The sequence below is a fragment of the Perca fluviatilis genome, chromosome 20 (assembly GCF_010015445.1).
Source record: "Perca fluviatilis chromosome 20, GENO_Pfluv_1.0, whole genome shotgun sequence".
NCBI lineage: Eukaryota > Metazoa > Chordata > Actinopteri > Perciformes > Percidae > Perca > Perca fluviatilis.
In genome coordinates, this window is record NC_053131.1 from 30569842 (window position 1) to 30641930 (window position 72089).

The following is a 72089-nucleotide window of genomic DNA, read 5'->3' on the forward strand; positions in this document are numbered from 1 at the left end:
TATGTCACGCGATGTGAGGGTGCGCTAGCCTAGAAATGTAGACGCACCCTAGCGGCAGCAAAATTATTTTGCAGCCAGGAGGTTCTAGGCACTCTCCGTTGACTTGCGAGCTGGAAAAACCAAACTCTGGTCAGGCCAATCACATCGTGTATAGAGTCTGTGGGCGGGCTTATGGCTGCTGCTGCTGGGAACAGCGGTCTTCTGGAAGACTTGGAGTTAAGATTTTCTTTGAGAAAAGAACGGCACAGAAATCATTCCTAAAAAAGGAAGATGTGTTCAGAGTTTTCCCGACCGGATACGACAAAAGTTGAATCTATCAACAAGCTTCGCTACCTTCTTCGTTGCTCTGGTTGGTTGTAGCGCTATCCTATTGCGTGCAGAGGGAATTTGAAAGACAACCGTTTATCCCGCCCCTCGGATTGAGCCCTGTCAATGGTGAGTTCCCAGACCCAACATCTTGATGTGGGTCTGGCTTGTCAGGCTAAGGGTGTTCTGATTCAGTTCAAGATTATGCATCGCTTCTATTGGACGCCCTCCAGATTGTTTAGACTTGGTTTGAAAGATACACCAAATTGTTGGAAAAGTAAGACAGAGGACGGACAACTACTTCATGTGGACAACTACTTCATGTCCTATGTTCCTGCGATAAGGTCTAGGAATTTTGGAGCGGGATAGATGATAACCTATGTCGGATAGCAGGGACCCAGGTTCCATTCAGCCCAAGATTATTTGTTCTAGGAGTTGGGTCAATCCTAAACGGGATATAAATTGGGCCCAAACTAGTTTAATTAAACCTTGACAGATTCTTCTAAGAGGATGGAGGAATAAAGGGGTGCCTTCAATCCAAGAGTGGGCTTGTGCGATGGCTAGAGTGGCAGTGTTTGAAAAGATGTCATAGAAATGGTTTTCCAGATTGGATGCTTACACTAGAAAATGGGTAAACACAGGACATCACACAGGCTGACACAGACATGACAGAGTCCAGAGAGACTACCTACAGCAAACCAAACCTTGGCATTTATTTTATGTTCTGTTTTTTAATCATAATTTAAATTTAGGTGACTGTGGTGGTTGGTTTAACCCTTGTGTTGTCTTCCTGTTAACCATGCAACTTGTTGTACTCCCAGGTAAAAAATGAAAATTAACCCTTCTTAGACGCTTTTTTACAAAGGTTTCTGGCGATTTTTTTTCTCAAAGATTCCCCTTTTTTGTGGTGTAATCAACTTATTACCGCTAGTTTTACACTTTTGTTGGAATTCATAATCAATAAACCTCATTTATATGAAATTATACCTCAGTTTTGAGTTAAAAAAATATGAAATTATGAACCATTTTCACGAATAGTTACAATTTAGTGGATAATCACAGACTGTCACAGTTTAGTCAGGATAGTGTTTAGAAAGTGAGAGATTTCATAGTTTTTTTCAAATGCTATAAAAATTGAATAAAACACCCAAAATGCAATCAAAGTAGTGAACTGATCCTAAATTTGACATGCGATGAGCGGTGTATGTAACCATCCGTGTTATTTTTGGGGCAATTTGGTTGAAAGAGACCCAAATTTCTGATGCGGAAACTTTGAAAATGGATCAAATTTGACCCGAGGACAACAGGAGGGTTAAGGTTGTACACACTCACCCACATCATTGTGTTTTTATCCTTTTGAACACCTCCTGTTGATTGCTGTTCAATAAAGTTTTCAATTCAATTCAATGTTCAGTTATTTGAAGTTGCAGTCACATAATAGTACATAAGACATGAGTTTGTTTGGTTTAGATTTACCTTATTAGCATTTAGACAATACAGGGTTTCTAGCACACAGTTCACATTGTTTGTCACGTTGCTATTTAGTTCAATTTTATATCAATTCATTTCTCTTTGTCTTAGAGTTACCTGGCTGCTGACTTCTCTTCCTGATGGAACAAAAGATGGGGCAAAGGGTGGAGCCTGATTTTATGCATAGACCCCAACCTTGGACCATACCAAAACATCTGACAGCAGGGGTGGTGGGATAAGGATTTCTCTCTGCCAGTTTTAGTGATTGTCCATGTTGTCCTCCCCTGTGTGTGTTTATTGGTTTGGCCAGCTTGTATGTACTTTAAGTGTCCCTCACGTCTCATTCGAGAGGTCCCTTAATTGAGTTAACATTTCGGTTTTGCTAGCTTTATTTTCACTAGAGTTATGTTTTGTTGACCATTTTTAAAGGGCCCTATAACTTTTTGCCTTTATTTGCTTTGTTGAATCTTTATTTTGGGGAAATATAAACACAACTTTTTTTTTAACTTTTCCTTGACTGCTTGGTCCACAACAGTCACACCATAACTAGTGATGGCGAGATGACGCCTCATGAAGCATTGAAGCTTTCCAGAAAATTGGTTTGCGAAAGGGGCTTGATGGTGTCTTAAGCCCCCAACGTCTCCTTCCAGGCAATGCTGTGACCGTTGACTTCAAGGCACCTAACCCTAACCCTAACCCTTACCCTAACCATTGCCTAATCCTAGTGCGTTAGAGGCTTAAAACACCGATAAATGCAAAAGGGTTAATTTCTTGAGGCTTCATTTGCTCACAATACCACCTGTTGGTCAAAGAGTGCAAAACAGGCAGATATATTACATATGATCTAGTCTCGCATTGCCAGACCTTCCTCCACAGCTCTGTGAGGGAGGGTCTGGCTACTCCAAACAGCAATCCAGGATGAGAGAAAAACATGCTCGGGTTTATTGGCATTTCTTTAAACCAATCACAATGGTCTTGGGCGGTGTTAAGCGCCAAGCGGAGACACGGTGCCCCCGCAAAACAGCCTCGGGAAGGAACCTCTTTTGGTGGAACGTGTACGTTCAAAAATAGTTTTAGTCGTGCAACAGAAAACTCCGACTGGACAGATAGTCTAGCTAGCTGTCTGGATTTACCCTGCAGAGATCTGAGGAGCAGTTAACCCTAGTCCTCAGAAATCCACAGGAGTTTAAAATGTTAACACAAAGAAAGTGGAAGATAACGGGACATCGGAAAAGAGTGACATCTGGTGGAATTTTCGGCAGAATAGAGAGCAATCCCGGAAGTGGAACTTAATGGGTGGATATCTAGTTGTCACACACACAGCAGCCAGCCACAGTAGAGACAGTAAATTGAAGGGAACTCCAAATTACACGAGGTAACGACAGCTATGCTCGTTATTTTAAGTATGTGCAATAAAACCTTCAGAAGTAAAAAGCCAGTTCCTAATCAATACACCTGTTCAACAGGCATAGACACGTTAACATGTGCAATATTTGAATCTGCTCTGTCCGCAGTCTCTCATCCTCTCCTAGCACTGTTTAGAACCCAATGCGTCATTTTCTGTTTTCTCTCTTGTCATGTTTTGAGCTGGTAAAAAAGGCGCCTCCAGGAACCCAAATACAACATCAGGGTTCAATTCAGCATATGTTTAATGTTACATGTCATGTTTAGTGCTATACAAAACTGTGCTGCGCTGTAACACCCCACTGTTTAACTGTTGTCTATGCTCCACTGCCATCTAGTTGTATAAAGAGTTCAGCACAGTTTAATCACAGCAAATAGATTTTTGCTATTAAGCAGTTGCTGCACACGTTTTTCATATATTCTCTGTGTATATTGAGTATCTTATTTATCTATATCTCTAGCTATCTGTCATGTTACACTATTCATGTTTATCTGTATAGGGACAATGTACGTAGCATAGACCTATGTCACACACAACAGCATTGATAGCCTAAGCTTATTTGCAATGCACATCCCTAGATGGGCCTTTAAAAGAAAAAGAAAATTACATAAAGGACACTAGAGAACACAAACTCAACAACAAGATGCACAACTCAGAACTCAACAAAACAATACAGACACAACAATACAAGACACAGACTAAAACAATAAATCACCATAAAACAGGAAGCACCAGACCATGACTATGTGGTCTCGCTTTGCCAGACCTTCCTCTACAGCGCCGCAAAGGAGGGTCTGGCTAGTCCACACAGCATTCCGGGATGGGAGAAAAAAGTGCTCTGGTTTATTGGCATGTCTTTAAACCAATCACAATCGTCTTGGGCGGCGCTTAAGTGCCGGACGGAGCCACGGTGGCGCTGCAAAATAGCCTCGGGAAGGAACTTGTTTTGGTGGAGCGTGTGTACGTTCAAATGTTGTTTTAGTCATGTAACAGAAAACTCCGACTGGACAGATAGTCTAGCTAGCTGTCTGGATTTACCCTGCAGAGATCTGAGGAGCAGTTAACCATAGTCCTCAGAAATCCACCGGAGTTTAGAATTACCTCTTCAAAAACAGAGGAAGTTATAACATGATCCCAGTCAGGATCCAGTTTGAGATCTACTATGTACCTGATGATATAAGAGGAAACACTGTGACGATCACTGAGCCTGTACAGTGTGGAAGGTATAAGCCAAAGTGGTGCTTTTGAAACGCCAACCAGTTTACCTGTAGTTAGACATCATCACAGACTGAACAAAGACATACCTTCCATTCATTAGAATATACATATTATAATCTTGACTTATTATGTAGAATACATATTTATGTATGTAAAAAAGTCGAACTTAGTGTTGTGAATAACAACCTGTTCCAACCTCCTGTTGTCTTCCATTGGAGAGCAAGAGACGCATGCACGCACGCACGCACGTACGCACGTACACATGCACACACACACACACACACACACACACAGACACACACACACTTAGCTCAGACCCTTTTGTCGAGACTTGCTTTTTTTCGTTTTCTACTGCCTTATGTTTTTAGCTGCATTTCATATGTTTTGTTCTTTTTTTAAGTTGCTATTTTGTCTTTTGCTGTGAAGCACTTTGTGATGTCTGCTCTTGAAAGGTGCTAAAATATCCCTATTTTTCTTCTTCTTGCTGTTATTAAAACACTTACATGCACCACTTGACCAAACACAATGAAGCAATTCATTTGGAGAATGAAGAGTTTGACAAAGGCTTTGTGCAGAAATCACTTAAAATAGGATATACTGCACGTGAGTAAAGCTTTTTTATCACCACTCCAATGCTTGAGTGTTGCTCTGACATGTTTGACCACAAGATGGTGCCCTTAGTTTGCTTATCTCTCTCCATTCCTCTACAACTCCTCTATTTGTTAAAACAACTGATTATACCTTTTAAAGTTCAAATACATAGGACACATTTAGTAAAACTGGAGTAAGTAGGAACTAATTTGACCAATCTAGGGAAATTATTTGCTAAATTGAAGGGCTGTTCGTAGTCTCGCTTTGCCAGACCTTCCTTCACAGTGCTGTGGAGGAGGGTCTGGCGAGTCCACACCGCATTCCGGGATGGGAGAAAAACGCGCTCTGGTTTATTGGAATTTCTTTAAACCAGTCACAATCGTCTGGGGCGGGGCTAAGCGCTGGACGGAGCCAATGGCGCCTCTGCAAAATAGCCTCGGGAAGGAACTTGTTTTGGTGGAACATGTGTACGTTCAAAAGTTGTTTTAGTCGTGCAGCAGAAAACTCAGATTGGACAGATAGTCTAGCTAGCTGTCTGGATTTACCCTGCAGAGATCTGAGGAGCAGTTAACCATAGAACCATAGAATGCCAACACAAAGAAAGCCCATGGCAACGGATAGCCAGCCTAAATGAGTGAAATCCGGCGGAATTTCTGGCGGCAACGGAGCAATCCCGGAAGTGGAACGTCGAGGATATAGACTAGGCTGTTCCTAATGAGCAGCTGATTACTGCTCTGAATGTGAATAATGAGGAAATAAACATGTCAAAGGCAGGGCAAAGAAGTGACCGTTTCCCTGCATATATTTATATATGTATGACTATTTATGACCACTCTTGCAGGGCATGGGCATCCCGTCATATTATTTATTTATTATCCAACAGGCATAATTATATGCCTGTTGGAGCTTGTATTGCAAGACAAATTGTTGTGCCTACGAACAAAGTGTTATCCAATCTTTTGGTAAATAGGTATGCATTCAGAGCCAAAGTCAGTTCATTTTATCGCAAAAAGAATTAAAGTTGACAGTGGAGGATGAATATTGAAAATTATAATTGGTTTCAACTTAATATTAGTAGCTTGTATGAGTTTGCATTGGTACCATCCCAGCATGCACTGGGACAACAGACTTTATTTTTGTTCCTGCACTGTTACCAGTGTTGGGCAAGTTACCTAAAAAAACATCATTCATTATTTATTAAAAGTAATCAACAGCAACAGCAATTATTTACATTACTCACAAAAAAATGTTGTCACTCAATTTGATACAATTGCCTCACATCTTGCACCGCCTGATATTCCGCCGGATATTCCCTCGCCTTCCGCTCTCTGTGTTGGCGTTCTTAAACTCAGTTCATAAAATTTGGACTGTGCAACAAGGCAGGCCTGCTTGGTTCTTTCGGGGAATGATGGTAAAGATTTACAGGGAATATGTTTATGGAATTTCCTCTCTAACTGGGACATTTTGGGACCGATTTCTGAATGAAGCTTAACCATATATCCAGCTAATTTAAATAGCTCACGTTACTGTGTTGTGTAAACAGTTAATATTTTATTTGGGTGCAAATGTTCCACCAAAACAAGTTCCTTCTATTCTATAGAGACTATTTTGCAGAGCGACTGTCGCCAAAACGATTGTGATTGGTTTAAAGTAATGCAAACAACCCAGAGCCTTTTTTTTTTCTCTCCTATACCAGAATGTATCTCTGGAGGGGCCAGACCTTACTCCACAGCTCTGTGGAGATACGTTACATGTCATTTAGCTGACGCATTTATCCAAAGCGACTTACAATTGTTATATTTGTCAGAGGTTTCACACCTCTGGAGAAACTCTGGCTCAGGGACACATTGGTTGATGTAACACAGTGGGAGTCGAACTCAGGTCTCCCACACCAAAGGCACATGTCACATCCACTGCGCCGCCTCCACCCCACTACAGGTACATCTGGCAATGCGAGACTACTCAGCTCCATCAAGCATACTTTATCTCTGCATTTGTCCATTTTAACATTCTGTAAGATTTCACATTGCTGACATCACTGAGACCATCAAACCATCAGTGTCAAACTGGAAAGCCATACCAAGTATGAGAAATTACAATCACAATGGAGTTATATTAAATTCATTATTCATACCATCGGGTGGCATGGCAACCGAGATATTATTCTAATAAGCCTCTTTATACAAGATTTGATCTCCTCCTCTCCTCTCATTTCAGGAAGACGGCTCTGTTCCTGTGCATTCCAAAAACCTAATAAAATGTTAGTTGTTTTTGTATCATTCCAGTAAAACGTCAAAATGTAAGAAATGGTGTCCCAGGTATAATGTGGTTCATGTGGTAACATCCAATCCTGGAATAAAAATGCCCCAGATAATCCAACCTGGTTAATCCAAATACCATAGTTAACTGATGCATTAAAAAAAAAACTGTCTCATCTCCTGAGCAGGTCTCATTTACCTGTGACCCGTTCTTTCTGTTACACATGCATCACACACTCAGATCTCTCATTAGCATCAGTCAGTGTTTGACAGCTGGAGCTCCATTACACTGGTTAGGTGTCACACGGCCATTAAAAAACCCTTAAGTGCACTTGTTTTACTGGTCCCAAGTGTAGCCATCTGTCAATTGATATACTGTAGACCCAGCAATGAGCTGGAGGCTTGTTCGGGTTCAAAGGTTCAGATAATGAAGGAATATTCTTTTAGACACACCCATGTAGTGAAGACCAGGGCTGCTTGGCTAAGGGGGTTGAGTGGAACATGACCTTTCTAAATATAAGAAGAAGAAATATAGCACAGAAGCTGAATGTTGAGTATGTGCAAACATTTATTGTTCTAGAAGTAGTGATGGCCAAATTATACTTTATTTTCTGAGCCCACTAGACGGCGCTCTCTGTTCAACATGGGTTGAAAGCACACTGAATCGCCATTCCTTGAGCCTTTTAAAAAAAAAAAACCAAGAGCACCATCTAGTGGGCTCAGAAAATTAATAAAATGGTTCATAAAGCTTCATGAGAAGACATTGTTGAGTATGTTTTATCGTGCTTTTATTGACTCCATACTCTCTTTTTCTCTGGTGTCTTGGTACGGGAACTTAACTTTAAAGAGCCGGAACTCTATTAACCAGATTGTGAAATGGTCCAGTAGGTTGATTGGGGAACCACTACTTCGCTGTATACTAGGCAGGTACAGCGTATGGGTATGTCAATCTTGAGTGACCAGCTTCATCCGCTGTATTATGAGTTCCAATCGACGGCTTAGAGTACTGCGGTGTACAACAAAGCAATATAAAAATAGCTTTGTCCCAGTAGTGATTAATTTTATGAATAGCAATAAGATGGGGAAATTGTCTTAGTGTGATTTTAGTGTTTTGTTCTGCGTGTATGGTGTTTGTTGTTTATATGTTTGAGAAATAGCCTGAACTTGCTCTCTGGAACTTAATTTACCTACGGGTACAAATAAATTAACCTGAACCTGAACCTGAACCTGAGGCTTCATGCGGCCATCGCTAGCTAAAAGAGAAATCTGATTGCTAAAACACTAAAGTCTAAACACTAAAGGTCCACTAGCCAAGCTAGTGGCCCTCTATAGAGAAACCTGCCAGCAAAAAATGAGACAACAGCGAAGAAATGGCCAAAACTGCATAGCGTCAATTTAATTAAGCCGTTCAACGCTATGTCTCTAGTGGTTTTTTTTACGTCCTCTGTGAATCTGGTTTCTGTGTTGGCGGTGTGGTCCACAGTTTAGCACAGCTGGGTTAGACACCTTGGCTCGTCACGATCTGATTGTAAGGTATGCATTCTTACCCCGGATTTCCACAGGATGCGTAACGCCTGCGGACCGGCTCCGTGGCGTGTCTGCTGCGTGCCCCGCCGTCCGTCAATACCCACCAGGTCCGGATTTTTTGCGGCACGGTTTCGGCCATGACTGACAGCTGTAGTCGCGAATTCACGTAGAATAGAACCACAAAAACAACAACAGTTAGTTTCCATCCAGAGGAGTAGAGGGGAGCACGTGAGCACGGTGTATTTTATTTTGAAAATTAACCGGATGTTTTATTTTGCTTCTGTACTCGACTTCCTGTCCCGCACTATCTGCCGTGTGCTGAATTGCTGCGGAGCTCTCCGGCGTCCGGCAAAAATAGAAGCTCTGCGTATCAGCTCCGGAGGGCTGCGGACCGCCGGAGCTGTGCCGGAGTCGGAACGCATCCAGTGGAAATCCGGGGTTACAGTTTCCTGTAGGCCTACTGCCCGCTCATATGTGTCACAGGCGTCACATTTGCCTCTGCTCCTTTGCTAGTGATGGCTTCATAAAGCTTCGTGAACCATTTTCTTTATTATCTGAGCCCACTATATGGCGCTCTCTGTTCAACAAAGGGTTGAAAGCACCATGAATTTCCATTCCTTGAGCCTTTTCTTTAAACCAAGCTCAAAAATAAAATAAAATGGTTTACAAAGCTTCACGAGGCTTTCATTTGGCCATCGCTAGCTAAAAGAGAAAGGTGATTGCTAAAACACAAAAGTTTAAAGACTAAAGGTCTACAGCCTAACTCGTGCCCCTATGCACGTAGCAGATCTTTTCTTCTTTCTTACTGCACCGGCACCTTAATTACGCCGTTTTGTTCAGTGCTTTACCTGAGCAGGTGACTGGCGATCTGTTCGTTTCCTACTGTACCTCGTCTGTCAACCTGGTTTCTGTGTTGGCGGCGTGGTCCTCAGTTTTGGCACAGCTGTGTTAGACGCCATGGCTCGTCGTAATCAGTGCTGCCCGCTCATATGTGTCACAGGCATTACATTTTCCTCCGCTCCTTTGCTTTTGCAGCCTGGCTGGCTCATCTCCTGGCTTCGGATGTGGGTAATATGTTCCGCTATGTGTCCTGTGCCCCCAAGCCTTGCTTAACGCAGCTTCGCTTTGGTCGAGGTAGGCCGCCTCGTTTTCTTCTCTGCTAACTTTCGGTTGCTTCTATTCGGCCTCATTCTAAATGTGCAAAGAAACCACACAGCTTCTATTTAAACAAAGGAACAAGACATCTGCACCCACAGAAGAAACAGTGGGGCCAATGAACTTATAGAGAGTGAGTATTTGAAGTAAAATACATATGGCATGGTTTTTTTGTGCAAGAATTCAATACTTTATTTTGCATTGCACTGTAGAAAACTAGTGTGGATCAAATCAAAGAAAGTGAATTTTGTCACCGTTCCATTGTAAACACATAATGTACTTAAAACCTGTTAGAATTTGTATATACAGTTAATAATGTATGTGACTGGGGCCCACCTTCAGTCTATTTTATTCTACTGTAAATCCCCGCTGTGGAGCACTGACAGGAAGGAAGCAGGGAGATGCCTTTACCAAGCTTTCTAGAAACCATGTGTGCGATTCAGGAGATGAAAGCAAATCCCATGACAGGGAAAGAAAATAGAAGTCGTCCCATTCTAAAAGGCGCAGTGTCAAGTGCCAGATACCACACAAGGCAGAGCAATTGTTCATTCATTGAGTCATTAAGGCAGGTTATGAAGTGGAGGAAGTCACATCTGTGAGAAGATGATCATGTAATAGACGGTATCTGAATGACAACAGCAGGCCACTTTCATGCCACGTGCTCTATGCTCACTGTCAGTAATGCTGCGATTTCAAAGAGGAGCTGTCATGACCACCTACCGTAATTTCCCATGAATGGCCTCCCCCAACCACCAAGCGCGCACACGCACACGCACACACACACACACACACACACACACACACACACGTATACACACCATATGTAAACCAGCCAGCTGTGTGTGGCTGTCATCATTCCTTAGTATCACAATCGCTTGTCCACATAAGATACATCCAAAGGTCTGCTGTAAATGTTCCAAGCCATGAATGTCAACAAATGACACATGCATGCAGTGATCATTTGTCAAAATGAAACCGATCTATACTATGTCCTGATATCCACATTTACCCCTATGTTCACATCAGTGAAAGGTACATGCAGTACTTTCTTATATTAATGTTTTGTAAATTCTTTTGAGAATCAAGTCACTTGCAACGTAATTTCGGTTGACAACTTTCCCCCTTTTGACCCTTGTCACCCTCCTGGGGGCTAGGTCAGGGGGTGGGGACCTTGGGCCTACAGTACATATCTAGACCCCTTTCACAGGGCTTTGGAGCTTTGGAGTTGGATCATCATCTGTGTCCTGGACCGGGGGTCTCTTTCCCTTACCCAATGTCTTCCCTAACCCTGTCATGGCCTTTAAACTATGCATTTAAGGACTTGTGATAGATGAGCTAAAATTAGGATTTTATGTGCACAGACACATGCTCATACGTGCATGCTTCTAATGCATGTCAGCCTACCCTCAGCCTGGTCGGTTCACCTTTCAATAAAAGCATGTATGCTTGATCTAATCCTGCCTGCCCGCTCAGTGGAATCATTAATCTCCATGATTTAAACAGTATATGTGTGTTTTTTGTTACTGTTCTTGTACACACTCTCTCCTGAATGTCTTGAATGAAAGAGCAGTGTGCTCGAATCTCCTTTTTACAAGATACTGAGGACTCCAACGCTCCTGCATAAGAAATACTGGACGTTCAAGTCTGGACCTCATTTATGACAGGCCACGATTTTGGAAGTTTAGCAGACTACTTCACCAACACAGTGTAGGACATTTTGAGCTAAGGGTGGAAGGTGAATGTGGATAAGTCGTCACCAGTCTTGTGTCACTAACCCAGTATTCCAGGAGCTTCCTGGGCAAGGCTGATCCAAAAATGGAGCACTCCAGATAGCCTCAGGTGGATTCTTCATACTGGACTAAAGCTGTCACAACTCATCTGGCTTTAATGTTCAGCTGTAAATAGAGCACCATGGCTGGTGTTGGCAGAGCCATTTCTTCCTATAGACGGGCTATGCAGATTCATAGGGCCCCCGCAGCCACTAGGGGGCCGCCAAGCTGCAAGTTCAGCCCATTCAGCCTCAATATATTTTGGGAGAAATAAAAGGACCTGTCTTTATTTGTAGCCACTAGCAAGTAGCTTTCTTTGTTCTAAACATTTTAAAATAAACCCTCTTTGAGGAAAACCCTGCATCTGTTGCATTTATTGACGTAGAGGAGCCTCATTGTTAACTTTTGTATTATCATTTTCTGTAGGTTTAAATTGCTTGGGTCAACTTGAGATGTTTAATTTGAATTTGAGAGTGTTTTTTACGAATCTCCTCCTAAAGTGTATCAGATTGATGCATCTCTATGGATCATCTTAAAGGTTTGAATGCCCCCCCAGTAGTTTGACAAAATAAGGGCCCCCAAACAGCATCTTGCATAGGGCCCGTCAAAAGCTACAAACGGCCCTGGGTGTTGGTGTCATCTATGAAACAGCTATCTAGGAGCTTGGGACAGGTTTTCTAGGATATAGTCTATATCCACGACATTCCACTTCAGCGATTGTTCTTTGTCTGGGAATTTAAACTCCAGTAGATTTGTGAGGACTATGGTTAACTGCTCCTCAGATCTCTGCAGGGTAAATCCAGACAGCTAGCTAGACTATCTGTCCAATCGGAGTTTTCTGTTGCACGACTAAAACAATTTTTTGAACGCACACGTTACCTGATGGGAACAACCCATAAGTTTGCCACTGGGCATCCTAACAGGTTAATTCTGCCAGGCTGCAAATGGAATCTTTGGAAGTGATAATGCATTACAAGTATTAGGTAAGAGTATCTTTGCACATATATAAAAAACAAAAATGTGGAGATGCAATGACTGAATCCTGTTGTTTTCTATATCAACAATGATTATTCATTTTTTAACTGTTTAAAAAAAGAAGAAGACTATTTTAAGTGTCCAGACTTGATTTGTCACATACATGATTCTAGGTGCAAGGTGCTCTGGTTCAAAAGTAAATTTTTCAAGATGGCAGCCGGCGGCCATCTTGGATTTGGCCCTCTCTAATTTTTGGGAGGGACTTGAGGGGCTTTCATTTTTTTTTATAAAAGGTCCAAAGAAGTCAAACCAATCGTCAAAACATCTTAGCCAGAGAATGGTCACGGAATTGAGGTTCTAGTCCCAACTACAAGACTCGTTTACACACACACACACACACACACACACACACACACACACACACACACACACACACACACACACACACACACACACACACACACACACACACACACAAGCATGTGCCCGCTGTGTCTTTTTTAGTGTTCATGCAGGTCACTGTGACTGTGCCTATGACTAAACATTTACACTTGATGCCTGGATCCACTCCATCAGTCATCAGCACCGGCAGGAGAATGCACGTGCAGCCCGAGGTCACATCTGTCAACTCCCCGTTAGTTCTTCTAATCAAAATATGTTCTGTCACGCCTTAAACTGCATGAAGGTTTGTGTGTAAAAAACAAATAAATGCTTACTTAATAACCTTTACCCAGCATGAAGCCGACTGATTTCAGCATATTCTATCCCTCCAGTTGCAGCAGTTTGGTTGGGAGTGAAGCCAATTATCTTAATTTACTGGTTGATCTACAGTATGTTCCAACCCTCATCTTTAGCAAGAAGATTTAGGTAATGACGAATGAGATTGCAGTTACAAGTGAGCTGAATGAGTTTGCTTCGCAATGTAGCTAGGCTCAAACTTAAGGCGGATTTATGGTTGTGCGGAGGCTCCACGCAGAGCTCTCGCCGTAGCCTAAGTAAGTGGGTCTGAAGTTTGTACTTTGTGCATTGGTGTCTGCGTCGATCTCTTTAAGAGAATAGCAGGGCCGGCATGTGTGTGTGCGTGGGGAGCGTGTGGTAGAGCGAGTGAGAGAGTGACAGGGATTATCTTTGGAGCGAGGACTCGCGGTGGGAAATCTGGAGCAGGAGAAGTTAACCCTCTCCTTGATTTCATGTTGTTTATGGAGAAGGAGAATCAGGAAATGGGTCGGGGGAAATGCTACGCTGCCAAGCGACGTGCGTCACCTCGACGTGTAGTTACATTTTTTTAAGGGGAACGTCAGGCTACGGCGTAGGGTCGGTATCTCCTCATCTACATACGCGGATATACCGGGACTATTCTGCATTGTTTTAAACATTCGGTACGATAATATTAGGTGTTAGCTTTGCTGTAAATGAGACATGAAGTATAACCGCGGTCCTTTCTCCGTTCTGCTCTGAAGCAGTGGCACTCGTGCACGTCTGTGTGTGGGTCGGATCCCCGAGGGCAGGGGGAGGGGTTAGACGGAGTCCCGAGGAGATGCTACTTTCAAATCTTGCTAGCTGTAGAGGCTAAGCCCAAGCCTGTTGGTGCTGTTCCACGGGTAGAGTCATTGATGCACTTTTTACCTTTTTGATCAATGAAAGTCCAAGTCCTATTTGCAGTTAAAACCTTTGGTTCCATTTATTTCCATGAGATCTTAGTTGGGTTTCCAGACAAATCACTGCTTGTATGTATGCTTGTGTAGTGTTGTGGTGTTGGTGTGCGTGTGTTCATGTTTGCGTGTGGTCAAAAACTGTATGTGCTCCCGGGTTGCACCCGAGGAACCAAAGATTGGTTCCCATTTATACCAAGGGCACTAATTGGCTCTTACACTAGCTTTTCAACATTACCAACCCTGTCTTCAAATGTCTAATGTCAACCATCTACTGAGCATTAGTGATATTGGACAGTGTTTCCTTTAGGATTTTTTTTAGCAGTGGGGGCAGGTCCGAACCCCCCCCCCCATGAAACGGAACTGACACTTCACCGCAACACAAACTAATATATTTATTCACCTCTATTCACACACACAATGAGGCATATTTTCAGCTGTTGAACTGTATTTTTAGTTACTATATAGGCCAACTTTGATCTTGACATATAGGCTAAGCATTCTGTAGCAAATAACAATAAACCCATTATTAATTACATTATCTTAATGCAGTGTAACTACTTCAGCATGTAAATAATGCACCTAGAATACAAACGTTCTCCGACATGCACTCTAACAATGTAGCCCTATTTCTGATACCGTGGGGGGCAGAAATGTTGCCGTGGGGGGCCGCCACGGTCAAATCAACATAGAGGAAACACTGTTGGAGTCCAAAGGTTAATAAAAGACAAAAGCCACCCAGCCACAGCCTTCACCCTGCTGCCGTCTGGCCTGAGATACATATCATCTGTCGCACCACGAGACTAGAAAAGCTCCGTTCCTCAGGCTGTATGACTTCTCAACCTAACTCCACCATAAAAAGCTGTTTTGTTTTGGTTGTTCTTGTGGACTACAACTTGCATTCCGTTGTGTAACCCTGTGTTAAACGATGTCAATAAATGAACCTTGAACCTTGAACATACAAGGCTGTCCCACTGAATATGCCGGGTTTTTTTTTTTTTAAATATCTGAGCACTTGACCTTTTGCAGGTCCATTGTTTTGATCTGATAGCAGTGTATTTTTCTTTCCTTGGAGCCACCCCCTGACATATGTTAGCATCAGATCTTGGAGCATCTTTAGTGACACCAAAGCCCTGCTGGCAGGGCAGGAGATGGATGCACATCCAAAGGGCTGCATATTTCCCTGTGTGTTTTGGAACAGGTAGTGCCGTTCCTATCTTGTTTGTGAAGGTTGCCGCCGTCACTGACTATTACTTGAGACATTTGCGACCTTTCAGGTCTTGGTGCCTCTACAATTCATCTCCTGCTGTTGTGTGAACCCAAATTGTGTTCACACAATTGTGGAAATAGCAGTTACTCTATATTGCACTTACGAGTGTTGGCTTTTAGCTCTCATGCAAAAAAAAAAAAAAAGTGCTAGTTTTAAAAAAGGGAAACAGAGGACAACCAGGTTCCTCTGAGATAAAAATAATAATAATAATAATAAAATAATAATAATAATAATAATAATTAAGCTAAAAATAAAGCTCTTAAAGGACAAAATGACAAACAAAAAACATAAAGAGACAAACTCCTAACTCTGTCAGTACCACAACACCACATTATGCTATGCTAAAGGCCTAGGAAAAGGAAAAAACTAAACAATTGATATGCTATTGTCTGTGCAACGCATTCTCATAAACAAGTCCGTATGATATCGTACGAAAATGTATGCACACCAAAACGTATGATATACTTACGAAATTAGGAGACTGCCGGCTGGTCACGAGCTCCGTGACGCCGGGCAGCAGTTGCTAGTTGTTTAAAGCCGCTACAGAGCTTCATGACCTGGGCTACAGACCTCCGTTGTATCAGCGGTAGTTGGTGGTTCAGTTACCCGAAAATAGGCGACTTTGAGCCGGGTACAAAGCATCACAACAGCCGGTCATTTCGGCGGACATTACGATTACATTTAGTCCACAAAATATGAGCATTTTGCTGCGACGAAAGTTAAGATTAGGCACCAAAACGAAGTTCGTAACTTTTTGATATTAATGAACGTCCGTTCCATTCAAGCCATTGCCAAATGAGCTGATACAAAGCTAATTAAGACTATCAGCTCCACACAACTCTCTCTGGATTTCTCAGTATGACTATGTTCAGAAGATTGTGTCGTCCGGCGACTTTCCCGTGCAGATGCTCGAGTGAAGATATTGTAATGACCTCTTCTGAAGAGTCCATGTTTTTTTAATCCTCCATGTCCTCCTTGGCTACTAGCAACTGCATAGAGGAGGGGTGGGATCCCGTGAGCGATCACGGGAGGCTTGTATCATGTGGACGCGCCGACAGTGTTGTTGTCATTAGTTAGAATTCCTCATGGGGGCGACAGAAACTACGCGCTATAGCTTTAATATCAGGAAAAAGATCGTGGTTTGGATTAAAACACTCCTAAGGAACACACATTTCCTGGGTGAAAGGCTTCAGTTTAGCCCGGGAAGCGAACTCCGCTCTCTGATTTGAAAGTCCTGTACTGTATGTTAACCCCCACCTATCCAGTGGCTTCAAAATGTGAAACGAACTAATTACACATGTCTGCTATTAAATGGTGTAGCTGTTATCTCTGCAACCCAAACAGAAAATGCACGGTTTACTCTCAAACACAAGGAGTAAAATGTTACAATTGACCCCATTGTCTTTATTTGATGTTGAAAAAGCCCGGTAAAACTGCAAACAACCATTCAATCAAAATAAAACGTTCCTCTTATTTGTGAAATAAGCATGTGACCCGATTCAGCTCCACCCCTCAAATAATCGCAAAGGAGAATCGATAAGAACCCGAATCAAAAGGAAGAATTGGAATTGGAATCAGAATAGTTCAAATCCAAACGATGCCCAACCCTAGCAGCGTCCGTCACTGCCTGTTTGGAGACACTGATACAGATATCCAGATATAGAGAAATATGATTCATAATTATAGCAGTCGGAATGGTGAACAGTGGCAATTATAGTAACAATAAAGATAGTGGAACTGTGACTAGAAATAATAGTTGTAGCCAGGGGCGATTCTAGGATCAGACCTTTAGGGGGGGGGCTCAGCCCCTGATGAGAATGTGACACAGATACAGTGCCTTGCAAAAGTACCCCCGCTAAATCAGTAATTTCATTAGCCGATAATCTCTGAGTTAGCCACTGAACAACAAGTTCTCAAACTGTCATTTGAAGTACCAAAATTTATTTAAAAATATTGTAATATTGTAAGCCCCCCTTAAAAAAAGGGTCTTAAAAATGCCCATGGTTGTAGCAGTTCAGGGATGCGGGCGTAGCTGGGCGTTGCGGGGCATAAAGAAGTCTCAATATATTTACACTTTGACGCAATAAGTTTAAATAGCAACAACAACAACATGAACCAAGTCGAATTTTATTGAAATAACATTATCTAAAAATAGTAACTGCATGTTTCTTTTCATAAATGTTTCTCATTAGTTTTGGCTGTGCGAATTCTGCTTGAGGTCCTCAAAGGACTTGGCAGGATCTGGATTATTATGGTCCCTAAAGTTCAGATTTGGCAATGTTCTTCTCTTTTCATTTAATTAATTAAAGTAGTAACTAGCCTATAACACCCATTGACATCCGTAAATGCGATTTAATGCGCTTTTTTAAATGCAATGTGCACGTTGGTTTCCATCGCACTGATAAATATCTCATTAGCAGGAAATGGAGGCTTTCCGAGCGGCGGAGCCCTGCGCCTCTGTATGTATCCGTCAGTGTGCTGCTGTGCTACAATAGGACGCTGCTCTTTGTACACTTTGCTCTCAGGTCAGTCTGTGGCTGAGCTGTGTGGACCCCCTGTTGGAGGAGCTGACAGAATGGACGGACAGTAAACGCATCTCTCCGGGTTTCTATACGCTCTCTATTTTTTCTGCCGAAGGCTTTTTCATCTCCACTGTGTTTAGTCACTGTTCAGTCTCTCTTGGCAACCCTCGGGGACACCTGTCGCGTGTCAGGTAGGCAGAATCAGTCGATAATGACACTTAATTGGACGCATTTAAAAGAAAAAAAAAAAAAAGCGGTGGAGAAAGCTCATTGTTCAGCCAGTTTTTGGATCGGGAGTTGGGCTTTGCAGATTCTTGGATTGAAACGGAACAGAACCCCAGTTTTAAGTAGACCAAGCCGCTGTAATGTCTGTCTTTATGGAGCCAGATATCGGCGCTGGGTGCGTTTATTTGCAACAGCTGTAAGGCGGTCTGTGCCGTTTTTTACCGTGTAATTACGCGCGTTTCCCGTCTCGTTTGCAGGTTTCAGCAATGAGAGGACGATGGAGCTCACATTCCATCTCTATATTGGTCTCTTTGATCGTACTGTGGCAGACACGGTAAGTTGGATATCCCTGATGTGTTTTTTTTTCTTCTTTTTTTATTATAAATGAACATTAAAAAAAAAACACCGCTCGGACGGCGGACTGACCGCGCGCACAGGCAGCGTAGCCTACACGGCTCTTTGGCTTTCAACCGAAAGGCCATTTAACGGGATATTTAGTAGTCTAACCTAGTAGTCTAACCTTAATGAGCCACGTTTACATCTGGGTGTCCTTTCCACGACGGTTGCTCTGAGCGCAGTTCATCGCCACGTTCGGAGCGCAACACCAAAGCTCGCTGATAAATCTATCTATTAAAGGGTTATTTTCATATTAGGAAAATATCACAAATAGCTCAATGCTTTACGCAGTTCCATAAGAGTTGTTAAGACGTGCAGGTAAGTTCGGCTCCTCGATATTAGACCAAGCATCCATTTATTGAGAGAAATCTCAACTTGTGGTGCACTTCGACGAAAAAGATGGTAGGCAAGTAAAAGGGCAACCCGTTTTCAAAAGTTTAAATCCTAATTCAAAATAACTGAAGCAACACATTGGTACCCCATTAATCTGTATGGTATTACATGGGGTTACAACGCTTATACTAAGAAAAGAACAGCTGCGATAATTAAAACAGGTTATCCCCCATCAAACTGAAAATAGGCCTACTATTCTATGGGAATTAATTTACCAAATTATTTGTTTTCCTTAAAAAATAAGTAAATAAATAACTAAAAAGACAACAAAGGAAATTCATTTTGAGACTTGTGTGTTTAAAGAGTCAACAAATAGAAGATTAGGCATTTTGTCACAATGTTCTGCCTCAGTGCATCACAATCCTTTATTTTTCATATTGGATTAAGGAGCCCTTTACATTACCGTGTTAGATTCTTGTTAACAAGTAAATATTAGTGTTACTTCTTACTTTATGAATGGCTAAAGTAGACTGACTCTGTAACAAGCTGCCCTATCAACACGCTACTCCACTCATGACAATTAAAAACATTGGTAACACTTTAGAATACAGTCGTCAACAAACAGTCAGTGTAAGGTGTTGTATGGAGTACTAACTAGTACAGTAGCCTGTGTACTGATAGTACCTGCAGCTACAAGGCAACAGGATGTGAAGTAAGGGAATACGGGGTAATAATCTGGGAACTTAAGAATTATTCATACTGTAGGCATTTGTTAACTAACGTGTACAAGATCCAATATTACGGATATTGTGATTTATTTCAGAATTACCCTATACCGCTTACCAACACTAGAGGGGTACAGATGATAACAAAATGAGGATAGGCAAACTATATATTTCTTTTAACTACAGGGCAACTTTATGTTTATACCTAATACAAACAGGGGTTGAGGGAACATACTGTAGGTATATGTAGCCTATGAGTAAGTTGTAAAGTAGGCCTACTTTCAGTATTGGGTTCAACATTATACGTACTGACTCAAAGGCTTTGAGTCACCTGTGCCTGCCGAGCCTCCGTCCCTGAAGTCGGACTATAGCCACATGTCATTTTTTTAATGCCACAATATTTAATATGAATGAATCATGAGCTCATACAACCACTGAATCTTGTGCGGCAAACTGCCCCCACACGCACGCACGCCTACTGTACAAACCAGGCAGGGGCAGATCTACTGGGGTGGCATAGGGTGGCAAATGCCACCCTAAAAGAAAGCCTTGCCACCCCTGCTGCCACCCCAGTTTGCAGCAACGAATTAGATGGCCAATTTGACCATTTACGAGCGTGAATCTCGAGTTTTCTTTCCCCTCTCACACATCTGCCACTCCTCACCTGTGTCTTACCTTAATGCCTATCCTGTGATAACGCCCCTTCTATCGTACTTCTATCTCCTATTAAGTGAGGTCACATTGTATGGTCACCTCAAATGCAGGACATTGATTGCATGAGATGAAGTGTGTCTGTATGAGTTTGTAAATGGCAGCCTGTGCCCTTTTGTGCCCCCCCTCTCGCCACCCCATAAATATTTTTCTAGATCCGCCCCTGATACCAGGGGTTGATGCATAGACTGTATAAGTGAAGCCAAAACATCTGGATCGTCCCCTGGTGGCCGGCTGCAGTATAGGTCATAAACCCCGCCCCCTTCATGTTAGCAGACGGGACATGAACCAAACTAAAAAATCAAAATACACGTCAAATACATTTTTCCCCACAGATGGTTTCTGTCATTTTAGGTAGTTCTGATCACGCTGGTGTAATTTAAGTGTTCATATGTCTGACACGTTTAGTTTTTTATTAGTTATTTGATGCTATAGAAACGGGGGGAAATGTCACGATTGACAGCTGTGATTGACTTGCGATTGGTCGGGCGGGTGTATGGGTGTATGTTTTTGATATTGCTGCTCCACCGCCTGATTACTGCGCAGACTCTGGCTCAAAAAATTACAAGATGGCGGTGCTCCTATCCGGGATATTTTGGCTTCACTTCTGTACAGTGGGAGGAAGTGGAAATAGTGCACTATAGCGTGTGTATAGTGTGTTCGCCATTTTGTAGTGGTGTTCAAATGCTCCGCGGTTACATTCATTCACTATATTGTCCACTATAAAATACACACAATGCACTGCTAATATGAGTGTACATACGACGTACCCTACATTTTACTCCCGTATACCACAATGCAACGCGGCCGTGTTTTTCCGGCAGATAAGAAAAAGCACCGGCAAAAACTGTAAAGGAAAAATGGAGCGGGTTTTCGTTTCTAAACCGTGGAAATGTAACATGCAACATATATAATATACAACTTTTACTCTCCTCCTGAGTGCTCGTTTTGTTTCAGGGTCATATTAGAAGTATTTTTCTTTGTGTTTGTTTACATGATGCCGGGCGCGCCCGCCTCCGTCACACACTTAACCGGAGCATCTACTGATGCAACGATATTTTCAGTGAGGGTCCGAAATCTCGTTTGGTCGCTCCCTATATAGTTCACTATTTAATAAACACTACATAGGGAATAGTGAGTGAGTGAACAAGGGAACGGTTTCGAAACACAGCTCATGTTTTACACACACACACACGATGTTGGCAACTTTCTCAGCGGCTGCTCTGGCAGCAGCACAGCCTCTCTTCCTCCCTCTGCTCTCTCGCCGTGCGCACGCAGGCAGGACTCAGTTACTATGGTTACGGGCATCTGTGTCGCCAGGTCATTTTGTCAGGGCTTAACCCTGAATGTTTCGAGTGTAGACCCAAAAAATCATTGTAAATGTAAGCCAGTGTGTGTGAATTTGATGTAGTCTTGCTAACCGGAACAGCCTGTCAAAATGAATGCAAGATTCTACATTTTTTTAACGTAACTATTTATAATTAATCTGGAAAGTACACAACAGTTTTTAAAGTACACATTTACATTTTTCAATGGTTAAGACTTTGCATGTAGATAAGGTGCCACAGTGCATGAAAAAGCATCAAAATAGAGCTTGTTTATCCCAAAATGGAACTCTAGTCATTGCACTATATCTTAATTGAAATATGATTTGATGAGCTATGGGTCTTGTCATAACTTTCAAACTCAGCATGTCTCTGTTAACGATATATTATTCTTTTTTTTTAACCTTTATTTATCCAGGTAAGTCGAACGATGAACTATCACATTCACACAGTTACACATTCATACCTGGAAGCTGCCCGGTACAACCACAGTCTGATCTGCTGGTCACTGAGCAGCTCCACTGGAGCGGTTGAGGTTAAGGGCCTTGCTCAAGGGCACCTCAGTGGTGGTAATGAGGAGGGACAAGCGCTGCTCTTTCACTTTCCCCACTCAGATTTTATCCTGCCGGTCTGGGGATTGAACCGGCGACCTCGCGGTTTGTTTTTTGTTTGTTCATGTTCACATCCATACAGGGATAGTAGTATACGGCTGTTAAAACATAGTAAAATATACGTATTTTCTAACACGCTGGTATCAGATTGGTTCTCGGTATTGGCCAATACGCAAGTTCAGGTATTGGAATCGGTATCGGGAAGGAAAAAATTGTATCGGAACATCTCCACTTCAAATGAGGTTTTATAGGACATTATTTTATTTGTTTTTTTTCTAATGTGTACGTATGTAGCTCTTTTAATATATACGTTTATGTTGAAGCTTCTTCAGTTTGATCCGGACCGAGACCGAGAAATTTTGGCCTTTTGGTCCGACCAGAAGAGGTGGTCTCGGACCGGATCAAACTGAACCATACACCTGTAATTTTGGTTTGGATCAAACTGAAAAGTCCGAAGGTCCGGACCAAACGAGGTAGGTGTGAAAGCCCCCTTAGTCTTTAAATCGTAGAGCTTTTAATTCATTGAAAAAAAGAGTTTGTTGGGATAAAATGGATGCGATATAGCAGGTAGACATTACCAAGATGTCATCACCCACAGTTCTTAGTAGGAAGTATATTTCTTTAGCTGATTTAGAGGTCTCTTTCCATAATCACACGTTTGTCTTTTATGTAGGTCAAAAGCAGATTCCAATTCAACACGTAACGTCAAAGACATCACAACCTTCACCAAGATCCTGGACAGTCTGCTGGATGGATATGACAACAGACTGAGACCTGGCCTGGGAGGTAAGAGGGAAGACCATTCACTTACTTGGTGTGTGCACCAGTAAAGGGCTTCTCCAGTAATTTACTATTGCCCTAATCTCGCTTTGCCAGACCTTCCTCCACAGCGCTGCGGAGGAGGGTCTGGCTAGTCCACACAGCGTTCCGCGATGGGAGAAAAACGTGCTCTGGTTTATCGGCATTTCTTTAAACCAGTCACAATCGTCATGGGCGGAACTAAGCGCCCATGACTCGGGAAGGAACTTATTTTGGTGGAACGTGTGTACGTTCAAAAGTAGTTTTAGTCGTGCAACAGAAAACTCTGACTGGACAGATAGTCTAGCTAGCTGTCTGGATTTACCCTGCAGAGATCTGAGGAGCAGTTAACCATAGTCCATAATCCACCGCAGTTTAGAATTACAACACAAAGAAAGCCGAAGGTAACGGACATCTGGGTGAAAAGAGCGTGATCCAGAGGAATTTCCGGCAGCACCAGAGCAATCACAGAAGTGGAACGTCATCAATATAGACTACTATTGCCCTTTAATAAAGTTGGGACAGATTTCAAAAGGAATGGTCAAAAATCAATGCAGCAGAAAAGGAGATATCCTGACTTTTATTCCCTAGTTTAGGTCAAACTACTTAAACACTGGATCCTACATTCTCCTTAACGCAATTGATTTAAGACTTTCATTAGACTTTTCCTGTCTGGAGCAACGACAGTACATTTCCAGGATAATTGCCTCACATTTCTGATGTGCCTTACCTCCCGCTCTCTGTGTGTTGGAAAGAGCAAATGAGGTTTAACCATGTATCTAGCTAATTCAAATAGCTCACATCACTGTATTGTGTGAACAGTTAAGTTCATTTAATGTTGTTTGTGGCGTTTTCTTTTGCGGGGTGCAAATGTTCCACCAAGACAAGTTCCTTCCCAGCACCATTTAGCAGAACCACCGCCTCTGCGTCCAGAGCTTAGCGCCGCCCAAGACGATTGTGATTGGTTTAAAGAAATGCTAACAACCCAGAGCGTTTTTTTTCTCCTCTCCTGGAATGTAGCGCTACGGAGAAAGGTCTGGCAATGCGAGACTAGACTCTTCCTGTCTGGTGACTACCCAGGTCTTTCAAACTCCAAACCTGCAGTTTGTAAGTCAAGCTTTCTGTTATAAAGTTTACGTCTCCATAACTGAGATGACATAACCCAGGGTTTTTCCAGCAATAGAGGAATTTTTGGCAACCCTCCAAAGAGGTTGAGGCAACAGTTGAAAAGCTGAACATGAAGTTGAAAAGGAGAGCTACTCTCCGTTTTACCGTCCAGAGTCTGGCTGTGTCGGACTCTCTTGGTGATTTAACAGTGGTATTTAAATAATATAAATGTTTTAAGCAGTTTTGTTGATTGGGGTGACATTCACTCAAGCGTAATCAACATTTTTTTAAATCAAATTTTCAGAAATAACAGTACGCAGACCGATCATGCTTCTTGCCGTGCATAGTCACCCCCACAATTCGCATGGCCCATTGAGCCAGGAAAAACCCTGCATAACCCTGATGACATCACTACGACATCATCATGGATAGTTTTCACACACAGAGTAGGACTCAATAGTAAACTGATTATCATGTGTAAAACATACAGAGTTTAAGGCATGAATGTAAAGCATATAAACTCCATGAAAAAGATTTTTCAGTTTTTTTTTTAACCAAAGATTAAAATTATCAATAATGTGCATGCTGTTTGTAGCCAAGTGTAGAGACTTACAATCTTGCTAAACTGTCCAATGCCCTTTCCTCAGGGCAGGGACTTATAGCAGCTATGATTTTCTATAATGAATTTCACTCTTTGTCATCGCAGACCGAGTAACGGAAGTGAAGACTGACATCTATGTGACTAGTTTTGGTCCAGTGTCTGACACAGATATGGTAAGTTCACAGCCTATCTCATAATGCATCTTCTCAGGACCCGAGACAACACACACAAAGTGTAAAATGAAAAAGGCTTCAGCTCTTTGAAAGCCCCGTCTGCACACCCCAAGCCGTCAAAATAAAGGCACAGTTAGAGCTGTAACAATTCCAAATTTTGCTGCACAATTAATTGTCTCAGAAAATAAATGTCATTATAATAATAACAATAATAATAATAAAAACTAATTGTTATTTGTAGAGCACTTTTCATTGAATAAGCAATCCCAAAGTGCTACAGGAGTTTAAGAACAGGGTAAAAACAGAAGGAAACCAAAGAAATAAAGATAGACAAATAAAGAAAAATTAAGGGTTTTGCGAAAGCTTGCTCAAAATGAAAGGTTTTTAGGCCCTTCTTGAAGGAGTCAGTGGTTTGTGGAGCCCTCAGGTGGTCTGGGAGGGAATTCCATAGGCGAGGAGCCGCAGAGCAGAAAGCCCGATCCCCCATGGTGCGGAGCATGATGATTAACAATATAATTGTCGTTTTCAGTCAAATTTAAAAAGATGTCTTTGTTTATTACTTTTTCAAACAAATAAAAGTTTTGAATGAATTCTGAATGAGTCATGTGACCCAGATAAAATATAATAACATAAATACACAGCATATCAAGTAAACCACGCCTCTTTCTTATCATAACTCCTTATCATCACATTTTGTCTAACTGTAGACCCATCCCTTGTCATTTTCGTTGCTATGAATGTGTATAGGGTGTGTATAGGATGCCAACAACTAACAATTGAAATAATAATAAAAATATATAGTCTGACCAATAATCCAGCCCGGTCTCACGCCAGTTCGTGTAAATGTCAACGTTATTCTTAATCTATTGATACGTGTTCACGGAGACGTTTTTGTCGGTTTTTACGTGGTCGACAACACGAAAATGTAAAGTAATGTATTTCAATGGGAAGCATATTTTGTGGCCACAGCCCGAAAATGGTAGGAAGTAATATAAAAAGCCGAAAATCCGCGTAGGGAGGTTGGTCGGGGTGGTGGATGGGTCAAACAACACAGGACTTTCACCCGGGCGAGCGGGGATCGCGTCCCGCGTTTGGCGCTTTGTTTCCCGGGGATGGCGTCCCTGCGTGTGGCGTTTTGTCCCGCGTGTTACTGTGGCGCGTCTCCCGGCGTTTAAGGCGCCCTTTCCCCGTAAGGTTTTTCCTAAACCCAACCTCCGCCATACCGTTATTGTGGCGCGTCGCCAGCAGGCCGCCTGGCAGGCGCCTCCCGGCTTATGGAGCTTCCTTATCGGCCGCCCCTCGGCGTCCTTTTACCGAGAAGATAACGTGATATTTACACGTAAAAAACGAGAAAAACGTCTCTGTGAACACGTATCAATAGATTAAGAATAACGTTGACATTTACACGAACTGCCGTGAGACCGGGTTGAATAATCACTTATATAATTAGAATTTGGCACGTCTAAACTCAATCAACAATTACCATTCCTACGCCTTAAGACCTTAGCTAATGTTAGCAATTGATTGCGGTTGAACAAAGAAACCGCCGACAATTATGTAATAATTGTAACAGGCCTAGGTGCAGTTTCAAACACATATCACTTGGTTTGAAAGTGCTTGTAGGATTCTTGCTCCAGGTGCAAACAAGGAACTTGACAAAATTGCTAAGTGTAATATGTGGAAGGCTCTGAGGCACCGGAAAGACAGTTAAATTGTTACTAATAAGGATGAAATGGGGGGATGTTTCAGTAAGGTTCATAGCAAAAGCAAACAAAAGTCAAATGGACTGCATTTATATAGCGCCTTTTTACCTCATCGGACAAACGCTAAACAATTTGCCTCTCATTCTCACACATTCATACTAAGGGATGGGTACCGAATTCAATACTTTTTAGGCTCCAACCGAATTGCTTCTAAAGTATAGAGTATCGAAAAATGCCTCATCATTCAATACCCAAATTCAATACCTAAGGAGTAGATCTCATCAGAGTCAGTGAGCCAATAAGCACGCAGCGTGATTCTACCAAGATGTAATCACGTTTGATTGGCTGTCTAAAGTTACATGTCGTAGTGACACGCAGGTAAAACTCTACGTTACACAAAGAGACGTGGTAGTGAAGGGGGTTTGGTGGTGCGATACTATGAGAGCACTCAGACTGAACCAACACATCCAGAAAATCTAAACAAAGTCAATGTAGCATTAATTAGCAAAAATAATACAGAGCTAGGGGGGAAGGGGGTAATTGTATGAGATTAAATACGTACATTTACGGGAAAAAAACCTCTGATATTCTCTGAAATTAAACCCAGAACTCCGGATACTGGCGCTGTTTATCTGCATGTACGGCATTACAGCAAATTGGCTGGTTACCAGCTAATGCTAGCTAGCTTTGTTTTATTCAGTTCAATTTGAATTTATAGTGAATGTAGCTTTACAGCTCTGTAGAGCTGAGGGGAACTGCAGCGTTGGTTGTAATTCTCTTTGGCTGCCTCCCACGTTTCTTTCTTTATATCAGAATCAATTAGCACTAAAGGCCATATCAGAGTAATAAAAATGCATGACGTGCCCACATTTCATTAGAAATTAGAACCCTGTGTGAACTTTTTTTTTTACTATTTTAACTGCTCTAAGGAGTGACCGTTAAAACCGGAACCGACTACAAAAAACCATTGCCAAACACAGGGTTTCTGTCCAGGACTCAACCTGAAGAAAACTGCCTTCAAGCCGACATGATCCGTCATAAAATCTCATGGTTGCCTTGCCGGGCCAGTTTAGATGTAATGACCTACATCCAGCAGATAAAATCTTCCAGACAGAGAGCTGTCAGCTCTGCTGTCCTGTTGCTAATGGAAACCCAGCCACTCCAACCAGGACAATGATGACATGGCAAGGGTCAGACTCTCTTATTAAAGATGAGATCTGATCATCCGCTGCCATGCAGCTCTGATACGCAGCAGTGTGGTGTTCTACATATTAATGATCATTATCATATATTGGCTGTCCATCGTAAACCTCATACTGAAATTATTATAATGCGCCATTTTAATAGGATGGCACATCTTGTAGTCCTGCACATTGTATTACGATTGTCATGATGTTCTTTCAAAATCCATTCATATATTACAGCGTAGGCTGTTTTAGTTCTTGTTTCCGCTATACTATCTTACACATAGTGTACTGTAACTTCTGATAGGCTACATCCATACTACTAGGTTTTCGTTTTAAAACTAAAACGATCTCCGTCCTCATGAGCGTTTTGGCACTGTTTCAGAGCTCCATGCTAGCATGTCTGTAAGCTAGCACAGACGGTTTACATAGACTGGGTTTGTGGAGATGTGCATGAGGCTGATAACGTCCCCGGACACGGGAATTATCAGTTGAATAATACATATAAATAGCAACACTAGCATTATGGAATGCATACTTTACTGCAAAACAGCTGCTAGCTAACAAAGAAACAGCTGTAAGTTGTTATCCACGTTGAATTAACCAACTGTAGCCAAGGCTGCTTTTGTCGTTCGTTTTCTTCCGGAAAAGGGTCACATGATAGGGGCATGACGAATCAGGAAACGACACGTCGGGACTGATAAGATCAAATCGGGGAGTGAATCTGGGTGTCATTGTTTACAAAGGTAATGTGGGTTTATGTCAGTCTAGACTAAAACGCAACCCCAGAGTTTTCAAACTAAAACGGTCTGCAGTTACAGCATTGTTTCCAAACGTCACCATCTTAGGGGCTCTGAAACGCCGGAGTACATTTATAATTTATACTTTGTATTCATCCCCAGTGGGGAAAATAAAATGTGTTGTCAGAACACACTACACGCAGGCCTGAAATACACACACATGCTCAGGCCCTATATATGCACAAATGGAGAGATGTCAGAGTGAGGGGGCTGCGACTGTTAGACAGGCGCCCCGAGCAGTTGGGGGGAGGGGGTTCAGTGCCTTGCTCAAGAGCACCTTGGCAGTGTCCAGGAGGTGGACTGGCATCGCTCCAGCTACGAGTCCACACTCCGTACTTCGGTCCGTACATTCCGTACTTGGCTACTAATAGGGAGTTCTTCCTCGCCACTGTCGCACTGCTTGCTCTTGGGGGAATTATTAGAATTGATGGGACTTTGTAAATTATAGTGTGAGTGTGGTCTAGACCTACTCTCGAGATAACTCTTGTTATGATTTGATACTATATAAATAAAATTGAATTGAAATTGAATTGAATTGTACAGGGATTACAACCTGCGACCCCCCGGTTCCCAACCCAACTGAGCTACTGCTACCCCAAAGTAGAGTAGAGTGGATGCAAGGTGTATATGTGGCAAAAGATATCCGTTTTTAAACAAAAATGTATAATTTTGGATGTAGCCACAGAGTATACCACAATACACAGGGTCAACACAGGGGCTCCTGGACCTGGATTTGATTCATCAACATTTAGGGGCCGGCCTTACTTTATAGCTACACTGTAACGCTTAATGTATAAATACAGCTTAAATTAGTCGGCTGAAGCCGCGTATTAGTTTTTTTTCTGTTTTTTTTCTGGGCTATGGATTTTGTCCCCTTTCTTTTACAGCGTAGTTGTGCTATGAATTTTGTGCCCAGTATGGACAGGAGGAATGATTCCAGGGACCAGTAACTGTGCAGGTGGCATATAAATATGGATTAAGATAGGTGGGACTTTTTCATGCCTTTTAATATAGATTTCCAGTGTGTACACACAGGGAGACCCCCAACTGAACTGCTCAAATGCACATACATGGTATATGACACACACACACACACACACACACACACACACACACACACACACACACACACACACACACACACACACACAGCTTCCTGCCTTAAAAGCTTTCCTTCGTTTTTCCATCACAATCCCAGCCATCAACCCTTATCCCACCTGGCTCTTTTTCAAATATTTAAGTGGCACAGAAGCGAGGGATGGAAGTGGTCGTGATCGAGACAGCACCTTCAAAAGGAAGAAAAAAGAGAGATGGTCTCATGTTTAATTCATGCCATGTCTCCATCAAACTTGCAGCAGATCATTTCACCCCACCACTGTGTCTATCTTCCCTCTCCCTTTGATAGCTCGGCTCTGATACACACACACACAAACACACACACATACACACACACACACACACACACACACACACACACACACACACACACACACACACACACACACACACACACACACACACACACACCTCATCCCTTTCCGTGATAGATTGGACCGCCCCCCTGCTGCACCCTCTGCCTCGTTGTTTGTGAAGATTTCTCATTGCTGGATTATATATATCCTGTCTGTCCATCTGACGCAAATACTGTGAAAGCAAAAATACCTGCTTATTTTGTATGTTCGCCATTAAAAGATGAAGACATTCGGGCGCCTGGGTAGCTCACCTGGTAGAGCAGGCCCCCATACATAGAGGTTTATTCCTCGACGCAGCGGCTGCATGTCATTCCCCTTCTCTCTCCCCTTTCATGTCTTCAGCTGTCTTATATAAATAAAGGCCTAAAATGCCCAAAAAATAATCTTCAAAAAAAAGAAAAGAAAAAAAAGATGAAGACATTCTAAAGCCTTCTATTTTGAATGACAGATGTTCAGATCTTTCAACTATTACGTCCAAATGAAATGAAATGGCATTAAATGGCTTGTTACAATTGTCGGTTACAGCACACATATCTGTAAGCGACTTGGTTTTCTTAGAGAAAGAATGTGGGCACAAAAGTGGGAAATGGCGTAAAAATCTGAACTATAAAACTGTAAAAAAAAAAAAAAAAATGGTCCAGATCTGGATCTCAGGTGGAGGCAAAAAAATAGCTCACAATTCTTAAAGGTGGACTGAGCAAGCTTTATGTGTATTATTATTATTATTATTATTATTATTATTATTATTATTATTATCTATTATTTATTATTGTTGTTTTACAACTATTTTAATTTCTGTTGTTCACTAAGATAAAAGATTGCGTATGTTCACTCTTTGCTCATGTACAAAATGTTTGTTTGTGGAGCATTTGGAGAAACCTTCTACAATATAAGCAACGTAGGTGTTCTGATTCGAGTGTTTAGCTTAATGCAGCATGTATAATGGTACCGCTTAGAAAATATATTTAGACACTTACATGTATAGCTATTTTCTTGGTGTCATTGTGCATGTTTGTTGTCTTTAAGAAAATGAAAATAAAGGGTTAAAAAAAAAAAAAAAAAAAAATAGCTCACACAGCTGGAAAAGGTAGCCTCAATAAAACGGGGAAACACGTGCGTGTGGCAGCCATCGCGGTTTCTCCAGTGGGCTTTGTGCCCTGACATCACAGACCCGCTGGAGCGATTTTACACACAAAAACTAAATAACAACTAAAATCATATCTGATGATATACGCACAGTATATTCAGATATTAATAAAAACTACAACATTTTCGTACGCATGTATCAGAGTTTCCATGCAGGTGCGCACATTCTCCCGTCAAGTCTGTTTCCAGAGCACGTTTTGTCTCCCATCCCGTATTGCTGTGTGGACTAGCCAGACCCTCCTCCTAAGTGCTGTGGAGGAAGGTCTGGCAATGCGAGACTAATATTATAATAAAGCGTTTCATTTTTTTCTCTGCGGTCAAAACATCAAAATCTGAGATTCTGGGGCGACCTCTAGCTCACCCAGTAAGAGTGTGCGCCCCATGTAAGCTGAGTCCTTTGCAGCGGCCCGGGTTCGAGTCCGACCTGCGGCCCTTTGCTACGTCTCATCCCCCATCTCTCTATCCACTGTCACTATCTAATAAAGGGAAAAAAGGCCCCAAAAAATAATCTGAGATTCTAATGGTAACGAGGATGGTTAACTCATAGGTCTTGTTGTGCTGTGGAGTAATGAAAGATAAAGAGTGGGGAGAGATGTTTTCACACTCTTGGAGGGACTGAAGGTCCTCAGTGATATTGATTTAAACTGCGGCTGACACTTTGCCTCAGGGAGCAGCTGGATCTGAGACTGACAGGTCTGAACCCCGGCCAGGTGTCGTGCTCGGCCAAGCGATCATGCGTCAAAATCTGAGGCTGAAGACAGGACAGGACAACAGGACTGATTTAAAAATACAACGTACCAAAACACATGCATGATTTCACAGATTTTAGTCTCTCAATGATATAATTTACAAGGTATTACGATGATGAGATGATCATGCTTGATTTTAATTATATACTTCATACACATAACATTCAGAGAAAAACATTGTGAGACATGTAAAAGAAAGTGCATTTAAATTATCAGTTCACCCAAGTTACAAAAAATACCCTTAGTGGTAGCTACCCGTGCGCCTGGGAAAATTAAACGCAGAAGTATCCACATGACTAGACAAGAATAAGGGGGATTTATGGGTGATTTGGGCAAATGTCCCTTAATATTTTCTGAATCAACAAGACTAACTACAGGTATATATTAGGAAATGGAATAATAGATGGTATATCTAGGTACATCTCTGTGCATTAACTATGCACCCAGCCTCATCTTAGATAAAAGTATAGGTGTAATATTAGCAGGAGGGGACATGAACTGTGTGATGTCCCAGACAGCAGACAGGGCCCCAACAACAACTTCTACATTACGCATCAGAATGAGCAGAGCTGTGAATTAGGATTAGAATTTTTTGGCAGTTTGCAGATTATCTATTTCAGCGTTTTATTTGCCTGATAACCGATCAATAGTTAAAAAGTGATCTACTTTGGCTCGGCTACAGCTCTGTGTCTGTCCCTCTGCTTCGGTTTGTCTCACCACTGAGTCTGAGTTAATGTCCCGCCCACAACACTGTCTGACTCTCTGTTACTGGGGATTATGTTGAAAGTTTCTAATTTATTAAATAATTGCTTAAAGCATTTAAACAAAGTTTTATGTTGGAGTAAAATGCAAATCAGTTCCAAATATCGGTTATCGGTTTCATTAACTATTAATAATCGGTATCGATATCGGCCTTGAAAAAACAGTATCGGTCCATCCCTACTGTGAATCACCACAGTTAGGAAATGGGACTAGTTTACATATGATGATATAAATACATCACTGCCTCTATTGCTGCCACAAGAAAGTTTTAAAAACACTATGAGGGTAAAAAAACGAAACACAAGCACTGAACTGCCCGGGAGTTTGTGTAACAGCTGACTGTTTGCCAAACAACGGTCTCTTTGTCTCTTTTTCAAAGTCAAAGTTAACTTTATTTAGCCTGGTCCTACCAGACTCTGGTACATTTCATGTGTACAGAGAGTGTTAACTTCCTTGAAGGCGGGTACTCTGTTGAAACTATTGGATCTGCCCCAAGCCACTCTGGATCTGCCATAACCAATCGCTAACGTTTGGTCGTGATGTATGTCATGCACATGTGCAACAAGAGGGGAGACCGATACCAACTATTGGCTTATATTTAGCATTAGCGAGCTGGAAAATCTAACTTTTCCCAAACCCAGTGGGGAGGAGGGCCACAACATCATGGCCACAAACACAACTCAGCAAATATTGTTCTTGCTCGGGCTTTAACTTCTGGATATTCAGCAGCATTGCCACAACGGACCGAATGACTTCGCTCGCATCTTTCTAGCGCACGTCCTCAACTTCATTGTTCTCAGCCACTCCCTCTGTTCGCTGATTGGACCGCCAAAGATTTGTCCGGAGAAAACCCAAGAATATACCGCAAACCCAGACGGAGTACTGAAGGAAAATGAAAATTGAGCGGTACGTAGGAGGGCAGAGCCAGGCTAAACTTTATTATCCCGTAAGGGGAAATTCATGAGGTCTTACACATCTCCTTCCAAGAAAAAGGAACATGACACTTTAAAATATGGGCAGTACGCACAGTATAATATACCACACATACATAAAACATAAAGTCGTTGTCCTCCTCTGTGAAATGAAGCTGCCTTCAAGGGCGGTCGGGAACATCAAGATCTCTAGGCTACACAATCTGCCCGAAAACAGTAATGTGGAACATAAAGTCTAATTGTGCTTCATTGGGAGGTTAAATAACACAACAGGACATGACACAAATGTGCCATTTAATAGACACACCAAGCGTCGCACAAATCTGCGGCACAATGCCGGATCGCTGTTTCCTGGTCTGAATGCAGCCTCAGGTGACCGCAGCTCGAGAATTTAAGAATCCTACTATGGCCACGCCAAGACCCGCCCTTCAATAGCATATATTGGCTAGGCGTCCATGCTTACGCAAGGTAACGTAACCCCATTTGTACAGGTCCTATCCCCTGACCAATCGGCTATCCTAACCCCAACCAATCGAGCTGCTTCGTAGGGCGGGTCTTGGCGTGGCCATAGTAGGAGTCGTAAATTTGCCCGCAGCTCCTTTTAACACTGCTTTCCCTGCTCTGTCTCTCTCTCTCTCTCTCTCTCTCTCAGGAGTACACCGTTGACGTTTTCTTCCGTCAGAGTTGGAAGGACGAGCGGCTGAAGTTCCACGGACCAATGAACATTCTGCCTCTCAACAACCTGATGGCCAGTAAGATCTGGACCCCTGACACCTTCTTCCACAACGGCAAGAAATCTGTCGCCCACAACATGACCATGCCCAACAAGCTGCTGAGGATCATGGAGGACGGAACCCTGCTCTACACTATGAGGTAGCTGGTTTTACCATTCAAGTGATAATTCACGTTCATTCATCCAGTGTTTCCAGCTGTACGTTCCTATTCAGGGTTACTTGTATAGTATGCTAAACCCTGGTTTGTTTTAATTGGTTTTAAAGGGGACATATGAATATAAAACTCACTTTTTTACAACATGTGCACATACATTTTGGTATATAGAGTGCCTACCAAGCGAAAAACTGTGAAATAATACAACACTTAGTTTTTGTGACTTAAACGTTTCTATGCAACACTTGCAATGCAGAAAATAAGATTCATTTTGTTCTTTGTATTTCATTATTTTAAATAAACTGTGCATGTGTGCTTGTATGTGTGTTTACTGCCAGGCTAACGGTTCAAGCTGAGTGCCCCATGCACCTTGAAGACTTCCCAATGGATTCTCACTCATGTCCTCTCAAGTTTGGCAGCTGTAAGTGCGAGCAGATTCACATCCTCCACACTGTGCATGCCTCTTAAACCTTGCTGTCATTTTCACCTTAAAATGATATGTTCACTGCTTTTCACGGGACTGCACTGAAATGTTTCTTGTAGCTTATTATTTTTCCTTTTTCATTCACAAAATGTCAGTCAAAACTGGTTTTGCCTCCCAAACAGATTACACATTTTACATTTTACTAGAGCAGGAAATCATATCGATAAAAAATGCCCCATGTCATCCGCCTGTTAAAACTCTTTGGCAGTTTTACGGCAAAGACTAAACCCTTTTTTTTGCACACAAGCATCTGGTTTTTCTACTCAGAATGACAAACTTGTTGTAAAGTGTAATGTTTGAGACAGACACCAATAGGTCGCACTGTAACATTTGTCCTCTAATCTCTGAATTACAATGTTCAAATCTATCCAAATGTGGTACACATAATGTTTGACTATTTAGTGAAGGCACAAACATAGACCTCTGAGTCAGGAAGCAGCCTGCAAAGACTCCAGGAGGACACTAATAACCAACTTGCCAATTAATTGTAGGCTGTGCATGGCACTGACCTAGCTGTCAACCCCTTGTTAGGGTCACACACAGCACTGTGTACACTGGAAACAGAGAACAGAGGGGTTGACTTTCGCGATGCAACATGAAATGGATATTAATTGATATGTTTTGTTTAGCTAACATATAGAAAACATAAGATGCTTATTTTAACATGCTGATTTTAATGCAGGAACCAACCCCTCTGGGTTGAGACTGTGTGCTGAATGTTGCTCTCTCTGCATCAGATGCCTACACTAAGACAGAGGTTACTTACATCTGGACTCGTAATGCCACCGCGTCAGTGGAAGTGGCAGAAGACGGATCCAGACTCAACCAGTATGACTTGGTGGACCAGACTGCAGGGGAGGAGACCATTAAATCCAGCACTGGTGAGCATCATGCATCGCTTTCAAGTCAGTCGGACAAACAGAAGTACCCAACCGGTGCCTGTACAAATGAAAAGGTTTCATGACAATTGCAATTTGAATTGCAAGCTTGGTGCAATCCTTGGTGACCCTTGGTGTGTCACTCAGCAAAGTGTAAATGTCTGATGCGAGTGGTGTTGAAAGATAAGATAACTTAACACCACTCATCCAAATTTTAGTTTGGACTTAAAAACACTCTAAGTCTATAGTTAATCAAACAGATACACAAGACCAAAAAGATGTTATCACACGCAAAGAAAAAAATCCATTCATCAAAGCCTACAAGCTTTGGAAGCAGAGAGCAAAAGGAGATTAGAGTTAGCGTGAAAGCTCTCTGATCATCTGAAGACATAGTTAGATCCCAAACACGTACACCAACGTTATCAGCCCATTGTCAAGAGAAATGATGCATGTGCCACTCTGACAGCTTAGAACTGTGACCTTGTCATTAAAAGGACTAGAGCTTAAAGGGTCTCAACGACCAACTCGAGAAGGAGAGGGTAAGGATGCCGGTGCTAAATAAGGATGAGTATAGGCCTGTATTTGGATTTTAAATACTGTATATATATATATATATATATATATATATATATATATATATATATATATATATATCAATACGATGGATATAGAGCCACTCCGCCAGGCATGTCAAAACACGTATTTATGAACTTAAATATCTAATGGGAAAAAAATCTCAAAATGAAATAGTATAACGTGGTGTCAACATACAAATCATAGCGCTTTTCAAGCTTCACGGCGAAACCAAAATGCTTTCACCCAAGAAACGCTTGTTCGTTCCTCGGGAGTGTTTTAATCCAAACCATCTTCTTTTCCCTAAACGTAAAGCGTAACTCTTGCCAAAATGCAACCTAGGGGTCTTTTGGTGAATGTACCTGAGTAAAACTTTCGTTTAAAAGCATATTTAGGACGGAATCGCCACTTTTAAGATTGACCGTATTCTCGTTTTCAGTCAAATGGCCTTTTGAATGGGAGTGCTAGGGGCACTGCTATGATCGCATCAAAATCACTATTTTTAAAACACTAAGAAGGCTCGACACAACATGAGACTTTGCTCCAAGTATCACCGGGGGCTCTACACATGAACTCCAGCATTGAGAACATTGGTTGTGAACACAGAGTTTACTAAAAAAGGTTTTGAATGACTCACTTTAGCAGTTGTTGTTTACGCTCTCCGCCATATTGCCAGTCAAAAAGAGTCGATCTCCGAATGCGGATGAACGGACTCCATAGGAGGAAATGTCATTCTTATATGAGGCTCCTTTTTCAACTACAAGGTCAATATTGGTTTTCACTAACAACAAAACAACAAATTATCCGTGCATTTATATGGAACTAAGCTTTAGGAGCTTTCCATCTTTACTCTCCTCCCTGTTATGTTGCATTCGGAGATCAACTCTTTTTGACTGGCGAGATGGACGGTGACTGGAAAAACAGCTCCAGTGAGTCGTTCAAAACATTTCTTTTTAGTAAACTCTGTGTTCACAACCAATGTTCTCAATGCTGGAGTTCATGTGTACAACCCCGGTGACTTGGCTAATTGTGCAAAGGTTTTTTTGTGGGTTTTTTTTTAAAAATAGTGATTTTGATGCGATCATAGCAGTGCCCCTAGCACTCCCATTCAAAAGGCCATTTGACCCAAAACGAGAATACGGTCAATCTTAAAAGTGGCGTTTCCATCCTAATTATGCTTTTAAATGAAATTTGGACTCAGATACATTCAAAAAAAGAAAGAGTTACGTTTTAAGTAATCGTTTTGGTGCCTAAACGTATCTGTCATCGCTGCATGATGCTCACTTTTTCCGGCTTAACTCCACTACTACGGCTCCTGAAAGGAGCGTCATCTGGCAGTGCCTGTAGCCGCCTCACCTGATGGCAACTGAACAACTGCTACAAGAGCTCTGTAGCGGCTAAATACAACCAGCAACTGCCGCTCGGATTTTATCGTTCTATGGCACTCTTTGTTCATGTTACAGCGCTTTACTTAGTTTAAAATACTTCTATTTTAGGTATATAATATATGGTCTATTGGTGAAGTAGAATTGATCACTTTGAGGGTGTGGGGGCGGGGTTGCCTACATTTTGTCCCCACCAAGGATAAAAATAATTCTGCAGAGGCAGAGCTATGTAGACCAGAAAGGGGGAAATCCCACGCAACTCATCCTGGGAAATTGCACCCTTGTTATCACAAGGATGAGTCAACCACTGAAGCACCACCTCCAGGTCCTCTAGCAATCATGCAGATGCAGAAGCAGACCTGGCAACCAAACCAGAACAAGCAAAAGCTATGCAAAAGACGACATGCCCAACAAGCAAGACTCGATAAACTGGAGAGCAAATGGCAACACAGACCTACAAGCAGAAATCAAGCAGATTAAATTAAAGCTAGAGAAGGAAAAACCGTTGTAGCTGTTACAACAGCTACAAGCAGACAGAGAAGTGAAGGTAGCAGCAGCTCGGCTGAGAGCGTACAATGCTATGAAAGTGGCGAGGAAGAGACTCACCACAAAACCCTTTAACATCTGTGCCGGTTTGAGAATTTTTTTACTCACTGCGCCAATTTTCGTTCTTTTTATCTATGTTTTATGGCATTAAGTCCACTCTCTTCATCCCTCTTTGAAGTTTTTTTTTTTTTTTTTTTATTCTCAGCCTGGAGGAAGTAAAGGGTGGAAAGGGAATATGGGAGCTCCAGAAGCTGCCAAAGTTTACAGCATCACAGGGCCAGAAGTAATTTGTGAATTAAAAAAAAATAAAATAAAAGTGAATTTTTCACAAACCAAACTGCATCGGACTTCTCACAAAGACAGCTGAGCTTAAGTGATCAAAGAAGCCTTTGACAGGCACGCACACAACGCAGTATTTACTTTTTTTAATTTTTTTTATCAGGAAGAGTTATTATTCTCCACATTGAATTATAACAACTCTTTGTTTAGATATACTCTTTCATGATGAATGCATCAAACGTGAATATAACACTATGTATACCTGACATTTATGCATCTTTTAATCAATCTACTAATTCTGTACCGTCTACTGCATTTGTAGGCCCGTAACAGTTGTCACATAATTGTCAATTTTTTTATGTAATCGCGGTTTCTTTGTTCAACCGCAAAATGGTCATTGTTGATTTGGTTTAGATACGCACAATTGTAATTATATAAGTGATTATTGGTCGGACTGTTGAGCTGAAGCTATGCTAGTTGTTGGCACTTGACCCCTATACACGTCCATAGCAACAAAAATGACGATGGGGGAGGGGGATAAAGAGGCGTGGTTTATGTCATAGGCTGTGTATTTGTATTTGTGTTCTGGAATTCATTCAAATCTTCATTTTGTAAAAAAAAAATAAAAAAAAAGAAGTAATGAATAATATTAAAATTTGACGAGAAGAGACAATTATATTGTTAATTGCAAGTATATTGAATTGTTACAGCTCTACATGTCACCATCCTCACTCAGCTAAACCTCTCTCTCTCTCTCTCCCTCCGTCTCTCTCCCTCTCTCTCTTTCTCTCCCTCCTCTCTCTCTCTCTCTCTCTCTCTCTCCCCCCCTCTCTCTCCCTCCCCTCTCTCTCTCTCTCCTCTCTCCCCTCTCTCCTTCCCCTCTCTCTCCTTCCCCTCTCTATCTCTCTCTCTCTCTCTCTATCTCTCTCTCTCTCCTCCCCTCTCTCTCTCTCCTTCCCCTCTCTCTCCTTCCCCCTCTCTATCTCTCTCTCTCCCCTCTCTCTCTCCTCCCCTCTCTCTCTCTCTCTCTCTCTCTCCCTCCCCTCTCTCTCTCCCTCTCCCTCTCTCTCTCCTTCCCCCTCTTATCTCTCTCTCTCTCTCTCTCTCCTCCCCCTCTCTCTCCCTCCCCTCTCTCTCTCTCCGCCCCCCCTCCCTCTCTCAGGTGAATACACGGTCATGACCGCTCACTTCCATCTGAAGAGGAAGATCGGCTACTTTGTGATCCAGACTTACCTGCCCTGTATCATGACGGTCATCCTCTCCCAGGTCTCCTTCTGGCTCAATCGAGAGTCGGTGCCAGCCAGAACTGTCTTTGGTGAGTTTTTTTTATTTCAACATTTCAAGCTATGGGTAGGGTTGGGTATCGTTTGGATTTTTACGATTCCAATGCCGATTCTTGAAAAAAACCTGAAAAATTACCTCAAAGAAAGGTTCTTTTATAGTTTTTTTAATTTTTTTTTATTGAAAATTATTTAAATTTAACAATATATTAACATTTTAAAGTACTCAAATATACAATAGGTAAACCTAGGTCACCTAACACACACAATGTGTTTACTAGCGATCACGTGCAGTGAATGGTTAATATGCTTTTTGTGTTTTGGTGAGCCCAGAGGGGAAAATATGGCATTTTAAAAGCAGCCTACATTTACGGTAGCTAGCTAACGGTAGACTACAGAGAAAGGGGGATATTTTTACGTCCGTTTCGGAGCGACAGAGGGAAAATATTTCAGTCGACATATTAAGTGGAACCGAAATTTGCATTCTAATCCGGTCTGATTCCTACCGGTTGCTTAGGAACCGATTCCATAGTGAAACTGGGTTTTGGTACCCAACCCTAGCTATGGGTGTGAATCACAGGGTACCTCATAATACCATACATGGCTCACGATACTGATCATATCACGATACAGCAATTCTGCGATAATCAATATATTGCTTAACAATCCTATGATGATACATCCCAATATCGCTCTAACTATACAAAATGCAGTGAAAAGGTTAAGTGCAGGTTTTCTCTCTTTATTCACAGCAAGTTCAAACAGTTAGAAAACAGCACAGTTCTGCAGGAAAAGGTTTTCAGTCGGCACAATAAAATTACGGAACTATAGAGCAACCATGGGTCCAGACTTTGGGCTTAAACGTGGCTGGGGCATCTGTTATTTTCCTCAAACTACTGCCCGCCACCCCGTTGAAAACCTCTTTTCCCTTCGGCTTGTTAACTTATGTTTTTCATGTGTTGAGCGCCACCTCAAGGAGCCATGAAGTAGTGATGCTGGGAGCAGGGAAATCTATTGAGGGCCCCCTATTATATTAATTAACAACTAAATTAAAAAGTTGGGCAAAACAAAAATGGGCTTTCCAACTGGCGATAGCTACTAAAAATGGTATTAAAAACAACTACAGCATCATATCAAAATGAAATCTAAATAAATACCAATTTATTTATCCGTTTAAGATGTGATGAAAAAAGAAAGCAAGTTTGTTATTCCAAACTTATTTGGTATAAAAGAGAACCTTTATTGTGTCTGGGCCTTCAATTCGAAATGCCTCTAGAACGTTTTATTTATGTCCACTATTGTGGTGAAACAGAAAAGCAAATGTAGCCAGACAGCTACGCCAGGATTCCCAAACGGTTGCTGTTTAATGCTTCTGCGTCAACTCCACGCCGTAGCTACGCCGTCGCTCCTACGGCGTCGTGACCCTTTCGGAGTTCTGCGTTCATGGTAACCAAAATATGTCTGCGTTTATTTGCAAAGCTTATGTCAGTGAACTATGTTGGGGACCAAGAAGCTGGTTAAACAGTGATTTGGCTCAGATTGAGTTGACTGCAGAGACACAGAGGAGGCAGGACAAAGGATCTTGGCCTACATGTGAATTCCAAAGCCAGTTTCACGAAACTCCTAAAAAGCCGCCACTTCGCAAGATGGAGAAAGTGCATTCAACACGTGTGGGACAAGGCAGACTGGTGGTGTGACCAGGTTGCAGTTTTCCCATTGGCCGTCGGGTCTTTGAATGCACCACCCCGCCACTAGAAGGCGGGGGAACAATAAAAGCTTTCGGCGTTTGTGCTTTCTTCGCTTTCACGGTAACCCCCGGTTGCTGAAAGGAGGCACTAGTCCGGGCTAGCTAACCAGCATCACCTCGCTGGTACAAACTTTATATCGGCCTGATATACAAAGGGGATCCGAGGGAATACTGGCCGAAGTATTCCTTCATCTGCAGCGGGCTTAATCAGCCTGGATTCAAGAAAAGGACTACGTTCTGTTTCTGGTTTGGTCGACCTGGATCACGTCTCGTCCCCTCTGCTTCAGACGAAACGGATCGTTAAGCTCTGGCGAGAGACTTAACTGACAAACAACGCATACAGTAAGAAGGCTTACACAGTTCTGGGCAGATATTAGAACTAGTGCGTTTTGGTTTGTTACTAATGAGCAAAGGGTTCGCTACCGCTGTTGCCATTGAGACCAAAAGGGTAGGGTAGACCACACACACACACACACACACACACACACACACACACACACAATCCAATACAGAAACAATGATCTGACACTAGACAAAGACAACACAGAGACTAAATACAAGCGGTTACAAGGAGAAACAAGGAACAGGTGACACAAGGGCTCAGGAACAGGTGAAACACATCAGGGCGGGGCAGACAATCACAAAGGCAGGAAAACACAAGGCAGGAAGTAAAAGAAGACATGACATGGGAGAAAACAGATTACAAAATAAAACAGGAAACTGAAACACATACACAACCATAACAAACTGGTCCATATTACAGTACACAGTACAACACACAAGCTCAACAAACAACTGTTGTATGCTGTACAGTTGTCCTATATGGTGATACTGCTCTATGATAGTTGGTTAGTCCTATGCTTGCCAAGGTAGGTCTATAATACTCAGTTGGCAGTGGAAGGGAATCAACAGATTTGTGAAGAGCCACTCAGCAAGAAAATTAATCTCCCACTGCTTCTTACAACATCAAAGAAATTCATGGCTGAAGCCATCTCATTGTTGCAAGTTGAAACTGTGTACTGCAGCTAATTTTGACGGTTGTTATGATCCATGGCAGACCTGGCTATCAGTGCTGTCTGTTGCACAACAACACCAACACAATTCATGACATTATTCCTGCAATAAATATGAACTTAATGAAACTGCTAGTCTACATCCTTGACGTTCCACTTCCGGGATCGCTCCGGTGCCGCAGGAAATTCCACCGGATGCATATATTTTCACAGATGTCCCGTTTCCTTCCGCTCCAACTCCAAACTCCAGTGGATTTATGAAGACGTTAACTGCTCCTCAGATCACTGGATGGTAAATTGTTTGGTTGCTGCTAACATCCCTGCTCAATATACAGTCTTCCAGCAATATTGATATTCTGTCGCCCCCCCATGAGGAATTCTAAGTAATGGCACACTAATGGCGCGTCCACATGATACAGGCCTTCTGTGATCGCGTACGCGTCCCCACCCCTCCTCCACGCAGTTGCTAGTAGCCAAGGAGGACACGGAGGATTAAAAAAGATGATGGACTCTTCAGAAGAGGTCATTATCTTCACTCGAGTTTCTGCGCGGGAAAGTCACCGGACGCCACAATCGTCTGACCATAGTCATACTGAGAGATACAGAGAGAGTTGTGTGGAGCTGAGAGTCTTAATTAGCTTTGTAGCAACTGATTTGGCAATGGCTTGAGTGTAACGGACGTTCATTAATACCAAAAAGTTATGCACTAAAGCTTTAATATTTTTCTGTACAAATGGCTATTTTGGACTGGCACTACAGAAATATGTGGGTTCAAGAGAAACAAAGCATTCTCTCTCTGGGGACCATAAATATCCCAAATTGCATAGAACTAAAGTTTTCAAGACACATAAACATGGTTCAGAGTGTAAAAAAAGGACATTTTGACCCTAAGGTAGTGCTTGACATAAGGTCAAGCCAAGTAGGTAAAGGCGATTTGGCTTAATAATAATATCTAGATATTTTTAGGGCTATGTGGCAATATCGTTATATATCTTGATATTTCCATATTCCCTCTACAATAACATAACTGTTTGATTTAACTGTTTGATGCGTGTGATCAGTCTAGTAAACTAATATGAATTTAGAGGGGAACACAGCTTGTATACTGTATGACAATTTAGAGGGCTTTAATGTTGAAATTCCACATCAGAATGCCCTGAGATTGTGTGACACTGACACACTGGGTGACATTTTGAAGCTGCCTACGCATGATGGGCGGCAAAACCGCTTTGCGCTGATTTCCTATGGGGAGGGTGGTGGCGCCCAACTAGTCCCTTGCGCTACCCCTGGCATCGCGCACCACTCGGATTTGCAGCTTTGCGCTGCGCTCAAAGTTCAAATTATTTCAACTTTGACCCAGTTGTCGCTGACCTTTCGAAAGCGAAGAAAATGCCACTGCACTCAACTGGATAGACCTTCAACCAATCAGAGCAACGGAGTATGTGACGTATGTTGAGTCATCAGGGCCAGCTGATAAATTAAACTTTTGCCGAATCCCGTAGGAATTCATGCTTTTGTGACCTCTCTGTTTTCAGATGTTTCTATACACGTAGAACGTCCATGATGGAGTCAGATCTGGTTGAAATTCAAATAAGACGTGCAAGGTCATTGTGTCAGTACATTTCTATGTATAAAATCAAAACGATATTGGGATCAAAACCAAGGCGGGTTGAACGTGATGTACATTTGCTTCAAATGACAACAAATATTACAAAAAAATGCATAATGATGATTCTTCAGGATGAAATATGGAAGGGGAAGAGATATGTGTGTATGGTTTTGAACGTGTGTGTGTGTGTGTGTGTGTGTGTGGCGCGCGTGTGTGCATATGAGAAATGCAACTTCAAAAGGAAAGCACAATATCCTCTTACAGTGTGTAGGGGTGTGTTCACGGTGTGATGAAGAGCTTTTAAATATGACCTGCAGCCCAAATAAAATGTATGTGTCCCCCCTATATCAATCATCATATCCCTGCAGTTACTAAATATATCTTCTCTATGCTTTTGACCTCTCTTCCCAGGTGTAACTACAGTTCTCACCATGACAACCCTGAGTATTAGTGCCCGTAATTCACTGCCCAAGGTGGCCTATGCTACAGCCATGGACTGGTTCATCGCCGTCTGCTACGCCTTCGTCTTCTCTGCACTAATCGAGTTTGCTACAGTCAACTACTTCACCAAGCGAGGCTGGGCCTGGGACGGAAAGAGTGTCGTCAGCGAAAAGGTACAGCTGTCCATGACCTAGAGGGAGCATTCCTCTTCAGGATCAATCATACTGTAAAGGCCATCATGTGTCACGCTTGCCTTTATTGGGAAACGTACAGCCCGACTGCGACGCTCTAGTACAACGATAGCGAGTAGTATGAAAGACCTAAAATAAGGAGGCAGGTTGGGGTGGTGGTTGGGTCAAACAACACTGGGATTCCTGTCCTGTTCTTGTCCCGCGTGTCACTTGAACGTACATTTTGTAACCCCTCCCACGATCTTTTTGTCCTAAACCTTACTGTCCCGCCGCATGTCAGTTAAACATATATTTTTTAAATTGCGCCAAATCGGTCCAGACCCAGAGCGTCAAAAAGTGACGTCAAGAGTCCCGACGCTAAAGACGACAGTAACAAATGCCAAAGGCACCTGACTTTTTGACGCGCCGGGAGTGACAATTTGTGTCCTGTCTAAACCTTGCATGCACAACAATATCAACTGAGCAAGAAGTAGTATTTACTTCAAAAGGGTTGCGTCTGAAATTCCATACTAACATGCTATTTAGTAGCTAAAACAGTATGTGAGATTTTTTAGTACGTCCGAAACCTTGTAGGTCCCATGGCATGAAAATTTCACTTCATGAGGTTTTTTAACGTTAATATGCGTTCCCCCAGCCTGCCTATGGTCCCCCAGTGGCTAGAAATGGTGATAGGTGTAAACCGAGCCCTTGGTATCCTGCTCTGCCTTTGAGAAAAAAAGCTCAGATGGGCCCATCAGGAATCTTCTCCTTATGATGTCATAAGGAGCAAGGTTACCTCCCCTTTCTCTGCTTTGCCCGCCCAGAGAATTTGGACCGCCCATAAGAAAGAGAGATATCATGGCTTTCAAACGAGCAAAGTGGCAGTTGGTCAAGGTCACACACCCCCCCTCCACCTTGCCCCCCCCCTCTATCCTCCTCAATAGCTACAGACACAGAAATGGCACATCCTAAGGAAAGCTCATTGTGGGACTGGCTCTAGTGGCTGTAATTCTGCACCAAGGCTGAATTTCGGGAAAGAGACTTCAGATACAGTATTAGGGGACCACTAAGGTCTATATAAAAGAGACTTCAGATACAGTATTAGGGGACCACTAAGGTCTATATAAAAGAGACTTCAGATACAGTATTAGGGGACCACTAAGGTCTATGTAAAAGAGACTTCAGATACAGTATTAGGGGACCACCAAGGTCTATATAAAAGAGACTTCAGATACAGTATTAGGGGACCACTAAGGTCTATATAAAAGAGACTTCAGATACAGTATTAGGGGACCACCAAGGTCTATATAAAAGAGACTTCAGATACAGTATTAGGGGACCACTAAGGTCTATATAAAAGAGACTTCAGATACAGTATTAGGGGACCACTGAGGTCTATATAAAAGAGACTTCAGATACAGTATTAGGGGACCACTAAGGTCTATATAAAAGAGACTTCAGATACAGTATTAGGGGACCACTAAGGTCTATATAAAAGAGACTGCAGATACAGTATTAGGGGACCACTAAGGTCTATATAAAAGCATGCAAAGAGCACCATGTCATGGGACCTTTAATATGACACCAGTAGTACGTGAACCTCATACTATTTCCGGTGAAATATTGCAGTACGCAAACACTGGACACTACACCGGCATAAGTATCCCACAATGCAATGCGGTAGTAACGACAACGTTCATACAGACAAACGGACAGAAACCAAGTAGCTCTGTCACGTCAAAAATGCTCTAATTTACATTTCTACATATAAAAGCTGTGATTTTATCACCTGCGACTGTTGGTCTAGTTGCTTACTCTTTTCAGGGATTTAAGCATTCGCCAGAGCTTAGCTCGGCAGGGGTTACCATGGTAACGCGTCTCCAACCTGGCAAGGAGGCTCTCAGGATGTGACGTTGAAAGTTACAGCTTAGGGGCGTCCCAAAAGATACACTCTACTGTTTATTTACACAAAAGTACATTGAACGATAGTATACATATTGAGCATGTAGTGCAGAGTATGAGATTTCGGATGCAACCAGGCTCTCTAACCCTGAGGCATTTTCCCCGCAGAAAAAGGAAGCGTCAGTCATGAAGAAGAACAACGCCTATGCTGTAGCCGTGGCCAACTATGCTCCCAACATCACAAAGGACTCCACGCTGCCCACCATCTCCAAGTGTGCTCTGAGCGATCCCAACCACAAGACCACAGCGGAGCTGAAGCCTGAACAGAGCAAGAAAACCTTCAACAGCGTCAGCAAGATCGACCGCATCTCCCGCATCATGTTCCCCGTGTTGTTTGGGAGCTTTAACCTGGTCTACTGGGCCACCTACCTGAACAGAGAACCAGTCATTGTAAAAACGAATCCGTCCAAATGAACTGTAGGAAATCACTTCGAACACAGTTCAGCCCATTCAGGACTAACATCTGTTGGTATTCATTTTTGTCAGCCAAAAAGCTGTTTTACATGCACGGAGAATTCCCTTCTTCCCTTCTGTCCTCGCTGAGTACAGTTTGGGATTGTTGCAGGTAAACATCTTAACTGGGTTTCGAATAATCCTGAGAGTTCATATTACAGGAGTAAGCCAGGCATCTTTACCTGGTCATTGTCAAACAGGATACTTTTATAGTTTCAGCTGCCCCGAACTGATAGAAAACCAAACGTGTAGTTCTTCTTGGATCACCAAAAAAATCAAAAATAAAAAAGACTAATGCATTAAAAAAAAAGAGAAAAAGACATTTCCTGATTTAAAAGTCATCTTGGTGGACACGGTGTGTTCCTCTAGTCCTTATTTGTTTGTTTCCAGAAGGTTAATAGGTAGAGTATAAATTTGGCAATTTAACAACAGTGTGGTGGGAGCTCGGAAAAACAAGACCAACCCGGAAGTCTCCCTGCAGAAAAATACATTTCCTTCTAATTATGGCTTCAAAAATGTTAGAATTATGATAGTATACTATTTCATTTATTATATATATTTTTTAAAAACCTAATTTATCAACACACTCCATGAAACGGTGCATAATCAACAGGACAAACTGATTATCTAAGGATCCTTTTCTCATAAATGTGTAACATTTTCTCATATTTGTGAGTTGTGCTACTGATGGTTTATGGAAGTCATAATTACAAGAATATCTCTCTGGATTTTATGTTGCCATGTCAAACACTTTAGAATCTTAACAGTTTTGTCATTAATTAACTTCTGCATTCATGAGACAGAAGGGAGTTGAGAGGCAGCAAGTCAGCACGTTGCTCCTCAGTGTAGCAGAAAGATATCTCTAGGGAAATAAATCGGGAGTTTGCAGAAAGTAGTCTGGTCCTGTGGGGCGGGCAGGTTGTCCCATTACCATCTATATACCACATCCGGCTATTTGCTGGGAACGTATTCCACACCATTGCTTCGTCACAATCACTGCAGGATTACATGGTGCTTTGCTGCTCACTCTGTAGCTTTTGTACAGCTTTTTAGACTTTTGTCTTCCCCCACGTGGACTGTGTCACACTGGGGAAGATGATTCTGACTGGACACATATGTGTGAGAATAGGTGTCTGTGTGTATGAAATATATATGTATTCATGTGTTTTGATTAAGTGTCTTTGTGTGTATTAAATTATTTTAAGTTTTTTTTTTTTTAAGTTTTATTGCAATCTTTTTTATATGCAATGTAGCAGGAACAACCTCCCAGAACAGCATACTGTGTCCGTAATACTGCATTCACTGAATTTTGTGTAGTCTTTGTGTGAAAGTTTAAAAAAAATATATGTGAATTATAATGTATATGATCCCTGTGCTTTGTTTAACCCACTTTTTTTTTGTTCTAGAGATCACTATCTTTTCAACTTTGAACACTTGACCACATTTTTTGTTTAAATGTTGGAGTGTGGAAGATCTTCGTGAATCATATGATCGCTAATACAAACTGATGTTCAGTGATATTCACTGATAACGAATCTCAGTGTCTTTCTGTTTTTAGCTGGGCAAAACTAAAATGTACCTTCAGAGCCAACATGTGTGAAAACCAGAGGTGTCAAAAGTATTCACATTCATTACTCAAGTAGCAGTATAGATACTAGGGTTTAAAAAGACTTCTGTAGAAGTTGAAGTATCAACTCAAGCTTTTTACTCAAATAAAAGTGTAAAAGTACTGGTTTCAAAACTACTTAAAGTATAAAAGTAAAAGTAAAGTAAAGGAAAAAAAATGCCATTAATGACAAAAGCTTAGGCCGCGCCACAAGGGACTATAGTGCATTATTCCACCTTCACAAAAAAACATTTTTCTAAAGGCAATAATGACTATAATGTTATATTAAAATGTTAATGTTAAAATGTGGGATGCACCTGTTTCAGCTGCATTTATGCCCATTGAAAATGAATGCATTTTAGTACAATGCAAATACATTAAAGAACCATATATGTGTACTGCTGAGCATTAACATGTGTTTCATGGAGCGGAAGATATGATGACTAGTTACCTATAAGTATTGTAAATAGCTCGTTGAACTTGGGTGCGCAGAGCTTGCAGCGCATTCGAAAGAGCTTTTTGCATCCAACCATTTCGAAAAATTCTTCCCGGTACGGCCAGGGATGTAGAAGAGTTGGCTGGTCTTCCTGGCTACCAACCTCCTCGCTGGTGCTTGGTTGGGACATTTCACTCAAGTTCTCTTCACAATCAAATTCACTCTATCCGGATGGCGCGATTTATTTGGATAGGTTTTTTTTTTTTTCTGAACGATGACAAGCCGGAATGAAAACAAGTCAAATTGAAATAGGAGTAACGAGGCTATTTTTAAAATGTAAGGAGTAGAAAGTACAGATAATTGTTTGAAAATGTAAGGAGTAGAAGTAAAAATTATCCTGTAAAATAATTACTCCAGTAAAGTATAGATACCCAAAATTTCTACTTAAATAAGGTAACGAAGTATTTGTACTAAAATGCTTATTGGCATTTTTGGAAACCAATCACATTGGTCTTGGGCAGTGCTAAGCGCCGGACAGAGCAACGGTGTCTCTGTCTCTGCAAAATAGTCTCTGGAAGGAACTTGTTTTGGTGGAACATGTGTACGTTCAAAAGTAGTTTTAGTCGTGCAACAGAAAACTCAGATTGGACAGATAGTCTAGCTAGCTGTCTGGATTTACCCTGCAGAGATCTGAGGAGCAGTTAACCATAGTCCTCAGAAACCCACCAGAGTTTAAAATTCCAATACAAAGAAAGAGGAAGGTGACAGACATCTGGCCTAATTTTTTTAATTAGTGGTACGTCGTCGATATGGACTATGCTCTCGCCAACGACTAAAAGCCAGAGATTTACTCTTGTCCGGTCATTTCTTTTCTTTTCTAAGCTTCCTCCTTGTCCTCTTTGGTCTCTTTGCCTCTGCAATGATGTCCGTAGAGGCTGCTGACTGAACCTGGTTGCGTTGCATGCTCACCCGACTCCAATTCTGGCACTACACCGCCGCTCGCCACTCGCATTCCGCCCCCCAAGCCTGAAAACCTTCTCTTCCCAGCGGTCCTAAAAGCGGTAAACGACAACACTCACTTCACATTCAAAGTTGATATTGGTGCACCACCTCAAATGGATGGATGGATGGATGAATGGATGGACAAAACGTATTAATTAATATAAAAGTCACACATTCAGAAAATTCTATTTTAACAGAAAGTGCATGTATGTAGCTCATTGACTGTTAACAAAGGTAACAAAGTCCCATATGTTTCCTTTGTATTATTATTCCTTTGTGTTCCTTGTGAGAGTGGCATCCAAATGTTTTTTTTTAAATAAACTACCAAGCAAAACTTCTTTTTAGCTCTAATTACAGAATGTCTCAAGCTTGGGTCAATGTGGCCCACAATATAAAAACAACCATTTTGAAACCCGTGATGATAATATCCCACTTGTTTTTCCTCTGAAAATCTGCTATGACTCCAAGGCCTCGAAGAAAATACATGTATGCTGCCTCCAGAAAAGGAAGCTACCATAAAATCACTGAAAGATGATGGCACCCAAATGTGAATAAATGTGTTTTACTGTTAATAGTTGTACACCAGTGTGCTGATGTAAATAACGGCAGTGAACTGTAATAATTGCTGAAATGTTTATCCTCCGGGCTGATTGCTCCTGGCACCTCATCTCCATTTCTTTTAATGTGTAACCTGCAAGATTTCTGCTGGTACACCCTAAAGACAGGAAGACTGAAGTTTTCCAGAGTGTTTCGGTGCATGACAATGAACATAGTTAGAGAAAAAAAAAATGAAAAGGGAGTATACCACAAAGGTTAGGAAACATAAAATGTAGAGCCATATAATGAACAAAAATGAACAGTATTTTATAATGTCAGAGAATACAATAATCTGCAGTGTTATAAACATGACCTGCCCGCTTACGGAAGGTGCGTCATCCATATTTTAAAGTGACAGAAAACTAAACCAAAGTATATAGTATATACACAAAATATACACTTCTAGTAAACGGCAAGTGGAAGCATTATTAAGATTTTCTTAATACACAAGTCAGCAGGCGACGGGGCATCCAAATCCTCACAGTGCTTAGAGCCGCAGCAGCATTGCTGAGAGTGGAGTCCTGCTGAATGGGTAGTGTTGCTGAGGAGGTTGTAATCAGGCCCAGCACAGCATCGACTGCACATCAGCACATTTACCCTTGTGTCCGCACTTATCCACCTGCCTTTGATCTGCACCAGCAGCACCTTTACCCCTACTGCTGGCTAGCCTTTCACTGGGCCTCATCGGCCCATTTACACTGGAAAAAAAAAAAGAACACAAGCTTTGCACACATCAGCTATGGACAAATAATGTTTTAAATACAGAATAAACTAGGGCTGCACAATATGAGGAAAATCTACAATATGTGGTAATTTTGAATATCGCAATAATGTTATTTGCGATATAAAAAAAAAAAAGATAATAAAATGTACCCTGTTCTGCATTTCTGGTGCTTTCAGTATTCTGCTAAAATACAAAAAATTGCTTGTTGATTTTAAAACAAATGAAAGGAAACCATTTTCAACATTTTTTTTTTTATTGGACAAATTGAACATTGAATTGAGTATGAAAGGCACCACTAAAAATCAAATGACACCTATATTTGTTTTTTAAATGCAGTTTTCTGATAGAAAAAAATCCCTGAGTGTCTTTTGCGTTATGTCGCAGCCTTTTGCGATGTGTTTAATGCAACAGTTAATATTTCGATGAAAAAAAAAATGATATTTTGTGCAGCCCTAGTATGAACTATACCCAAGCAGGTAGGAATACGCTTCTTTTTAGCTCTAATTACAGAATTTCTCAAGCTTGGGTCAAGCTGCCATGGCCCACAATACAAAACCAACCATTTTGAAACCATGTCTTTTTATGCAAATGTGATTAAAATACCCCTATCTTGTTTTTCCTCTGAAAATCTGCTCTGAGCCCGAGGCCTCGAAGGAAAAAGATGTAAAGGAAGCTACCATACAATTACTGAAAGATGATGGCATGCAAATGTGAATAAATGCTCCGTACTGTTAATAGTTGTACACCAGTGTGCTGATGTAAATAATACCAGTGAACTGTAATAACTGCTGAAATGTTTATCCTCTGGGCGGATTGCTCCTGGCACCTCATCTCCATCTCTTAATATGACTCAAAATATATGGGATCATATCATTACCTAAAACTATATTCTTAAAGAGGTAGTGAAACAGGTTTTATATTTCAATAGGCTGTAATATCTACATTAAAGTGATATTAGGACTGTATTTTTACCCACTTGTATACATTCAACATGCTCAAACCTTGCCATGTTAATAGAACATTACTTCAGCTGTCAACATGCCTCAAAATATTTAATTATGCACACACACACACATACACACACACACACACACACACACACACACACACACACACACACACAGTGATTCTTCTGTCCTTTAGGGGAGTGTAAAGTGGCGTAGCCTATCTACGGCCTGTCAGTAGCCAGAGGCCGGAGCTGTCCACGCCATCACAGGCTCCCTCCACATCCTGCCCGTCACATCCACCCTACCCCTCTGCATGCATGGGCTGCAGCTGACAACACAAGTCATGGGAACTTACACCTCAACAAGGCATACAATTAAACAGAAAAGTAAGTGAGGTGTGGGCACACTTGATATTACAATTCTCAGTGAAACTGAATAATTTTGAGACTTTAAACAGAGAAATAAAGCTGGAAAAAAAAGAAATTCGGACTGAATTTACCATCCCTGACAGATGTTGAGCCACATTATATCCCACCTGGAGTAGTCTATCTCGACGACGTTTCATTTCTGCCGTTTTAAACTCCGGTGGATTTGTGAGGACTATGGTTAACTGCCCCTCAGATCTCTGCAGGGTAAATCCAGACAGCTAGCTAGACTATCTGTCCAATCTGAGTTTTCTGTTGCACGACTAAAACACAAAAAACACGTTCCACCAAAACAAGTTCCTTTCCGAGGCTATTTTGCAGCGGCACCGTTGCTCCGTCTCGCGCTTAGCGCTGTCCAAGACGATTGTGATTGGTTTAAAGTAATGCCAAAAAAAAAATTCTCCTATCCCAGAATGCTGTGCGGAATAGCCAGACCCTGCAGCGTTGTGGAGGAAGGTCTGCTAATGGGAGACTACACCTGGAGAGACTAAATATGGTGGAGATTATTTGCCAATAAGTGTTTACCAGGGCACTGTGTCAGTTCATCTAAAGCCAGTGTATATTAAATATTAGGGGTGGGAATCACCAGAGGCCTCAACGATACGATATCATCACGATACTTACAGTATGTCACGATATGATTTTATTGCTATTTTAAACATATTGCAATATTCCACGATATATTGCAATTTGTTACCTTTTTTCCAACTTCAAATTTTCCCCAATTCCGAATGATTTCTCCAAAATGGAACTTTATTAACATCTGTTTAATCTAAAAAGATTAATTTCTCTGTTTGTTCATCTCGCTTGACTTTCATTTCTGCAAAATGGGATTGTCAAGCAGACAAACTGACCAACACATATATAATAAAAGATTGATACTTGGCGTCTGTGTATCGATACGGTATTGCCACGAAAATATCGCGATACTATAGTGTATCGATTTTTTCCCCCCAACCCCTATTAAATATGCCTGTTTGCATACTTTCCAATATCTCAGATCTCTAGTACGGAGCTGGAGTCAAAACATAGTTAACCTAGCTTAGCCCAAAGACTGGAATAAGGGGGAAAGAAGCCTGCATTCAAAGTTTAAAAATACACCTACCAACACCCCTGAAGCTAATGGTGGGAGTTAGTCTGGATCAACGGAAGTACATTTCGAGGATATTTGCCTGACATCACGCGCCAGACATCCCTCCACATCCTTCTCAAAAAAAAAATCCATTCGCTACAGGAAGTAATAACAAACTACGAGCTAGCAAGCTACACAGTGATGAAGTCAAGTTTTGAAGAAAATTTGGATCGTGCAACAAGGCAGGCCTGGGTGGTTCTTTTGGGGAATGATTGTAAAGATTTACAAAGAATATGTTTAGGGCATTTACTGGGCTGTTTGGGACCGATGGGTGGGGATCGTCCACCAAAACAAGTTCCCTTACGAGACTATTTAGCAGAGCCACCGCCGCTGTGTCTGTGGCTTAGCATCTCCTAGGACAATTGTGATTGGAAGAAATGCAAATGACCCAGAGCGTTTTTTCTCCTATCCAAGAATGTATGTGTGGTGTAGCCAGACCTTACTCCACAGCACTGTGGAGATAGGTCTGGCAATGCGAGACTAAGGCGGAGTTACGTGTCGAAACTATGTCTTGACAAACCGTTTATCCACCCGGCTGGTATTTCAGTTTTATAGTTTGTGTTATAAAACTGACAACGGAAATAAACAACTTTGCCGATTTCACATATCTCTGCAGGGATTTCTGTGTTAGCGCGACGCCACAGTGTTTCGGTCTGTTCCTCCGTAATTGTCCTTCAATTTTCTTCCAGTCTGAAGAGTAATTCTAGTTGGAGAAAATGAATTCTGACAGACTGAGGTCACACAAATCAGAAATGTATAATTGCAGGCAGTGGCAAATTTGAATTAAAATGTGTTTTTTCATCACATCACTGGATTGCATGCCCGTTAATTACCTTGCTTTTGTTTTCGAACTCAACAAAGTAATTAGCACAAATGCACTTATCACATATTGTATCTTTGACACAGTCAGCTTCTCGGTGCAAAGAAAAAAGCCACCTACTGTATAGCAGGTGATGAGCTGTATGATCTAAAATACATATACAGCAATAGCACTGGCCCGGGGGATGGCAAAGCTGTTCACAATGGTTTTTATCATATGTGAATAATCTACCTCTCTCACCTCTGCAGCCTCAGTCAGCAAGACGGGACGCAGCCATGCGTCCAGAAACAAATACAAAGTAATCTGATGGGAACAATAACATGGAATATTTTACAGCATGTGAGTAAGGCAGATTTTATCCGTTTATTTTTATTTAGACTGCAGAATATTTGAATGTTGCTGCATTGAATAGATTTCTAGAATATCATTTTTAGGTATGCAAAACATAAACCCAGTGAGTCAAGGTAAGGGATAAGGCTTCTTCTTGTCAACAAATCTCATGTGCAGACCCAAACCAACAGGGAATGTATCTACTAACAGGTGTTGTGTGCATAAGCGTAATTTACAGAGGAGATGGGGTGGGGGGGTTACAACCCCCCCAATAATCAAACTGGCCAGTGCAATCCACCCCAAAATGCTATTATCAGTCCCTCCAGAAAAACGCAATTATGCGCTTGCGTAATTCAATGCATAATCAGCCGCATATTAATGCAGGGCCGCATCTTTTCAAATATACCGCACTTTCGCCGCATAAATTGACGATTTCCGTGCAAAATATTCGGGGCTTGCATGACTTCATAATCTCCGCATTTTCGTTGCAAAAAAGTCACATATATCTTAGCAGAAAGTTGAAAAGTGTTGCGTTTCCTTCACAAAAGAGCAGGCATTGTCCCCTGTTGCCATGGGAACATTATGAAGTGACGTTATGAAGTGATGTTATGAAGTGATGTTATGAAGTGATGTTATGAAGTGACGTAATTATGCGACGTGAACATCATCGAAAAGCAGGGTGTTGGGGGAATCACTTTTTTTTCACTTTTTCATCAAACCGCAGTTTTTGCAAGTTCCCATAATTTTTGTAAGTTCCCGCAATTTCATTGCATAAAATTGCATAAATATCCCGCATATCCCATCGCATTTTTTAAGAAAACGTGCCGCATAATCAAGGATTTTTGCCCGCAACAATCACAAAAAAACTCTTTTCTGGAAAGACTGACTAGACTTTGCCCTGGAACTGAAGAACTGTTTTGACCGTAGGGACCAGGGTCTATATTTAGTTCTGGGGGCTTTATAGTGGGTAGTTACTTTCTGAAAGTACAGGAACCTTCGGGGTGGGGTTTGCAGGGATGACCGTCGCTGATTGGTCAAACACACAGCGCGCGGCCACTTCATTCGTTAAACAAGGAAGTAACTCTCAAATCGATGTATGACCTATTTAGGATGAGGGAAGAACATTTCTCTTTGTTTGAGACTATTAAAAGTAAAGTCAGGTTTTGCTGTCGGCTTCCTGACTCATTTTCTAAAGAAGACAGAGAGAAAGAAAGACAGAGATCGGGCGAGCCGTCGAGGAAACACTAAACTGCAAGCTGCAAAGTGTGTTTACCCCTGCCACCCCCAGCAGCCCTCATCCTGTCATGTTGCTGTAGCCTATACGTCAGCGACCTCATCTTCCTCATCATCAGGGGTCTTTGGACCACGGTGGAAACGCACACAGCCATGGGCAGAAGGAACCTTCCAGTTCCTTCAAAATAGTTCTGGGGACTTTAAAAAAAAAAAACAGAACCCTGTGTCACAAATGTGGCTAAGAGCACCAAATGTGGATTCATCTGCCGCTGAAAATAGTATAATAATAATAACAAATGCACCATTTGCTCTTGTTTGAGTCACGTTTCGGGATTGCCCAGAAAACGTTATTCTGCGAGGTCTGTTAACAGAAGTGCTGATGAATACAGAGTCGAAGCTTTGATGAAAAGATAAAAGCAAGTGGGATTTCTTGAAATTGGTTTCTTTCATATCATCTTCGTCATGCTATTTAGTCACGAACAATTAGTTGATACAGTTACTTAGCAACAGGAATAATATTTTTCCCACATGAACTTTACGTATCAAATTAATTTAAGTTATGTGTTTCTTGGTGGCAATTTAAAATAGCTGATATTGGCTTAAACAAAGTAAGTACGTTTGGTGTGTGTGTGTGTGTGTGTGTGTATTAGAAAAAAGATTGTGGTTTGTGTTAAAACAGCGGTCCATCCAGTTGTCCTCGGGTCAAGTCTGACCCCTTTTCAAAGTTTTCTATATCAGAAATTTGCGTGTCTTTCAACAAAATTGCCCACAAAAAAACACGGATGGTTCAACGCAGAAGTCTTCGCAATTAAATTTAATAAAAAAAACGTCAAAGAATGTTGACTAAAATGACATAAAAGTGACAAAAGCGCCAAAAATATTGAAATAAACGACTAAAGGCATTGAAAGCCTAGAAAACAGCGGCATAAAGCTTTGAAAAAAGTGTCAAACAAGGCACTAACAATGTTTAGCGACAAAAACGTTAAAAAAAAGAAAATGAATTCCCGGGAGGACAACACAAGGTTCAAGTAGTACTCCCCGGACACTAACACCAGTTTTTTGGGTGAAAGTCTTGTGTTTTCCCCTTAACTTCTTCCGGAACATGCCTTCCGCTCCCCTGCCTAAAAAAAATCCCTGTGTTTTATGACCCAAACATCCACCCTGACCTTCACAGCGCTGTGGAGGAGGGACTGGTAATGTGAGACTAGAACACAGCAGACAACAGATAAAAGGCACAAAAAAAAAGTAACATCAGTAGGCAATAATCGATTTATGGTCTGTCACTGCATCGATGCAGAATCTTCCAGGTCCGCATTGCTACACATCAATGCCATGATTAATTTCAACACCCCTAACAGACAGTCTGTGGACAGTGTCTAGCAGTCACTGGCATGTGGGTCTACATAGCAGCTCCTGAACCGTCTGTAAATGGATTACACAGCATCTGATGTGAATGTGGAGAATGAGAGCTCTGTTTTCAAGTGTGTATAACCAGTGGTGGAATGTAACTAAGTAGCCTACATTCACTCAAGTACTGTCATTAACTTTGAGGTACTTGTACTTTACTTGAGAATTTTCTTTTCATGCCACTTTCTACTTCTACTCCGCTCCATTTCAAAGAGAAATATTGTACCCACTACCTTCATCTGACAGCTTTAGTTACTACTTACTTTGCAAATTAAGATTTCTGCACACAAAACACATCAAATATGATGTTTTGTTATAAATAAAGCTACCCAACAATATAACGGCCTACAAGTCCAGCTGAGATGATTAGACCATTAGACACACAACTGTTTGGATCGTTTCCATGCATTAAGTACTTCTACTTTTAATACTTTAAGTACATTTTCCTGATGATACTTACATACTTTAGTAACATTTTTAATGCAGGATTTTTACATGTAACAAAGAATTTTTTACAGTGTGGTATCAGTAGGCCTACTTTTACTTAAAGGTCCAATGTGTGGGAATTTCTCCCATCTAGCGTTGAGATTATATATATATAATATATATCGCAATCAACTCTCTCGCGCCACGCAGTTCAAAGTACGTATTACAGCTACGGTAGCCTTCACGCTTCAAAAAGCCGGTCTCTTGCTCTTTTCAATATCCTTTTTCTTTTTCTGGGCGAAGAAGAAGAAGACTCCTGTTCCTGAAATTTGGATTTTGAATACGTGTGGTCCTCCATGTTTCCTTCTTCAAACTTGCCACCGGGGCCGGGAAGCTACGATACCCGTTAGCAGCATTAGCAGCACCTGGGAGTTTATCATGTGACAGCAAAAAGGCGAAAGGCGGAGCAGTATGTGCTGTATGTCCCTTACCGGCTAACGTATTTCAAGATGGCGCATGATTATGGAGCGTCTACCAAGGGGGTAAGCTTCGCTTCTGAACGCGAACCTCCGATGGCGCCATTTTGTTGCTACAAAGGTATCACCTCTTGTTAGCATTCCACTGCCATTTTTTTTTACGTCACTTGACTGCGAATAACTTTACATCTGAAGCATTTAAAGACTCTATTTGTCCATTGTTTAGTTCTAAAGAAACACGACAATGTATAAAAGGCTCCATTACCTTGTACCTCACGTTATGGCTCCGTAGCAGACGTTTTTGTAAAAATACGCTAACGATTGTGTCATAACTAAGTGACTTACTGTCGCACAGTAGAGGAATTACCGTATAGTACAGGAGAAGCTCGCAGGCAGTTTCGACTTACATTAGCTGTTTAGGTTTAATTACGAATGTTAACTAGCATGTTAGTTAGCAATAATTAGCCTGTGCTTATGTTATCTCCTTACATATACCTACGCTCTCCGTCTCTGCAAGATTGGGAATGATTGAGATTTCTCTCGGCACAGCTACCAGAAGACTTACAACTTTCAGACACGTTGCTCACGTCACATCTACGTCGTCTCTCTCAGTTGGAGGCTGCGTAGTAACGCTCAGCGCTCACCGGAAAAAGGGCTTCTAATATCCTTCACTGGTCTCGGTCCAGAGACACGGGATCTGTTGGTCCAGTTTATATACTGTCTATGCGTCTACCCCAGTTCGTGCGAATGCAAATGTAAAATTTCAAGCCAATAGGAATACTTGGAATTGATGGTGGTGGTAAATATTCATAAAAAAGGACAAGTTTGTGAATGGGCATCGCAGACTTTGATAATGAACAACTAAACACGTTAAACACTGGACCTTTAAGTAAAAGGATCTGAATACTTCTTGCACCACTGAATATAACATCATATTTTATCAACATGTGTTTTGTGAGCAAAAATCTTCATTTGTAAAGTAACTAGTAGCCTAACTAAAGCGGTCAGATGAATGTAGCGGAGTAAAAAGTAGCAATATCGCTTTCCTGAGATGTAACGGAGTAGAAGTAGAAAGTAGCATGAAAAGAAAAGACTCAAGTAAAGTACCTCAATTTGTACTTAAGTACAGTACTTGAGTAAATGTAGACTAGGCTACTTAGTTACATTCCACCCCTGGTATTCTAGTGTGCATAACAGTAATATAAACCCACCACCACGACCATCAGTCAGTCGTTAGCCTAGCCTAGCCTACTGGGTGTAAAAAGGAAACAGACGTCCGCGTGAGAGCAGCGTGTCAGAGCCGCCTGTTAGCGGCACTGCAGATGGACTAAAGCAGAGTCAGCTCTGCCACATCCTCCCCCTTCCACACACACACACACACACACACACACACACCATGGACGAATTTCTCCCATCCTAGCGTCGCTACAATTAACCCTCATCGGCTGCGTTTAACCTACACGCGACCTGGCGATAGATAACTCGGATTTCTCTCCGTGGTTTTTGGACACTGTTCAGTCGGTTCTCACCGCTGTGGAGCAGAGCATGAAGCGGCTTTTTGTCAGAGCTGTGCCGGACAAAGCCATGAACCCCTGGCTGCTTTTGGCTCTCCTCGGACTCTGGTAAGTGTGTCTATATTGATGTGAAGGGGGGCAGGGGGTATGTCTCCATTATGATAAGAGGAGGGAGGTTTGACAGGGGGGGGGATGGTTGCAGATGTTGCCGCCTCCTCCGACGGGAATCGCTGCATCTTGTTAAGGTGTTCTACCGGTGATCACAGTGCAGCGGGTCATTGTGTTAGCGGGGGGGGGGGTCCTATAGAGGAACACATTTGATCCGGGAAATGTTTGTTAAAATGAACTAACCTCGAGCCATTAGATCTGCATGTTCCTAATCTGTGCGGAACCCATTGGATTTGATTTATAGAGTGTGTTTTGGGGGAGAAAAAAACAAAAAAAAACAGGGTGGGCTGAATTAGCCTACACCTGCATCTGAGTATTTTTCTAGAGGGTCTGTCACAGTTTTGTTTCAACATTAGGAGGGGGGCACATAACCAGGGGGGCTGGGTGTCCTCCCCCAGAAAATTTGGAAAGTCAAACACTTCATTTTCTGTGTCAAAAATCGTTGAGAACATACTGTATTTACAGGTAAGAAGGATATATAGCCTACATGTTATAAGCCCCCTGAATGGTTATGTGTACCTTTTTTGGGGGAATGGGTTTCATATCTGGGGACAAATCTACCTCTTCTTAGTATTGGGGGGTGGGGGATATCAATTCAGTTCAATTTCAATTCAGTTTTATTTATAGTATCAAATCATAACAAGAGTTTTCTCGAGCAGGTCTAGACCACACACTATAATTTCCAAAGCCCCAACAATTCCAGTAATTCCCTGCATTGACCCTGGAATATATACGCCTATGGTCCGTCATATGGCAGAATATCATGTGGGCTATTGATGGACGGGTGAGTGATGATTTAGTACCTCGGAAGACATCACTCCCCCCCCCCCCCCCACACAGGAAACCTCTGTCAGCTGGCCACAGAGGTGTAAATTGTACCCTGCTAAGGACAGGCCTATGCTCCTCCACATGACAAATGTGAAAATATGAATCCGCTGAGTAGACTGTCAGTCCTGTATTCAACATTCATCATTCTGCATATTACGCTCTCAGACACTTTAAGGTCACCCGACAAAGTGAGATTTGGAGCCTGTCTGAGAAAGCTCTAATTAAAAACAAGAAATTAATTTTTTTTTAAATCATGGCATTTGCCAGATTGGTTACTGTATTTCAAAATAAAAGTGCTAAACACATTTTTAAAAAGTTTACTTTTTCTTATTCCATTTACCAATGTGCCTGTCTTTCAAATGCCATCTCACAGTCGATTGATTTACAGTTTGCATTTAGGGATCTGTTAGATTGAAATAGAAACGTAGTGTGTGGCAGGACTCAAGAGTTGTACGTAAAGTCACAATGTGTTCACTTTGTATACATCTGACTTTAAGTACAACTCTGAGTCCTGCCACATCCAGAAGTACTCGGATGATACGGCTGTTGTGGCATGTGTGCGAAGTGGATGGGAGGAGGAGTACAGGGACCTTGTGGAGGACTTCTGTGACTGGAGCGATAGGAACGGCCTCCTCCTGAACACCACCAAAGCCAACCTTCTAGCCGGTCTGCATAAAGGGGGAGGCCATTGAGGTTGTGCACACCTACAAGTACTTGGTTGTGCTCCTGGACAGCAAGCTTGACTGGTCCGCTGATACAGACGCTCTGTATAAAAAAGGGGCAGAGCCGTCTCTTATTCCTCAGGAGCCTCAGATCTTTTGACGTTTGTAGCGACTTGCTGCGCGTTTTATCAGACTGTGGTGGCGAGTGTCCCGTTTTACGGTGCAGTTTGTTGGGGAGGCAACATGACAGACAAAAAACGGCAGACGACTCAACCAGCTGGTCAAAAAAGGCCAGCTCAGTGCTGGGCAGAAGACTGGACTCATTAAGAACTGTGGTGGAGGGGCGTGCATGTAACAAACTGCACGCCATAATGGGTAATGACAACCACCCCTTCTACAACGTCCTGGCTGGACAGAGCAGCAGTTACAGTTGAGCGACTGCTCTCGCTGCACTGTAGGACAGAGAGGTTCAGGAGATCCTTTTGTCCCCACAGCCATCGGGCTTTTTAACACCACCTGATGTGATTATTAATATCATGCAGTGGTGGCATCACAGGCTTTCTTGGTTTTAGCTTGCGAAGCAACCACTAGAACAAATGACAGAAAAGTCCCTGAAGAAAACCTGGTGCAAAAAAAATAAAATAAAATGGAATCGCCGCTAAAAAGTCTCAAGGGCTCCAGTTGAATCAACACATCGAATCGAAGCGAGAAGATTCAGCAGAACTCTGCCTCACCAGCTTTTAAACTTCAGATGAACTCAAGCAGCATCATCCACCACAGCTCAGTGCTAAAGGCAGTGTTACAGTAATAATAGTACTAATCTTCTAATGGCCCCCACTGGAAAAAACTGTCCGTTCTGTAATGAACTGAGTAAGAAAACTCTTTAAACATTTAACTAGAAATACAAAGTCCCGTTCTTGTCCCGCATGTCACTGAAACGTACATTGTGTAACCCCACCCACCATCTTTCTTTAACCCTAACTGTCCCGTTCTTGTGCAGCATGTCAGTTAAACGTACGTTCCGACCCAGAATGTCAAACAGTGATGCCAACAGTGCTGACCAAGCGCGTCTAAATATGATGCTAAAAGGAGACTTTTTGCATCACTAACAAACGCCAAAGGCACCTGACCAAGCGTCGCTTTTTGACGTGATGGGAGTGAGAATGTGTTGGTATATCCACAGCAGCCATGTACAGCACAAACAAAAAATTATTTTGGCCATAATAATAGAGGTGTTGAAATGAATCAAATAATCGATGCATCGAATCGTGGACATGGACGATGCTGCGTCGATAATCGGGAGGCTCATAATCGATTATTTCTGTTTACAATTTATTTAGTATTAGAGCACTGCAGAATGTTTTGTTTTTGAAGCTTGAAAAGCTATGAATTAAATATCTTATATGGCTTTAATAGAAAAATGTATTTGACCCATCGTGATGCATCGGGATATTGAATTGAATCGCTGACACGATAATCGTAATCGAATCGGGAGATCAGTGAAGATTCACACCTCTATTGGTTAAGGGAATATTGATCTAACGGCGGTGCTAGGCACAAAGTGAAAATTGTTGTCATCAAATTCATTGGGAATAGTCCTCCATTAATATTCATACCAAATTTCATGGCAATCTTCCGTCAGCTGCCCAGATATCTTGTTCAAGGTGTTTGTATGGACACAGGCAGATTAACAGACCAACCCTACCATTCTTAAGCCCCACTGCTGATGGGGAAAAAGTAAAAAAAATATTCTAAATTTGTGGCAACAAAATTGTAGAAAGCTAAGCAATTTTTATCCATTTTTTTTAACATTGAGCAGACATGAATCAGATGAACATGACATCGTAGTGAGTTATGTACAGTATTATTTCTGTTCAAGTGATAGCACAGAGTGGTAAGGTTCGTTTCTGCTGCACTAGGTTATTGTGCCATGGTTGAGGTCAGGTCCTTCGGATTAGAAGTCTACGAAAGGGTCATTTAACAGCCTGGGCTGAATGCCAAGTCCTCAGGTCTCTTTACAGTATCGGGTCCATGTTCATTATCAGAAAAGCAGCAGTACACCTTGGCACAGACTGAGAGCTCAGCCATGTGTAACCGCCTGCAATAGACACAGCAGGGCGGCAGGAAACCCACTGCCTACAGCTGTTTAATTCCCAAGTTACATTCCTAAAAATGCTCTTTTCATTTGGATTCACTAAGCATTCTGCTGCTCTAAATCCACTGGGTGTTTGTGACTTATGCCCTAAAGCTTTTTAAAAATATGTTCTCCTTTAATACTTCACAATGTAGAAACAGAACATGAGAATAAGACAATATATATATATATATATATATATATATATATATATATATATATATATATATATATATATATATAGTGTTCCAGTGTTTGCAGATACAACAGATTTTGTTCATGTTAGCTGAAATAAGCACAAAATACTTGCATGCTTTATGAGCAAAATCTGTCTTTTGTCCTTGGAGAGTACTACTATGGGGAGGCTGCACCTTCTTAATAAAATGAGAATAACGATTTTTTTGGAAGAATTGAGATCATGATTCTCTCATGATTCTCAGGGAAAGTATTTATTTTCTATAACCAAAACAAATGCTATTTCCATCACTGCATTTCTTGTCTGTAAAAGTGTCAAAGAAACCAAGCAAGCATATGGAGATTTACTAAATTACCAACACGGTCAGCAACATACCTCCAAGTAAAACAAACAATCAATTGCTATACCTATCTCTCTATCCATCTACAGCCATTTTATTTTATGTTATACTCTGTGTTTTTTTATTGTGATATGGATTCCCCTGGGTCTGAAATAAAGTTTATATATATATATCCAAATATTGTACATTTTTGTGTCTTACATTGTTTCTTTTTTCTAACCCACAGTGCAGCGTTTGGGCCCAGTAAACAGGAAGAAGAGGACTACGAAGATGTGCCCATAAATAAAACTTGGGTCTTATCACCGAAGGTCTACGAGAGCGATGTGACTTTGATCCTAAATAAACTGCTGCTGGGCTACGACAACAAACTGCGGCCTGACATCGGAGGCAAGTCAAGTTCATCCTCTGGAAATGTGTGCTTTGTTTTAGCTATGTTACCACAAAACAGTAGAAGTGGGAAAAATAGCCTTGTGCAAATTACAACAGCTGCTGCTGTCAGGGGAGAACCTTGTATACAACCTTGTTCCACTTTTAAAGTGATTAATTCTCCTTACTGATGAAAAACTCATAAGTGATAAAAAAAAAATGCTGTTCATCAAAACTAACATAGGTCGCTTTAAGGATCTATCTATTTGCACAATGTGCTAAGATAAGATAATAATAATAAAGATAAGACATTGATGCTACAGAAATACATTAATAAAAGAGAGCATGGGTTTCTGAGCCTGTGTATTGTTACTTTAGTTAGTTATTTCATGGGTTTACACATCAGTAGGGTGACCAGACGTCCCGAAAACTTTGGGACAGTCCCGAAATCCAAGCAGTTTAGAGCAAAGTCTCGAGAGCAGACTCTCAAGTAGTTATAGTCTGATAGAACATTAAAAACTGTTCATGGTGATTGAGTCGTCCTGCAGCCAGCTCCCGTCGGCTGCTCATTGGCTGCAACAGTACGTAGGCCCTACGAAGGCGGCTAGGCGTGCATTGCTATTTTTCATTAATTCATTCATTCATTGTTAAAATGGTGGCTCAGTCTGGTGTCCCGGGACCCAATGAACACGTAGCTAAAAAGCAAAAACGTCTCTGCAGGTACCGGGAGGACTGGGTAAGGAAATACCCCTTGGATTACTGCAGTTTTACGTGATGCAAACAAAGCGTTTTGCAATGTATGTAGGAAGGAGTTTGGTATTTCACACGGAGGGGGGGGGGGTGAGTCAGACATCAGTCTGCATGCTAGCAGCAAACTACATATAACTAACAGCACAACTGTACAGACCCACACTTTGGTCACTTTCTTTAAGCGGGAGGATGACTCCATGTAGAATAAAATAGCTGCTGCTGAGCTGACCTCTGTGTTCCACCGTGTGACCCACCAACAGTCATACAGATCGCTTGACTGTGCTATGAAGTTAACGCCAAAACTGTACTCTGACTCGGCTCGACACATTGGTTGATGTATCGCAGTGGGAATTGAACCCAGGTCTTCCACACCAAAGGAATGTGTCATATCCACTGCGCCATCACCACCAACCATTATCATAATTTTTTTATTTGTATTTTTGGGTTTACATGACAGACAGTTTTTATATCCGAATTTCACCCATTCTCATCTGGTCACCCTAACACATCAGGACATGTAGTTTGCTAAGTTGCCATGAAACTGTAGATGTTCCAACTTCCAGTGACACTGAGCACCTTTAGGCTTAACCATTAGTTTGTTTGGTTATGTATTGTTATAAAGGTGTTCATGCAGATTGAGTGTGCACCGACTGTAGCAGAACAGAATTCTGATTTATTGAGTGGTTGTGTAATTGTGACATGTTTTGTCGTCTAAAACGAGTTTGTTAGTCAAAAGTTTCTGGAATATTCTGATCCCCACACAATTTGCTTTGTTTGATAGTACATAGAGGACAAATGAACATAGATATTGTGTATATTGATATTGTGTTCCTAATACCAGATATATATGGAATAGCTTCTAAAGTACTGAAGTTATTGAGTTTAGAGCTGGACATTAAAACAAACATTTGCTGAGACTAAGTGACATGATTGTTTCATTAACAATGTAATAGTAGTTTAAAAAACTTGCACAATTTGAAATGTCCAAACCTTATGCACTCCAGTCCTTGTCCTTGTCCTTTTTACACCTGCGTCTTTTTCAGAGAGTGGCCCCCGGAGTGTGACGCAGCTTAAATAAAGTGACATCACTTGGCACCAATGATGCAGGGAATTGACCACGCTTGCAAATATCAATGCAACTTGAATTGCCAAACAAAGAAAAACCAGCAACAGCAAAATATTGAGTTTTCTGACAACTCAGTGTGTATGCATCTAATCACCTGAACGCCACTGTCTTGTGCTTCAATAGGCAAAAAGCGGGCTTAAAGTAACCGAATTGCGATAGGATGCTGCTTGTTGTTTCACTTTAGGTTGATCAGACAGGCAGCATCTTTTTGGGAATCAGCTAACAAACATGTACGAAAGTTAATGCTGTCTATGTCAGTGCAGTGTGTCTTCTGTTGTGTTTTTTAGTGAGGCCGACAGTGATTGAAGCAGCCGTGTATGTCAACAGCATTGGACCAGTGGACCCCATCAACATGGTGAGACTGCTTTTTCTGATTTCCCTTTGCTTTTCCTTTGCTGATATAATGGAAAATGTATTGGTACATCCCCCTTACTAATGTTAAATAACCTGCACATACAACCTACAATGAAATTGTGTTTTTACAGTAATAGGAAGTCATCAGGATTCATCATCTGGGTATCATGAATGTCTGTAGAGATATGCAAAGCAATCCATCCCATAGTTGAGAGCGAAAGTACAATCTTTCAAAGTTCCTTGGCAATGGTATTTTAACCCAATGTCCACAGATGAGTCTTTCCAGAGCTTTCAACCTCCATCCAGTGAGATGCCATTAAAAGCTTCAAATTTAATGGCAAATCAAACAATAGTGGTAGAGACATTTTAGTCTAAAAAAAAAGGTCAGGAGATCACCAAGTTCTTAAGAAAAGAGCATTTAAGAAAAGTCAGTGGATCACTAAAGTAATTAGCATTCATAAAAAGTCAGGGGATCACTAAATTATTTACAATTCATCCTGAGGCAAAAATGAACGTCTGAACCAAATTACATAGCAATCCATCCAATCCAATAGCTAATTAACTATTTACTCTGGGAATTCTTAAAGTAACCGTTTAGATATCTTCTGTATATTATTCTTTAATTGGCTTTATTTGCATGTTTTTCCGAACTCTGCAGGAATACACCATTGACATCTTCTTTGCCCAGACATGGTATGACAGCCGACTGAAGTTCAACAGCTCGATGAAGCTGCTCATGCTCAACAGTAACATGGTAGGCAAAATCTGGATCCCGGACACATTCTTCAGGAATTCCCGCAAATCAGACGCCCACTGGATCACCACTCCCAACCGCCTCCTGAGGCTGTGGAGCAATGGGAGAGTCATGTACACACTGAGGTAGGACAGTTATGCAGCCAGTTTGCTAAACTGTTTGGTAGCCATTTAAAATGTTGTTGATTTTAACTATCAACTCTTCAACAATCTTTGTTGTTTGTGCAGCTTTAGTGTGTGTATCTGTATTTATATCATGTAGCTCTGTTTTAGGTCTTGATCTCTTTAAGTTTGCTTCAATGGTCTTTTTGCATTTGTTGATGTAATTACAGAGAAAGCATGAAGTACCTTTACTATGTTCAGTCACACTTTCTCTGTCACAATTCTGTTTTTGTCAGGTTGACTATTAATGCGGAGTGTTACCTTAAGCTGCATAACTTTCCAATGGATGAACACTCGTGTCCACTGGAGTTTTCAAGCTGTAGGTGGTCAAACGTTTTCCCCTCCCCATTTTGACTTCAACTTCCGTAACTTGCCCAGAGGGAGAAGCTTCTGTGCGGGCTAGCATAGTTGCTAAGCCATTGTTCCTTCTCCTTGCCAAAAGGCTCATCTGCTTGAGGCTGCCCTCTCTAAGCCTGTACCAATCTATCATCTGCTCCACCAGCGGAGAGAGGAGGTCACACAGTCCCATTTTCTCTGACAGACCTAATGAATTATGCACCTTCTCCCTGTCTGATTCATGTTGTCTGTGTCATCCTCCATTCGTCTCCTACATTGTACTTTAGCCTCTCATGTCTTGTCATGATCTTAATCTTCCACACAGTAGTGAAAAATGCAATACCATTCCATGGAGTTGAGAACAAATTTCCGGACCAGTGCAGTCACACTAAATTTCATGAAATGAGCATAAACATCGACAAAAACTACTAAACGAATAAAGAAACCTTCCCTGAAAAACTAAATTTTTACATTATTCTTTTTAGCAAGCATTATCTTGCAGTTGTGCAAAAAAAATGCTCTCCTTGTAGCAGTGACCGCAGTAGTGTGACATTGTTATACCAACGCACATCTAAAAAAGAGGGAAGTGTGATCGAAAGTCAAAGCGTGTGACTTTAACACCAGGGACCTTGGACTATGTCCTGTCTTCTACTAAAAGTCAATACTGGTTTCTTTTAACTATTAAGAAAATGCTTCCCATAGTTTAACCATGAACACAGTATTTCCCTAAATGTAACCAATTGGTTTTATTTGCCTATAATATAATGGCCTTAACCACAGAGGTGGCATATCAGAAAACAATCATGAGAAGTTTTAAAAGACAGGGAGCATAGTTCGCATCCCCATGCAAACACAGGCTTTTCACCCAGGAAACGCATGTTTGTGTGCCGGGAGTGTTTTAACCCCCTAACCCACCACAATCATTTTTCTTATCTTTTGGTGCCTAAACTTAACTGTCGGCACCCCATAATGCTCACTTTTTGTCTGCTAAACTTAACAGTAATGTCCACTGAAACAACCGGCAGCTCGTGGTGCCCTGTACCTTGCTCAAAGTCACTTTTGGTCAGCTCAACACAACTAGCAACGGCTTCTGAAACGGCAGACAGCTCACGGGGCTCTGAAGCCAGCTCCCAGTCACCTTTTCTCGGCTAAATTTAACTGTAAAGATCGCTAAACTTAACTGTCATTGTGACCGGTTGTCACGTGACCAGCTGGCAGTCGCCTAATTTTGTAGGATATCATACGAATGGGTGTGCATAAGATATCGTACGATATAATACGAAGCCGATCATGAGAATGCGTTGATTTGTTTCAAGAACTTCTTTGTGTAAAATAATTAAATTTAGAAGCACTATAAGCTCAAGTCAAATACAACACTGTGAAACATCACTACAAACGTATTAAGTAATGAAAGGGAATTTCTTTCCTCCATTATAGACGCCAGGTAGAGCAATTACTTTCACACTAGGTATTGCCTGGGAGTACACACTGGCTCACATCTGCACAAACACCCTTCTACTGTATATTAGGCTACAGGGATGCCTATCAAAGCACACCTATACCCACCTTACACAGACTGCTATATGCATTGGAAGACATCTTGCTCATTTGAAGAAATTTCTTGAGACTGGGCAGGTCCGTTCCATCTTGAATGCGCCCCTTTGCCTTGCCATGGTGCAATGTTTCCTTGTGATGTACAGTACACTGAATGACAGATCTATAGGCATCAGAAAGGCTTCTAATTAATTTATTATGTGTCTGTCTTGGGGGGCGGGGTGGGGGTTGGGGTGGGGGGGGGGGGTTTCTGTAGATGGTTATCCCAAGAATGAGATCATGTACCGGTGGCAGAGACGGGCAGTGGAAGTGGCAGACCAGCGGTACTGGAGACTCTACCAGTTTGCCTTCGTAGGGTTGAGGAACTCCACTGATGTGGCACACACCCAGTCAGGTAAGAGATTACGGCCAAGGCCTCCTACATGTTGCCGGTCTCCAGTTTGACATGAAGCACTGATACATCAAAAATTCTGACTAAACCAGACCTTTGTATGTGTGCATGTCTACCCTATTGTTAAACTTTCAGGGGAATATGTAATCATGACAATCTTTTTTGACCTGAGTCGGAGAATGGGCTACTTCACCATCCAGACCTACATTCCCTGCAGCATGATCGTGGTCTTGTCCTGGGTCTCGTTCTGGATCAACAAGGATGCCGTCCCAGCCCGCACATCTCTAGGTCTGATATGTTCTTATATTTCATACACAATTATACTGAGTCAGAGTCCAAATGTGCCTGGTTCCGTAAATGGCTGTACTGGAAATCTGATCAAATCACACCCACACAGTCCTGATGAAACAGATCAGCTGAGTTGTTGCCTGGTTGTTTAACTTGATTGTTGCTTATTTAGTCATGAATAATACTGCCGTAGAGAAACACGTTTAGTGGCTTTAAAGTTGTACTATGTAAGTTTCAATGATTACCCCAATGCCAGGAAGACGTAATTGTTTAAGACGTAGGGTTAGGGTTAGGGGGTTAGGGTTTAACTGCCCACACTAACCCAGTTCTCCCTTTTCGGCAAAGGGACAAGATTGATCTAACATTGAGTACAACTTTGACGAAAGCCTTCTTTGCTATGGAACTTCACTGATTTGTTCTTTGGCTGTTACATAAATATTCTGCCAAAATCATCATGTAGGACACATACTTTAAATACCGGTAAATGTAGATGAAAAGTATTTGATATTCCATTGAGGAATTTGTCTCTGTGACTCCATTTAGGTATCACCACAGTGCTCACTATGACAACTCTAAGCACCATCTCCAGGAAGTCTCTGCCCAAGGTTTCCTATGTCACTGCCATGGACCTGTTTGTCTCTGTCTGCTTCATCTTCACCTTTGCTGCCCTCATGGAGTATGGCACTCTGCACTACTTCACCAGCAACAGACAGACCAAGAAGTCTAAATCCAACAATAACACACAAGTACCTACCACTCATTTTCTTTCCTCTTCTTTCTTTTTAACCTACTGAATTGTGTTTGTTTTCAGGCTGTTCTCATGAGACATACATACATACAGTATAGCTTCGAAAAGTTAAGCACTGTTAGTAAGCATTCCACATATATATCTTGCTGTATGCACCACAATGCTGCTGTATAAGAACGATGTGGGCTGCGTCGGAAGGAGGTCAGGGTGGTTGGGTTGCCCTAACCCTAACCCTTAGTAACCCTAACCATAACCCAGCGCTTTCAAGCCGGAGGAAAC

General features: G+C 41.7%; 3 protein-coding genes across 3 annotated transcripts in view; 2 read left to right on the forward strand and 1 right to left on the reverse strand.

Annotated features, from left to right (window-relative positions):
• Positions 1–1911, reverse strand: part of gabrb1 (gamma-aminobutyric acid type A receptor subunit beta1) — a 71511-nt gene extending 69600 nt beyond the window's left edge. The window contains exon 1 of the mRNA XM_039786424.1: positions 1894–1911. The gene's annotated coding sequence lies outside the window, so the exon portion shown is untranslated. The remainder of the gene's footprint in view (positions 1–1893) is intronic.
• Positions 1912–18019: 16108 nt separating this feature from the next.
• gabra2a (gamma-aminobutyric acid type A receptor subunit alpha2a) lies at positions 18020–49114 on the forward strand. Its single transcript, XM_039785907.1, has 10 exons — positions 18020–18309; positions 18601–18677; positions 23118–23230; positions 25056–25123; positions 34524–34744; positions 35098–35180; positions 35981–36124; positions 40067–40219; positions 44965–45167; positions 47235–49114. Exons 2-10 carry the CDS (start codon positions 18610–18612, stop codon positions 47538–47540), a joined length of 1359 nt encoding a protein of 452 aa, XP_039641841.1. The 5' UTR covers positions 18020–18309; positions 18601–18609; the 3' UTR covers positions 47541–49114.
• Positions 49115–60410: 11296 nt separating this feature from the next.
• Positions 60411–72089, forward strand: part of gabrg1 (gamma-aminobutyric acid type A receptor subunit gamma1) — a 13501-nt gene continuing 1822 nt past the window's right edge. The window contains exons 1-8 of the mRNA XM_039785908.1: positions 60411–60762; positions 65209–65369; positions 67512–67579; positions 68237–68457; positions 68730–68812; positions 70640–70777; positions 70910–71062; positions 71606–71808. Coding sequence (XP_039641842.1) covers positions 60686–60762; positions 65209–65369; positions 67512–67579; positions 68237–68457; positions 68730–68812; positions 70640–70777; positions 70910–71062; positions 71606–71808 — 1104 coding nt within the window. The 5' untranslated portion in view covers positions 60411–60685. The remainder of the gene's footprint in view (positions 60763–65208; positions 65370–67511; positions 67580–68236; positions 68458–68729; positions 68813–70639; positions 70778–70909; positions 71063–71605; positions 71809–72089) is intronic.

Bases quoted from the DNA above. Each gene is read 5' to 3' on its own strand.
- gabra2a (XM_039785907.1), top strand. From the start codon at position 18,610: ATGAGAGGACGATGGAGCTCACATTCCATCTCTATATTGGTCTCTTTG. The intron at 18,678-23,117 runs GTAAGTTGGATA...TCTTTTATGTAG, and splicing joins ATCGTACTGTGGCAGACACG to GTCAAAAGCAGATTCCAATT. The intron at 35,181-35,980 runs GTAAGTGCGAGC...TCTCTGCATCAG, and splicing joins TCCTCTCAAGTTTGGCAGCT to ATGCCTACACTAAGACAGAG.